Source organism: Ptychodera flava, assembly GCF_041260155.1.
Source record: "Ptychodera flava strain L36383 chromosome 23 unlocalized genomic scaffold, AS_Pfla_20210202 Scaffold_24__1_contigs__length_23054250_pilon, whole genome shotgun sequence".
Taxonomy (NCBI): Eukaryota; Metazoa; Hemichordata; class Enteropneusta; family Ptychoderidae; genus Ptychodera; species Ptychodera flava.
The window spans coordinates 11,804,578-11,876,666 of NW_027248278.1; the positions used below are offsets into that span (position 1 = coordinate 11,804,578).

General features: G+C 37.1%; 1 protein-coding gene across 2 annotated transcripts; it reads left to right on the forward strand.

The window, feature by feature from the left end:
• Nucleotides 1-8,653: 8,653 nt before the first annotated feature.
• LOC139124484 (NADPH oxidase 5-like) lies at nt 8,654-46,070 on the forward strand. 2 transcript variants are annotated; one of them, XM_070690625.1, is made up of 15 exons: nt 8,654-8,787; nt 13,363-13,537; nt 30,105-30,219; nt 30,672-30,822; nt 32,945-33,155; nt 34,163-34,356; nt 35,236-35,436; nt 35,965-36,146; nt 37,185-37,376; nt 37,743-37,875; nt 38,333-38,721; nt 39,632-39,706; nt 40,330-40,539; nt 42,463-42,729; nt 43,159-46,070. In XM_070690625.1, the coding sequence occupies exons 1-15, from the start codon at nt 8,715-8,717 to the stop codon at nt 43,288-43,290; spliced, it is 2,700 nt and encodes an 899-aa protein (XP_070546726.1). In that variant the 5' UTR covers nt 8,654-8,714; the 3' UTR covers nt 43,291-46,070. The 2 variants fall into 2 exon arrangements, with proteins under 2 accessions (XP_070546726.1, XP_070546727.1); XM_070690626.1 differs by lacking the exons at nt 8,654-8,787; nt 13,363-13,537 and adding an exon at nt 17,563-17,767.
• The last annotated feature ends 26,019 nt before the right edge of the window (nt 46,071-72,089 follow it).

A 72,089-nucleotide genomic window follows, 5' to 3' on the forward strand; every position in this document is an offset into this window, starting at 1 on the left:
CCAAGGCGCAGAATGCCAGTCGGGAAAAGATTTTTCTTATATTTACTTTACTTTGTTAGTGTGTTGTTTGTGTGGACTGTTTTAGGCCAACAGAGTCAAACAATTTGAAGCGCGCTATCTCTTTAGTTGTATCCTAGACGTGTTACTGCAGGCCCTTGTCACGGTACAAATCGCTACAAATCGAACTAGGGGGTTAAAGATTTCACAAAAACAACACAGGAGAGTGCCCTGTGTAGCGTGACCACTGTAGCACTGTACCTTGTCTTCGGCATCGATTTAGTTAAAGGGTTACACGTCTCGAAACTGGAAGTTTTGAAATTTGTCTCAAAAAGAAACTTTTCTCTATTTTAATCTAAATCACTGATAAAAATCAGGAGATCGCTTGGTTCATTTACATTATTTGATTTTAGAAAAATTACCTTAAAATTATCAATATTTGGAAGCAAAGCTATTGAAACTTAATTTATTCCACAATCTTCAAAACGAGGAGACTTTTGCAGCATTATAAAAAAATTTAGAGTCCCAATATCTGTCCCTAAATCGCACTCGTCTCGCATACAATGGTGGTCTGATATGGGACGGTGAGTAAGGACCGTGTACTTGTAAACAGACACAATGAGCAACAGCAAGCGGTTTTGAAATACTTGTCTCGGATGGCTGGTCCATCGACGGCTGTCTCCGAGTCGTCATCGCTAATTGCTTTCAGGAAGCAAACACCAATACTCTACAAACTTGCCTACAGCAAGAAATGGATGACTATGTCAGCAAGAGTACCCTTACCCAGAACACATTCTGAATATCAGGTTTGCACTTAATTGAAAAAAATGCACACGAACAAGTACAAACCTAGTAATCGTGAAACATTAACATAGGTCGTATTAAAGTTCAACTGTTTATCTGGCATCCATATGCTTATCTTCAGGAGTCTTTGGACTTGAATAATGATAACACGTGTCGCTGAGAGTACTGCATTCGGCAGTTATACCGCCTTTCCTTGTTGGGTGTATCTTTGTCTGTCCGTCCTCATGTCTGTCTCTCTGTCTCTTTGTCTGTCTGAGAAGCTCACCATGCGATAGACATTATCCTGCACCCTATATCTTTTCCCCTTCTGACCGGATTTCTTTTGTGGGTGACAATGCGTATATTAGCTAGCGCTGTTGTGACACAGCTGCGAGTCAGTATTCACAACTGTTCGACAGCAGTAGATATGAGTGCTTACGGTTATTTTGAAAGCCTCCTTAACCAACTCTTTTCCGTTCTTCAAACTCCGTAACATCTCTGGCGAATTCCTGTTGAATATCATCAGTAGCTTTTGCTTATGTTCAAGGACAAACAAACAATGATAAGACATATGCAGCGGCGTTGTAAACACTGGAGCTAAAATTTGTCTTGTGTGTAAGGAAATCTCTACCACATCAACAAAATTTGTTTTCTTTCCATTCAATAAGGTCGCTTGTGTTTGCATTCTACTATTAAAATATATTCGGAACGTGACATTTAACCTTTAATATGCAAATTACAGAGAAAATACTATTATAGTTTTAATAGTACCATAGAAAATCACAACAAGATTTCCTATTCCTCCTTTTGATCGCGACATCGAGTCGTTTGTCCATGGTTTGGTGTAGGCCAAAGACCTTTGGAGGGATCGTCAAAATTTCCTCATTTCAAAACGCAAATGTTTCTTATATTTCAAGATGTAACGAACTTTTTTTTGATTTTTCATGACATTGATATATTTTATGAGAGATTCAACAGTCGTTTTTTTCGGCCATCAGTCGTGCATTTGCGTGAAAGACCGAATAAAAATTTTCTCAATTTGCAGGGTCATGTTGTTCCGTCTTGCCTGCTACTACATCTACAATCGGTCTTTGCCTTTTGTCTGTTTATGCATTAATTATCTGTTTTATCATATCGTAGTACCCGCTATCATGACGTCAGCAAAAGTGACAACTGCTATGATCAGTGGTATCAGCGAGAATTCAACTAAAAATAGATCGCAAACTTACGTAGGCCGCTTTCAAACTTCCGTAGCGACAGCACCAATAAATCGTTACAAATTAATGCCCTAGTCCGAGTTTCTCGTGCGTAACATTAATAAAAGATAAAATTCAAAACATTTGTTCGTATATCATCAAGCCGTTTCATAACTTTTACATGTCAGCGTTATACAATCACAACTTGAGTTCAGTTGCAAAAGACACTGATCTTTGCTAATTTTGACTCACTTACCTCATTGCGCCGTTGATAGTTAAACCTCTGTGACGGTGTAGATTATAGCAAGACTAATTTCAATCACTGCATAACAGATATTACAATTTGCTTCATTCGTCCTCGTAAAGAGATTTCATATCTGAAAAAAAGAAACTTGGTGTAATACTGTAAATTTTACGCGGTTTTTAGACAAACGATCGCGGCGAAAGTGTTTATTTTCGTTTTTTTTTATATATTTGGCAAAGCCATGCGCTTTAGATTTGCTTTCTTATCCTTTTTAGTATTTTTGGTAATGGAGGAAAGCAGTTTCATAAGTTTTAGGCGCTCTCTCTCTCTCTCTCTCTCTCTCTCTCTCTCTCTCTCTCTCTCTCATATGAAGACTGGCCACCCCTTACAATGAAATGTTGGAGTCCCTTTTCCATTCCATTCCAAGGCCATAGCTGAGTTGGTCGCGTCCGTGGTGCATTCTAGTGTACACTATCAGCAACACAACGCGTGATTTACTATCGAAGCATTGTCTGGTTCGTTTGTTGTTATCAGGGTCGCCATCGCTCAGCTGTCGCTGGCTAGTTTGTGATGAACTGTGGGCACTGCTGTGCGAAAGTCACTTATCTCGTACGCATGCGTATGTCTGTAACAATAGATCGCGATAACCGAAAAAATTGTCTCTATCTCGTACGCAATATCTTATCCTATTGTGGCATCTTGCTTCGGTAACACTGGCGGCTTGTCATTTCCCATCTACGTTTATTTACAAAACCGTTTCGAAAATATACTACGATAATTTATGCCATACTTGTACCTCAAAAAGGTCGCACACTTGAAGTGAAATTAAGCCAGGTTTTTAACAAAGTATTAGTGTTTCAGAAAATACACATGCACAAGATTCTCGAGTAAGTTCTTCATTTATGTCAATTTTTTCTTGTATCAGCTGCAGTCCCTACCTCCTGTAGAACGCGCCTCGGTAACAGATATTCGGACCCTCAAATTTGAGAAATTATTTTCTGATATACCGCTTGTGGGGGTTTATTTTAAAGCTCTTGGTGTAAGAAACAAATTGCACCATTCTATTTTTTCTCGTACATCGAAAATGTTACTTTCCCGACAGAGTTAACACACGGATGGCGGCCACTTTGAATTTCAAATATCGGTAAATTTTAGGTGATTTGTTTCTCTTGTACCAAATTTTCATATTGACCCCTTATTTTTATTGTTTACTTGGCAAGAGGAAGGTTGAAGGTTTCATTAAGTAAAGTTTGGGAAAACGTTTAAGTTTTTCACTTCCGAAGCGCATAATCCCTTAATAAAACATGCAGTGAGACAAGAAGTTCCATATAATTGTTACTCAAGAACACTTGCTCACTCATTTTATCCCAAAATAAAGTAGTTCGCGTCTTGCAATTGAAAGAATCCGACTTCTGCTCGAACATTGTTGCTTACAGAAACTGTAAACCATTTCCTTTCGTTATCAATCATAACAATCAGGGGTCATCGTGGAAAAATTTGGCACTTGCCATATGCTTACCTATACTTGACATCAGAATGGGCGCAATCCCTGGAGAAAATTATAGATTCTGTTTTCCAAAGATTAAATCAGTAAAAATATTATTTATTCAATGATATTCAAAATAAGCTCCCGGAAGTGGTTGACCAGAAAAAATTAAAACATTGAGAAACACCGACTTTCTGTCCATGAGGCACATGAGCCTAAACAGCTGTGGCTTGTGATAACATTTTCATCGCGACTTCATGTCTGAAAACGAGTGAATTTTGTTGTCCGTGGTTTTTGTGTGTGTGTTGCAATACAAAGTATCGGAATTGCAAAAAAAACAAAAAAAACCCCAAAACCCCCCCAAAAAACAATGAATTTTGTATAGCATCCAATTCAATCTTTGAAAAACGCATTTGTGTCAGGACTAAATTTTAGAGCTTTGAAAATAACATTGGATATCACATACACAAAATTCTCTGTCGACAATTTGACCACTCTGCATTTTGAACATGATTGGCTGGAGTTGGGGTAGAAAAAGAAACTATTATAAACTGTCAGCACAAAAAATACTAATATTCATAAAGAGTTATGATGAAGTTTTATCTTTCACTTCGGCGAGACTTTACAGCAATAAATACAACAACTCATCTGCGTCAATACTTTTGGTTCTGCGCATGCTTCGAAAGCATGTTCGCAATCGATTTTCCACTTTGTGACAACGATATCTGTACGTATTCAATCAAATAACTAGCCCGTCATATTTTTGATTCCAATCAGACCTCTGCGTCCAAATATTATACAATATAGTGAGCATGCACATAGACTTTAGGTTCATGAGTTCGAAAGGAAATTTATTGACACAGACTACATAAATAAACAAACAATTTGGCATCGAAAATATGTGGAATAATATATATACATTATACAGATATACAGCTATATATAGTTGTAATGTAAACTGACCAAAAGACGTAGCTGTCGGGTTATATAGACAAACCATCGATGAATCAAAGCAGACTGATATGGTTCTACGCACGTCAACAAACCAAACAGAGTCAGCAGTTGACTATTTATCATATGGATAATGCATGCCGCGAAGTTTTCCTTTAGCTTTCCCTGGTATATCTCTATCCAAATTGCTACGTGCATCAGTGCAGCCAATTGAGGTTGATTTTTGCGACCTCGCGTTGGCTTCAAGTTGTTGTGGTAAACATTGTTTGGGAAAGTGTCAACGGGTCGTCTTTTTACATGTGAGTCGTCATAGCAACATTGTTTACAAGGCCGCTCATTCAGAGAACAACGTCATAGGATTTTTAAAATGTGGCCAAAAGTACTGTCTCCTGCCCTCCCTCCTCCCTCACTCCACCTCTGTCTGTCAATCTGTCTGTCTGACTTGATGCATGTCTGTGCTTTTGTCATCTCTGTCCCTCTCTGTCTGTCTGTCTGTCTCTGTCTGTCTGTCTGTCTGTCTGTCTGTCTATCTGTCTGTCTCTGTTTGTCTGTCTGTCCCTCCCCCACCTCCCTCTCTCTCTCTCTCTCTCTCTCTCTCTCTCTCTCTCTCTCCCTCTCTCTCCCTCTCTCTCTCTCTCCTCTCTCTCTCCTCTCTCCTCTCTCTCTCTCTCTCTCTCCTCCTCTCTCTCTCTCTCTCTCTCTCTCTCTCTCTCTCTCTCGGGATCGATGAAGTAAGATCAATACCATCAAATGTAATTTCGTTGAGGAAAATCAGGAATAGCTTATTATCATTTGTATGTCATAACACTTGATATCGAGCTTTTTTTGCTAATTGAAAACGCTATCACATATTGATCAGTTCCCCTATCAAACGCCGTCCGCTTACATTGAACAACATGATTTTGCCGTGAGAGATCTGTTCATAGGAAAGTTAGTCTTTTGATAATTTTCTCACTTGGAATAATCTTTTAATCTCAAAGCAATCTTTGCAGTAAAAATCCACGCGCACGTGTTATGTTTTCATTCTGCTATCGCTATTTCAGGAAGCGCGCGTAAGCCTTTCTAAAGAGACAATTAACAAACCTATCTTAGAAGTAAACGTCACGGTGAAAAGCAAAAATTTGAGGAAGAAATATTGATCAAATGAAAATTTAGTACATTTTTACCCGCCAAACTCTTCGACTTTCGCCCGTAAAAGGCAACTTTACAAACACGTCCCAGACCTATACTATAAAGGAAGTCTTGTCACTGGATTTTATTTATATATTAGATAGGGATACGGCTTTGGTGTAAAATGTTCTCAGCGTCTGTGTATTTGTCAAAACAGTGTTCCAACCTTTAAAAAGTTAGTTATACCAAGGTTTTCATAAGTTTTCCGTCCAACGTACGTTATTTGGTGGGTATACACGGTCCGTGGCTAATGGCGGTCAAGTAAAATTCTAATATTTATTGAAATCGACGAATTCGGTTTTAGGCGTAATTTTAATTTATTGGTTTAGTTTTCATTCAGATATTGCGTTTTTGTACTAAATATTGAGAATAAAGTACGATTTCCAGATTTGGTTGTGCAGTATCGGTCTCGAATTTCAAAATTCGATTTTGAAAATTCAGAAATCATAATCGAGACAACAGAAACCGAACAATCTTAACTTTTATTTGGATGCTGGGGAGTCTCTCGATAAAATATGTCACATTTGGTTATCTACACGCGTGTTATCTACAGTGTAGCGAAGATTAACTCAAATCGTTACAAATGTCACAGGGTCTGTCTGCCGAGTTGTCATGGTGACAGGTTTCCTGAACGGTTCCTTCACGCCCAACATGTATTTCAGACTTCTCTTGACCTTGTGACCTTCTCTTGTAACTCTTTGAACTGGTCGTCGCAGAGGAACGGTTTGAAGTCGACTACATCGTTGTTGTTAATCCTTGTAACGTTGAATCGTAAAGGTATTTTTGCCTTACCTTTGCCTTACCACACTTCTTAAGTGTGTTGTTGCGCAATAAACATTATTATTATTATTATGAAGCTGCCAAAGGTGCCCCGTGTGTTTAGGGGGAGGGGGAAGGGGGTTTGGCTGTATTTCAATTATCATGCGCAAAAATCACACTACATGTTTTCATATCGCAACATGATAGGTTTTTGTGTATCGCTAAATATCGCGCTAATATTGTTCGGCGTGTACCAGTATTTTTTGACACACATGTTGCTCAGCGCACGTGTAAAATAATGTAACAATCATTTTGGATACACTGTTTCAATTCACCCTATTTTGATTATCCAACACCTCTCGTAATGTAGTAGGTGAAAAGGGTACACATGGTGTGTGAGTAGGGGTGGATATAGGAGGGGGCTGTCGCGGCTACTTCTGTAGATTTGTTTAATTGTTAGACAAAATGGTGCTTTTTGTGCATTCTGAGACGGACGCCAATACAAATTCAAGTTTTCCTTACCATCTCAGTGTTTTTCGAACTTTTTTCAAATCTGCCCCGGTCAATTCTCCCGCCCTCTAGATGTGTTTGTCAAAAGACTTTTATCAGCCTTCAAATGAACGACAAGTTTTTTCCCCGAGTGTTGCGCATTGTAGGGTAGTATCGTCACTATCTGTTGGCATTACGATAAGTATGTTATTCAATCATATAAAATTAAATCGTATGCCTAGTATACATAACAAATCAGCAATGTGCCGTCTTTACAATTGCTTTGTCAATAACTTTTAGAATGTCTCAATCAGCATGTGTGGTGCCACCACACAGACGGTCTACAGATTAAAACGGTAACAGGACAGTTATTATTATTATTATTATTATTATTATTATTATTATTATTATTATTATTCATTTATAGTATTAATTTATTATATAGTGCATGGTTAGACATACAATGTCAAGTTCAAGATTAACACTTCAACTGACAGCCGCAGACAACTCTGCGTGGCGTAGTGGTTTAGTTTCGGGCGTCCGGGTTTGCTTCCAAAGAGTGTATGGTAACACTTGCCAGGAATAGCAAATGGTAGTTCATGTGGCACCCAGCAGGAGACAGTCTGAGAACTAGAAAAGTTGCCAAGGCAGTCTTCGCGATTGTTCGGGAACCTTGTTTTTTATAATTTCCCATTTGACATTATTTTCGACAAAACAATATTGTCGTTATAAATAGTATTAGGGGGTAATTATCCGGGTGGTAATTTGGTAAATGCCATTGGGGTAAATGACTCGGTGGTAAATGGTTGGTGGTAATTAACCGGGGGTAAATGTCTTGTGATGATTGTAGAGAGGGTATTTGTCTGGGTGGTAACTGTCCTAGAACCATTAAAACATGTACTGCTGATCATAAATATCGTCTAGTGCATATTTATAAAGATTATCGCCATTAAAACACGACAGAAAGGTATATATAAGACATCAATTAGGATCCACTACACTGTTGATATCCAAATGTGACAATTTCTTGCGAGACTCCCCAGCACCCGTGTAAAATTTAACGTTGTTCTGTTTTTTTTCCGATTTTGATTTCTGAATAAAAAAAAAAACAAATTTAAAATTCGGGATCATACCTACAAAACCAAATCCGAAGATCGCGTCGAATTCTGAATTGTGAGTACAAAAACACGCAATATCTGTACTAAAACTAACCCTAAAAATTACGCCAAAAACCGAATTCGTCGATTTCAGGAAAGATTTGGAGTTTACTTGGCGGCGAATCTGATCTTTTCTACATCGTAAACTTTAACATCGTTTGTTAGTTAGTTACTTTATTTGCCATTTTGTACCTAAGGCTTTATATTTTCAGAGGAAAAATTGGCCGTTCCGCGTGACGAGCAGCTCAGCTCTCTTTTGAACAAACAAAGGGGTACACTGTAACAATTTGCGTAGCAACGATTCAGATCTCATTCACAATCCGATTCTTAATATAGAACGCCCCAGGCGCTCGGCTCGACCCATTAGCATAAATCAAGAATGAAAAAAAAGCGCGGACATAGCACGAACTGGCGACTCAGTGTCCACCAGGAACTTATTTAGCGTGTGTCAACCAAAAACTTTGTCCACAAAGAACTAGAATATGGCGCTTGGAACTAAACAAGAGGAAGGAATTTCTGAAATGAGTGTGTCCGCTGTCGAAAGCACAAATCAAGGTCAGTTATTTTCGAAATTTTTAAAAGGCGGTTAAAATTTTGGGTAGGCTGCGTTTGAATAATTTGTTGTCAGGTATTAATTCCAGTGTACCTACGGAATGAAAAAAAAAATCATCGACATTTTGGTGTTTCATACCTCGTGAAAAACTGCTTTTGTTGGACAAATATATTGATGTGAACGTAGACTTGAAATTTCAGCAACATTTGCTAAGGGTAGTGTGTCACACGAGAATTATTGCATCGGTAGTCTGGTGATATGTCTTGTCAACGTTGTATATGAGTGGGATTAATTTCAACTGCTGTGCAACCCAGATAGTTCTCGTGACATGCATCATTGAGACGTATAGGGACATGTGTAGGACCGTACAAGAACCTTAGACAACAGAATGTGACAAAATGTATATATATGAGAGAGAGAGAGAGAGAGAGAGAGAGAGAGAGAGAGAGAGAGAGAGAGAATGTGAAGTGACGAATTCACACAGGAGGATAACACGATTGCAGAGCACGCTGCACGCGTGCATGCAGAAAGGCAGGCAGATAAAAAACAGAGGCAGACAAACACTGTCAGGCAGACAGACAGACAGACAGACAGTCTTGGCGTTATTACATACTGAAAGAAAATGGTGAAGACAATTCACTGAAATATTAAATGGCAGGCAGGGCGAGGAGATGGGCTTTGCACATTGAATCGGAATGACTGTATGACGTAGAGATGCCATGTTTATATTTATGAAATGTGGTCGTCCACTGGCCTTGCGATAGTTGCCTCTTCACTGGTTCTCCAGTATTTACAGCTGCATTAATTTTCAACAAAAAGTTAAATTTGCTGATTTTTAGGAAACTATTCCCTCCCATACTGTCATTGAAAACACTGTTATGAAACAGGTGACTATTTAAAAGTCGGTTCGTCGCTGCCGAATGTCAGTCAGGATTATGAATGGTTTAATATCTGTATTTTATAATGTGTCCGCTTAGATCAGATTAATTTTTCCCGCAAAAACAAATCGTTATTTTTTGCAGTACCTCTCGCAGATGCCGTGCGTTATTCTTGCAATATTAAAATTGATATTATTTCTGCGTGAATACAAACACGGACTTTCACAAACAAACAAGCAATTTTTAACCAGGGTCCGACGCGCTTCAAATCCCACAAAACGCAGATTAATCACATAGATATGGTTCAGCTAATAGTGAAACGACTCTTTGTACAACTTTGGTTGAAAAATGTTACGAGTGTACTTTGCTCTGTTATGGAACAGTAGTTGGGTAACCTCCAAGCTAAAATCGTTGAAATATCTCCCCCGTGACACAATATTTGGCTGGCAAATAAACACAGCAATTCGCATAGCTAAGATCCCAACAACACGATCAGATAAATAGACGGCGCAGGGTCACGTGTCAGGCGGGCCTTTAAATGACGACAATGTGGCTAACTTATGAACTCAACTATCTGTGTCGTGCCACTACTTTTGAATAGTTCACTACGCCCGGGTTGGTTTGATTTACATCGCCACATTGTGGACACCCTCCTAACAATCTAAGGGTTTACACAACATATGCAATTGTTACCCTCGTCGTTAAAAAGTGTTGACAGCCGATTGCAACTTTGGTAATTATCACAGGTATACGATGGCGCCATCAGTGAAGCTAAAGTAGAGGGCGGTCCCTCCATGGAGCGTGCTCAATTTTTACGGACTGGGGATAGAACTGATACGTTTGTCTCAACTGTGCTACCACATCAAGAATGACCGACATTGTATTCAAATAAATTTTATTATGTTTTTTTTTTAGCCTTTATACAAAGAGGAGGACGGCCGCAATGAGAAGTATTAGAGAAAGTTCTGACGTCATGTCTGTGACAAAGTTTGCGTTGAGGGTATTTATAGACGGTTTACATAGTTAGCTAGCTAGTTTATTACAGTGACATGAGGTCAATAATTACATTTTCTTTACAACAAACGTAGCAATGTGAATAAGAAAACCTCCCAGCCCAATGGACTTATATGTCACTTTGAAAACAAAAACAGAGGATAAAGGGTGTACAATATACAATAGCAAAGGTAGAAATTACCCTAAGTGAGCCTACGCAAACTTTCTTTTTTCGAAGAAATGCTTTTTCAATATATTTTGCTGTGTTTCTAACATTATATTGTTGAAATATTAGCTTTAACTTTTCTGAAATGCAAGCGTGCGCAAGCGCGAGAAAGCGCAGGAGTTGACGATTTTCTTAAACGTGCAGTGATACTTTCAAGGGATTGAGTGCATGTAATGTGTAATTTTCGTCAGTCTAAAACCTGCTAAAAGTGTACTTTCTTGTTTACCACCTTCTTGGTTTGGAATAGATTGTCGAGACTGAAGTTGTCAAAATCCAGATCTTTCGTTTTGACTCTATCCACCAATGCAAATATCGACCGTGTATGCATGTGCAACATCTCTCTCGCTGGTCGGTTTTACTTTTGTCGCGCATCGGTAACTACAGCGTCCATCTCTACAGTGAGCAAGACCAGTCGCTTCACTATGGCGCGAGCGGTTTATCGTAACATTAACAGCTGCCCGAAACTCAACTTTCAACTAAGGAATTTCCTCGGCTGCAACTCGGATATGCCTGCGTCAGTTTTCAGCGGTCGTATAAAAAAAGGTCGAGATTTATAAAATTAATGGTTTGCCAATCTCTACATCTGTCGTCAAAGATCAAACGTAAGCTTATCGTCCGCTTTCGAATACCACGAATCGGAGCCTACAACAAAATACTCTTGTACTCTGACCGAGACGTCATCAAAAGTTTAAATGCGACGCGATTGTATTTTGAATGTGACGTCATCTAGATATGATGACGCAACTGAAGGTTGGAAAGTGAATTTATAATCCACGGAACCTGTCAAAACAGTAAATAAAGTAAATTTAGATCGAGAAACGTCTCACTAGTATCTATTATTAGGCCTGCATTCTTTCTTCAGCGCGGGCTTTTTCTCCCGCCAAAAAGGTATCGTGCCTTTCAATAAAAATCGAAATGTGTTTTTTTTTTTCAGTTCTGTTACTGGTCACATTTTCTTGAACATCAAGATAAATTATAACCATATGATTTTTGCTACGTTCAGTAAAGTTGAATCTGTGCATCTAAGGATAGTCCGCTTCTTGGTCATGAACAGAGTGAGACTCTGCTTTCAAAACCTATATGGGTTTTCGTTACAATGTCTTAACTGTGCGGATGGATCCAATTTTATGTTTCATTTCCTCTTGTGCATGTGTTGAAAAAAAGAATTTTGATTATCAGATCATCACTCCAGCCCCCTCCCAGTGTCGGTTATATTTTAGTGGCAAAATGAATTCGTGATTATTGAAGGCCTACTTGTGGTATCTGTGTACGAGAAGATAACATTTTATTACGGAGTGTCATGGTTGTGAGAACGTTTTGTCTTGCTCTGTGGAATAAAATAAATTGGAGTTCATCATATTAAAGAGTCATTGACCTAGATTGTCATTTGTAAGTTAAAATGTGTAGTGTGGGCTAATAACATCAACTATGACTGCACCCCAGTCGCGTGGCGGTCATTACGTTGTATACTCGATAGCTGCCGATGCCGAACGATAATTTAATGGGTCTGGCCTTCCCGCAACAGTTCAACTTCTCTTTGGGTCAGCAGTCTACCATGGCTTTATTAATACTCACGTCTTTTATGATGCCAAACTGTTTCCCATGCATTATGTATAGGATAAACTCCGAGTACGAGGGCTATTCTGGTATATAAAGTCCAACCCAACGATAAATGTCGAGGCCGCAGGCCGAGACATTTTATCGTAGGGTTTAGGCTTTATATACCAGAAGAGCCCGAGTACGACGACTTAAAAACTATCGCCCCTAACTGAAATATTTTCGTTTTCAATGTGTTTACGTCAACCGTCCCCTTTGTCAATGTAACATGTTTAGGATATGAATTAAAACTTTTATTTGTGAAATAGCCTTCCAATGTAACAGAACATCCTATAAATGCCCTAGGGCACATTAGTTTATGTTTGTACCTATACTTTACTACGGCGCTGTCATTCGTTTCTGGAATTTGGTGACCAAGGCTTTACGAGTAAATAAAACACCCTGAATTGAGCACTCTGATTGGTCAATCAACAGTAGATAGTTTTATGTGTTTTACAAGCGAATGATGCGCTGGTGCAATTTTATGTTGTTCTTTTTTTATATTGATATCATTTTTATCCCACAGGATGAACCTATCTGCATTACAAAATGGAAATCAGAAATGTTTTCGTGCTGCGGTAGTTCTGCTGATACCGAAGCAAAACGACACTGGTAGCTTCACTATTCAGAACTGTGCAGTGTGTACATCGGTCCTTTAGATACCACATGTTACACTGTTTGCCGTGCGTAGCACACTGTATGTTGTTTCGTTAGCAAACGTGAAAGAAGGCTGGCGCGATTTGTGGAGATTGGCGCACACAGGGATGAGAAACAAATTTATTATTTTTAGCCTTTCTTTCTTTCTTACTTTGGCAAAAAGCATTTCCTAATATGCCAACAAATCATTGACCAAGAATAATTTATTTATTTTCTGTCTTCAATAGAAAAGGATAGCTCCTCGTCGAACGTTCGCTGTGGCCAATTTGAGAAAGGCTGCACGACAGTTGACTCGCCGCGCTCATCTTGTGGCGCCGAGAAACGAACTCCGACCAATCAGAAGAGAGGCAGACGAGAATCAAAACACGTCCGCTACATCAAACGAAAACTCAGCATTGGCAGGTATGTTTCAGTCGTTTCAGACAAACCATTTTGTAAATCAAGAAAATAATTAAATAACCACCAGTGGCATGAAATATCGTTAGCTTTTCAGTATGAAAAATATTTTTTTTATTTTTATTTTTATTTTTTAATCAGTCCATCATCCAACGGGCGTTAGCCCAATTACAGGACGAGGTACGCATAACCCACTTAACCCCCAATGGAGCAATGAGGAGTAAAGTGCCTTGCTCAAGGGCACAACACCGTGCTAGAGTCTTGAATTAACCGTCCTCCGACAGAGAGTCGAAGTCTCGAACCCACCATCCTCTGATAGTGAGTCTGTTGCCCTACCCACTGGTCTACGGTGCCTACTCCAAAAAAATCAGATTAGGTAGACAAAATAAAAAATATTGTTCATCGGAATCGCCACTTCTGCATTCGTAGATTTTGATTTGTTGTAATCTTAATACTTCAGATTGTTTTCATGGTTTTCCCGGATACATGTCTTCACCCCCCCAAAAAATGTTGACTTCCAGGATAGTGTTGTTGTGAAACAAGTTGTGACTACGAGTCCGATGGAGACGACTTACTACAGCGCAACAAATGTATCAGTTGAGGGCGTTTTGATAGTTGCTATAGTGTTTAGACAGTCTTTTGAAATATTTTGAAATTAGTAATTAGAACTGAATGTGCTCACGTGGTTTACAACACGTTCATTACATAGTAGTACGCTTCACAGAACAATCAGATATCTGTCAGATCATTATATGTAGCAGGTTTCATCAACTTTCGCACAGTAGTTTCGCAGTTTAATCACTAATTACAAAACTTCTTTCAATATGCAAATGAGCTGTATATTAAGGTAGTATGCACCTCGAAAGTGAAAATCTTAAAATTTTGCTCTAACTTTCCTCAGGGAATCTTTCAATCATTCTCTTTCAAAATCAAGAATAAAAATAGGGGATCACCATGCAAATTTTTGTACTAGAGAAACGAATTACCCAAGATTTACCGATATTAGAAATTGAAAATGGCCACCATCCCTTTGTTAACTTTATGGAGAAAAATAAGAAATTTAGAATTTCGAAAAACTAAGCCATGGAAAAGGTTTTTTTCACCAAGAGCTTTAAAATGAACCCCCACTTGTGGTATATCAGAAGAGAATTGTAAAAGTTTGAGAGTCGAAATGTCCAAATGTCCAAATGTTCCCCAGGTGCGATCTACGTTAACTTGACCCTGCTCAATGCTTCATGGGACTATCAGATCAACATCTGTAGCACGTTTCATCAAATTTAATGCTGCAATTTCGTAGTAATATCTCTAATTACAAAGTTCATTAAATATATGCAAATGAACCTTTGATTAACTTGAAACTGTTCACGCGACAATTAGATATTTATCAGATCACTATCTGTAGCAGGTTTCACCAAATTTGGTACAGTCATTTCGGAGTTATATCACTGATTACACGGTTTATTAAACATGCTAATGGCCCTTAATTAACTTCACACCACTAAATGCTTCACAATACAGTCTGATACCTCCCGGGTCAGTATTTGCAGTAGATTTCATCAAATTTGGTGGAATTATTTCGGAGTTATATGATTAATAACAAAACTTCATTACATATGCAAATGAGCTATTTATAAACTTGACACTGCCCAATGCTTCTTAAGGCAATTAGATATATCAGATTGATATTTGTAGCCGGTATCATCAAATTTAGTGAAGGAATTTCGGAGCTTTATCACTACTACCAAAAGTTCATTAAATATGCAAATGAGTCGATAATCGACATGACACTGACAGTATCATCATAATGTTCTGAGATTGTCATCTGTGAAAAGTTTCATGAAGTTTTGTGCAGCAGTTCTTGATATATGTCTACACTGTCATTACTGTCTCCATAGGAAACTCGTTATATGAAAAAAATGATATTTCATAACTTCATCAATATGGAAGCCACACTTATCAACATGTAATCAATTCTTGCAAGTAGCATATGGTACCTACCTACCACATCTGACTTGAATCCGTTCTGGCGTTTTTGAATAATCAGATTAATATTTGTAGCCGGTATCATCAAATTTAGTATGGAATTTCGGTGCTTTATCTGGCGTTTTTGAATTATCGTGTCAACAGGCAAACAGAGCTAAAAAGGGAAAGTTTGGATAGACTTTGAGGGCGCTGCTTCCAATTTTTCCCGTCTTTTATTATAAAATCAACTAATTACAGAGTTACATCAATGAGTCAAAGAATTACAGCCGAAAGTCATACACAGAATTTACAAAAGGTTGTGAATTCTTTCATAAATTTCCATGACATCAGGTCTAGAATGTTTTTCTTTTCTATATTGTAACATACGGTAAATTCTTTTTTCAGTAAAATTCCAATTGGTGTGTTTGTTCCAGTTATCCAATATTTATGTATGCTCCATTTTCCTAATAATATTAAAAAATGCATCACAGTATTACAATGTCTTGAGGTGGCTATGTTATCAAAGGAGTCACCGAAACAAATGTTTGATGATATGATTAATGAACCCTTTCTCTAGTGGCTAAACATATTGCATTTTTTATTTTTTCCCAACATCTTTCAGCAATATCAAAATATAGAAATCTATCTTCTGAAGAATCAGTTTGATCGCAAAATGGACAATATATGGAGTCTTTTAACTTCCAAATATATAAATATTTGTTACATGGTAACACACGTTGGAGAAGCTTCCATTGAAATTTTCTAAGTTTTATCTAATTTGTTACATTGTAAACTTGTTTCCAAATGCTACTGTAAGTGTAACTATTGCTGGTCGTGTCATTTAAATTGCTTCATCATTTTTTGAAGACTTCTTGAAGTATTAAATACGTGTTGCTGTATAAGATTCAAATATGTTTAGCCCTTTAAGTTACCGAGTGTTATTTTTGACTTGCCAGATACAACAACATAGTCACATTCATTCATCTGTAGTGCATGCTTCCAAAACGTTTTCGACACTGACAAAGAGCTCTGGTGACAGACCAATATTAGGACCAAGTTGGAAACAATATCTGATTCAGCATGCGCAATTACGAGGAGCAACCTATTCACAATCAAAATATGGAATATCCTTATCGTTTTCAAGTTTATTAGAATACATAATACAGCGGATAGGGGATAGTTATCGAGTTATCCAAGTTAACAATCGCCTGTCTAACATCCGTTTTTGTAGCGGTAAAAGCTCTCCCTCTATTTTTCCCCAAACCGCTAGTCTCCTATATAGAGAAATACTTATTATAAATTCCAGAAAGCTGTCGCACTTCACATGTTAAGAAGATTTTAATTTAGTGTCGGCCTTTTTGACGCCTGTTTGTTCAGGAAGACCGGCAAATAGTTTAGGATGTACTTACTCACACAAGGGCATTATTCAAATTTTGTACTGCCCATCAATTTCTCATGTTGATGAAAGCGTGTTACCAGCAGTACGTATATTATAATTCCATTCATATGAATGTACCCACGTGCACGTACACGTACAATATGCCCTCACACCCATCCATCAATCCGTCTTCCTATATCCCCACACATACATACATCTCCCATACATTCATACATACATACATACATACATACATACAGACAGACAGACTGCATGCATGCATGCATGCATGCATCTCGCATACATTCATACATACATACATACATACATACATACAGACAGACAGACAGACAGACAGACAGACAGACAGACTGACAGACAGAGTGACAGACTTTCACATATGCATACATATATAAAATCGCGAAAAATAGCAACATTCAAAGCTGCCCCCTGCTTGTTCTTTTTGTACTATAGTTCACTCATCTGCTTTGTTCTTAGTTAAAATAATTCAAAAATATGCTATGTATATGAACAGAAATTTACGTTGATAACAAAAAAATAAAATCGTTTGGCCAGTGCCACCAATTGGAATATTATAGTATGGTAATGGTATAGATGACGATGCTGGACAACAAAAATCGTTGTTATGTATACAACTTCGTCATATATGATTCAATCAATCCCGTGTGTCAGCCACAATGACAGCCTCAAGACACCCGAATAACTTTCAAGTATCTCCGTCAGTTAGAAATCAGCCAGGTCGGCAAAAACTAAAAAACGCGCCGAAGCGTGCATTAGTTTATCCAAAAGTCGTACGGTGTTAAAATGGTATATGCAAGGACCGATAATCGTGCGTCAGCAGAGTTCGGATTAAAGAGAACCCTGTCGGTGTTTGGGTAAGAGCTTTTATTCTTTATCAGTTTCGTATTTTGTGTCCCTTCGTCATTGATTGATGTCGCTTGGTTTGGAATATACCCTTCCGTTGTCCACCTGCCATGTTCTGGCGAATGGGTGTCGATAATTTCATGACAGCATTGCTGAAATTCAACCCTTATCGGTACGTATTAATCAACTCAAATGTGATGAATATGGTATTCAGAACTATCCGTTCATGGCCATATCACAGGTGTGACATTATGTATCATGGTGCATTTGAGTTGTACGAGTTCAAGCTTATAGGGTGAGCAAAACAAAATGAAATTGAAAAGTTGTTTCTGTACACAGAAAAGCCAGACGACAGTTTTGATATTACATTAATGCCGTTTAATATGACCCAAAACCTTACGAACTCTCATTTTTATAGAATTCATATTCTTTGGCTCTGTGTCCATAGTTTATGTTGGCGATAACGAAATATTCCGCGCGCCATACTTTTGACGTCGCTATGACAGCTTTGGCGGGAAAGGATTGTCGAGCAGGATTTCAAAGGATTACATTTTTGAACAAACGCTGGTTGTGCTACACGTGTTTTGAAAGTGTGGCACGGTTTAGAAATGTGTTGGACAGCAATCGAGTAAGCTAAGTGAGAATTACTTTAGTTTTTTTCCTGTTGTTATATTTTACTTATGTAGATTATAGAAAAAAAAACATCAAGTTGATATATATATTTTGCCAAATGTCTAAAAACAGAACGTGTAAATTTGTCGATATTTAAAATTCGGAGTCTAAACGATGCTGAATTATAGCCAGTGGGGTCTGCTGACGTCATGTCGTTTGACGCAAAGCACGCTATACATATCAAAATAATTTGAACACAACTGAACAACAAGTGGTGTTTCGTTAGATTTTATTTCAATGTTTTTATAACTATAAACAGCGCTGCCATCGTGGCACATTTATCGATCGTCTGTCGTCCAGGCAATATTCCAACGTCACCAATGTTTAAATGCTCCCCAAGGTCCTGCTATTTTTGCGCCAATAACGCGTGCTACCTTCATGGACGTTGAGATTCGTAATCAGAGGTAATTTTAGAATATTAAATGTAATGGTTTATATATTGTTCTTTCACTTGCCACTAAACGTACAATGTTAAGTTAGTTGAATTCGAAGGTCAGGATAAATAAATGGTAACGACGTATAAAAAAGCCCATAACAAAAAATAAAACATTCAATCTCACCTCTACAGTACATAACAACCTGGACGTGACATGTATTTTAAAAACAAAACCAGTTCTGATTGAAACCAGTGACAGAAATAGATCCAAGCAGTTCTCATCAAAATCAGTCATAGAAACAGATAGAAAGGAGCTCTGATTGGAATACAAAGAATACATTGTGTACATAGCTTTCCAGCATTGGCTAAGAAACGCATTGTAAATTTAACAAAAAGGCCTTTTCACTGTAATCATGCGAGTTAGGGAATTTATCCAATAAATGGCATGACAACGGGAAAATGGCAACAGATGGTACAAATGATTAAACTAAACATACAGAGATTTAGTTGACGTATAAAACTGCTTGTTCCAGGTTACAATGCATGCTGTGCAGTACATTTTCTAAATAGATCAAATAGAGATATACATTTTGTATAGAAAATGCATTAAAAAGGCATTCTGTCAATTGACGAGGCTCGAATGTAAATCGCTCCCTGATCACACTAGTTAGCGCAAGATACCGACCTGGCACAACGTACAGGCTTCACCAGTATTATTCAAAGGACTAGCTAGTATCTGTAACTTTCGATGGACTTTTTTACTGTTTTTGGTTTTGATGTCATCAACGGTCTATTTTGTACCTCCCTCAAGCATGTTGAGATACACAGCATTCAGCTCGTCAGTCAAGCTGTACGAGTATAAATACAATTGTTATTGCCGATAAGTGAATTATTGGCCTGACAATAATTCAAATGTAAACAATACCAGAGCTCTTACGCGCATGGATTGTGTTGGCAGCTAAGTAGTTGGTTTTTTCAACATGCTTTGGAGACTCAGAGTAGAACAAGAACTTGCATTAGCATAAAAACATAAATATAACATAAAAACATAATAATGACAGTAACTGGAACCTTTAGATTTGGCTATCGAACGGTAAAGATTTTTGTTACCATTTTGTCATTGGACTGTTGAAGTTGCTAGGGTGGATAGAGGTGTACTTTGTTAAACGTTAGGAGATAACACACATAAACAGATAGCGCATAAGTTAAGTCGATAAACACTCATCATCGGTTGATATGAATATTCAAACAATTAACTAACACGCTTATCAAGCTCTGAAGGCGTATACCATATACTACTGTATGAATTCATATGGACAGTCAGTGATATGAATTAGTGCCGTGCATATAGACATCTTTTAGAAGCATTGGCGATTAATAGGCCACCATAGTACGAGACATATGGAAATGAAATTAAAACTTCAATTGTGAGCGAGATGAATTGGCGAATAATATACGTGCCTTGTGACATATGGGAACAAATAAACGAGAAAATGACTATTGTAAATGAACAAAACAGGTGTTACTCTACAAAAGTACGTTCATTTGCGTGTCTATTGATGCAATGGATTGGGACTCAACTCGTTGGATTTCATATTTGAAATTAAACCAAAATATATCTTTATGGCCCTTTATTCGTCATATGCTCGTTACTGAACACAGACAGTGCTTGCTATATGTATTGTATGAATGCATATATATATATATATATATATATATATATATATATATATATATATATATATATATATATATAATTCGATAAGATCTATAGAATATTATTACATCGTAGCAAAAACAAAACACTCCTTATAAATTGTATGTAACGGCCTCGTATAATGTCTTCACCCTAGACAGCTGTGTTACCACCACTTCTCTGAAAGCCCAAGTTTGGTGCTTCTTTGCTTTGCTGTGTGTGCTACTAATTCCTAGTTTTTGTTGGGCGCATTTTCTATGACCTGATACCTTGTTGCATCTGTTTGCTTTCTTTTAGGCGAAATATTCATCAACTTCAATCCGTAACAGTGAATCGAATCCCATTATATCCCCCGAAGCATTGTTGAACATCAAGCAATTTGTCATGATGCTGCGATTAATCAATGGAAAAATGAAATATTGGCATGCACAGCAAATTTTATTGCTATTACAAAGACCACTTCTATATACACCGTAATTGAAAACGTAGCAACACAGCTTTTTATGCTTCCAAATTGTCTCTGTACAGATATCGATTCTTTAATCTATTAACTTATTCACTATATATATCCCTTATACGAATAATATTCAAATTTCAAGTCTTCGGTAAATACCAACCATGCATAATTTTCATGTACTAAAAACGTAATATTTTCTAAATTAGAAACATTGAATATACTGAAAGAAATTGTGATAAAGCATGTTGTCCATCTAATGTGCAGTCAAAAATGAAAATAAACAACAATGATATAGGTTTTAGCATCTATGAGGGATATTACATATAACTACAACAATCTGGAAACCTCTGTGGAAAGTATTACGAGGTCCTATACTGGATGTTTAGTATATGATACATCATGTTTTGGTTAAAAAGGTATTTGATTATTTTCTTATTCCCGGTAATTCATCTTTAATGTTATTCTATGGATATAATGATGTGACAATACCCATTCTTCTAGTTTCACAGTCTTTTACTATATTTTAACTCAATATTTTCTTACCTAACAAGGTGAGCGTTTTATTTCTCTGCGTCCATTAGGAAAATTCATGTGCAAACAATGCGAGTGATTTAATTCGAGCAACGACTCGGATAAGTGAAAGACAAAGGCTGTACTCTGATTACGTATTCATACAAAAGCAATGATTTATGCACAATTCAGAAAGCTAAGTCGGTTTTTACATCACAGTTAACACTCCATTAAGGCGACACTCATTTATGCGTATTTCATACTTTACAGTGATTTGCCAAGCTAAATATACACAATTAGATATTTAACAAAGAATTAGGCTTAAAAAAGTTTGGTCATTATTGAAACTGTTCTTAGCTTTTCTAAAGAGAAAAAATAGATAAAATGATATGAAAGTACAGTTTCAATTTCTGTAATTGCGTTAGCATCCAAACTTTATGGATGCTCGAGTCAACGACAAAGCTGCGAACTTCAATGAAAAAAACTGCTTTTGGTGATTATTGCCCAAATCTTTGTATGTATAAATTCGATATCTCTATTTGATCTGGACCCCAACTTCAATCTTTATATATTGTGTAAGATGACGTTCCAACATCCCACGGCAAACACGACACTGTAGAAAACTATACTCGACTTTTTTATAAGAAGTTTATGCTGTCGCATTGGTGATAGAGAGTTCAACGTCATATAGATATGAAAAAATAAATGTCTCGTACTGGCAAATTGTTTATAGAGTACACAATGTGCTTATGGGCTGACCTATTAGCTATCCATGCTTAAAACACTGCTTCAGAATAGTGTTATTGCTTATTCATCATGGTTTACAGTGTGTCTGGTTTCTCAAAAGTGTATTCTCAAAAGTGTAACACATTGTGCTATGTGGATATAAATCCCCTCCATTTCTTATCGATTTTAAGTCAATAAGTATTCCTTCTTACGATAATCATTTTTTGAATACGTATTAAAACTTATTAATTCATGTTGCGTAAACAGATAGGAAAATCAACAAAGGAGATAAAATGCGAGTTCTTTACATATTAGAAATTGGCGATTTTTAAGTTCGGCCAAGTATAAAACAATATCTCGAGTGTCAGGTTGTAAATATTATTTCAATACCTCAAAGGTAGCATTTTACACAGTGTCAAAGCGCACTGTAGAATTACAAATCTTTTACTTCATGAGTACTTTCAGTGGCGGGAATTTCTGGCACCATTATACATGACTAGATACCATACGCGCCGTTAAGTTTCTGCGAGCGCCCATGCATGATATCAGCATTCAGGTGCATAATTGTGCCACATTATTCTATCCAAGCTGTACGACCTGTCTCCATATCACAGGCATAGTTTTTTTCACATGTAAATATCATTTTGAACGACGCTAAATTTATAACGAGAGGTGGGGTGGCAATCTCTAAAGCTTTCCTCTCACCAAACACCCCTCTGGGGAAACTTTTCAAGTCTCCTTCCTCTACTAAAACAAATAACAAAATTCAAAACGAGTTGTCTGCAACATGACTATGGGGTTGCGCTTTGTTCTCTTAACATTATTTCATAGCTTACTATATTTTTTGTTATAATCAACCTTGCTGTTCAGAATAATTCCCTTTGTCCCGAAGCCATCTGTGCCTCTCATTATCTCCCATACTCCTATTAATAATTGTATTATGAGTTGCACCATGATGAACAAAACATCAATATCAATTTATCGCCATTCAAATCTATTTGTTATGCTGGCTTCGGAAAAATGGATCGAATCCAAAATGATATGGCATTATTATGATTGACAGTTTAATTGAAGGACGACCTTGATAGATCTTTCACACAAAACATCTGCTTATAATGTTAATTTGAATGAAAGTGTAACTTTTGTTTACACATATATTTGGCGCCGTAGCTGTTCTACAAATTTAAAGTCAGTGAAGTCGAGGGATTTGCACGTATAAGTGTCATACGTTTAAAGGGAAACGCTTGTCGGAACTGCGCATGTGCGATTTCTTGTTTACAAACGGTGTATTCATTCACTATATATATATATATATATATATATATATATATTTATATTTATATATATATATATATATATGCATTATGTCAACATAGCTGCAACATTTAAATTTACGATGTACATTACGACAAACCAGTTTTCACTTTCATCAATGTACCTTGAATACAGTACTGTTACCATCGTTCGTCTGGGTTCCTAGCGACCTTTGAGCGCAGTTCCAACGACTACATCCTTTTAATATCTCTTTACAGTACAAAAAGCCAATGATGACCTTGTTTCTAGTAAACCGAGCTTTGGCTTTGTTTACCTGCATATCTCTTTACGTCTGTCTGTGTCTGACTCTCTCTGACACTGTAGCTTTCACTGATACCCTCTGTAACTCCCACATTCCGACTCTCTGACACTCTTACTCTCTCGAGTCAGATACCCTCTCAAGCAACGATGACATAATGTAAATGCTCTTAAAATTTCAAAATTCCTTCTCTGCTAAGGGGCCGTGGATAAATAAAACACGCGAACGGTAAACGCAACTTCTGTGTTTAGGAGGGGGGAGGGGGTTTGGCTGTATTTCGATTACCGTGCGCAAAAAATCGCACTACAAGTTTTCCTATCGCAACATCTCGCTACACGTTTTTCTGTATCGCAAAATATCGCGCTATATTGTTTGGCGTGTACCAGGCCAGTACGTCACCGGCGCTACACCAGCATTCTTTTGACAAAAAAAACGTGATGATTAGTGCACAAGTAAAATAACGCAACAATCATTTTGGCTACACAGTTTCATTTATTTCATTCTATTGGTTGCGTCATTCTTGAGTTGGCACTGAACTGAGATTGATTTTAGAGGGGTATATGCTTTGGGAAGGGGCGATCGGTAGCGTATGAGTGATTTCATTGCGACGTAATTACCGATTGTTGGATGCAGATACAGAATAGGCTTGGTTGAATTTTCGAACTTCCAAACTTTCATTTAGGGGAGGGGGAGGGGGTTGAAGACAAACGCACTTAGTTTCGTTTACCGCGCACATGTTTTAATTATCCAAGGCCCTTAAAACTACCTGAAGCGAATTCAAATGCGTTTTCATAAATTGTCAGTTCACAATTTGGTTCAGTCAGCGCGAAAGTGATTTCGTATGGGCATTTGTAATAAGTTTCTCCGCTAGGATAAGCCGAATATACATTCTGTGCATTTGTATGCTCTATAGTATTTAGATGTAAAACGTTAACATCAGCATAAACGTTTTCATTTTAATCATTGAATGAATTAGACTAGTACATTAATCCTTTGAGTGCTATAATTTTTCCTAGCAAAATTTTAGTGCAACATTTTACCAATTTTTATGAATTTTTATGTATTTTTTTTTGATAAACACGATTGAAACTAATTTGGGGTACTTCGATCTTAATTTAATATTTGTAATTTCTCAAAAATGTGAAGTGCCCATTAGCTGAATGTCTCATTATTACAAATTACTCATAAAAAAACAAGTGCATAACTGTGAAAGAAAAGCAGATGAGCTTACATTTGCAGATTTTAAACACGTGACTTCACCATCCAATCCCAAATTGGTTCCAATCGTGTTGATCATAATTTTCGACCAAATGGACATCACATTTCGCAGGCTACAGTTTTATCAAAATGTTGTCTTGACTGGGGTATATTTTATGAAAATGACAAAAATTGACTTTGGCGCCCATAGGATTAATTGACATTTTATAGTTAACGAATGACCAAAATCATCTACATTCAGCTCGTGCCCGAGCGTTGGCATGACGCCTGAAGGCAAGATACAGATCATGAAGGCGGCTTGTTTGAATTGTATGCTTTGAGATTATATACAAACATTTGTTGAATGTCTCGGACGTGTATCAGTGAAATTCAAATGAATGTGGTTTATCATTTATCGTCCTTTGTCTCCATGCTGAACCGTGGAAACTGAAAATTTGTTGATACAATCAGTCGAACCATGAAAAGGGCTTATTGAAAAACCATGTGGTTATCGCTTAGCGTTGACTGACTGTCTGTCTGCTACACTGGCTTGACAGCAACCAATATTTTTGCCCTTCACAGTGAATTTAAAAAAAGCGCTGAAATACAATGTGCTTGGGTTATATTAGTGAAAACGTTTCTGGCGATAGAAAATAACGCCAACTGCATTCATGACAAACGTTCTCCTTTGATAGATTTTGCAACAATTTAACCCAATACGACGTCCGCTGTTCTCACGTACAGAACACGTTCAGTGTAGGAAACATCAATCGTTGTACCGACCCGTAAGCACTTTACCGAAGAAACCTGTATCGTTAGCGTTCTGTGCAGGTACATAACCGGGAAGTGTGATAAAGGCAATGTAAAAATGTTCAAGCAGTAAGTGTACGAGTGAGTTTTTTCAGTGGGGACACTGCAACACTGACGATGTTGACTATGGCACAGTGAACGTCGTATTGGGTTAACAGTTGCAAAAATTATCGAAGGAGAATATTTGTAATGAATGCAGGAGGCCTTTTTTATCGCCGGAAGTGTTTTTCTTATCAGCCAAGCTATTTTGAAATTCACTGTCAGTTATTTTTTCCTCATTTTGTCAAAAATTATCATGTCGGAATCCTTAAACTTGGAATGGTCGCTCTCTTCAGGAACGCTGTTTCAAAGTTAAATTTTTAAAACTGCATTCAATAGATTATAGATTTATCTTGCTTACTTTGCGCCAATGAAAGAGGAAGAGTACACTCAGAGACGAAGGACAATCAATTGTAATTAGACATTTAAACAATAAATACAAATCTATTCGATATATACTGAGATATCACATGCATATTAAATGAAAAAATCATTCAAAGATTGCTGAGCAAGTTGCTTTCTGGCAAGAAGTAATCAGAGAAGATTGGGGAATCTCGATAAATCTCTAATAACGTTTCTCTGACTTACGCCATTATACCGAAAGTTTGGCGAACTTGTTTTATGCTTACAGTGTAAGTTTGCAACGTTAATGGATATGAACCTAGTGATATCAAAAATAATCCAGGGGTATTATTTATGCCCCATTGCATTGGGATCATTGGAGGCTATGGTTGGTATAGGTGATAATATGTGTAAACCTTTGACCTTCTATAATAGGAGCAAACTCGATTTGAACTAATTTGGGATAATTGAATATCGCATTAACGTTGGTTTAATCAGAAAGTGAAACCTCATCTACTTCTCTTTCTTGGCAATGCACTTGTTTTGTAAAATCGTATCTTTTAGCAATAGGGAACCTAACAATTTTGATAAATTTTTGAACTATTATAAGGTCAAGTTCTCCCAAATTAGTTCCAATCGTGTTAACAGTTTTTAATCCTACAAAAATGCGAAGTATTTCTCCCCGAATTCAATAAACTTTCTCACATACAAACCTCACCAGTTTTCGCAAAGCAAGGAGGTGTGACGGTTCTTTTTCGAAAAACTAAGAGGGTGTTTTTCTTTTTCCGAGAGTTTTAAAATGACGCCACGAATGGTAGATCAGAAAAGAATTGTAGAAATTTGACAGTCCGAATATCTGTTAAGGAGGCGCGTTCTACCTTAAATTTGCAGCGAGTGCAATTTTTTGCTGACATATGCTTAATTATTATTTTTCCATTTATAAACATAGTTCTTGTCTCAAAGTACACTCACATCTAACTGCCATGTGTTTAACTTTTGCAAATACACAGTGGAGGAATGCATTGTCCAATGGTACCGTTGACATCTGAAGAAGTTCTATCCGGATTGTAATCTTTTGATCGACTATAACATTGCATTAACCTCATATTCGCTGTTTTTCTAAGGCTGAGACGCTGTTCAGGATGCTTCTAGTCCAAAATGAAAACATTATAAAAAATTACAGGTCTTGTCCCTTAAAGTCCTTTATTAACTGTAGGTAGCAGTAAGTTAAGCATATGAAAAAAATAATAATTTGTTGTGTCTATTAAGTCGCTTGCATTCATTTGTTTTTATCTGCGTCACTTTTTGGGGGCCTTGTATGTTGTTTTAGGTAATTCTTCATCGGATTCGAACTCACAACGTACGGCACATACCAGTATTCTAATTCTAGTGAAGACATCACACTCAAAACCGCTTGGCTAAATTCCCAACTAAGTTGTTACAATTTTTCTTACTCCGACACCTCCACGGGTTGTACTATTCATGAAGCACTCGACACACATAGGCTTACTTTCTTTAAGGTAGTATGCATCTCGGAAATAAAGACAAACTTGTCCTCAAAATTTCCTCAAGGAATCTTTTAACTATCCTCTTTCAAAATCAGGAATAAAAATCGGGGGTCACCATGCAAATTTTGGTACTGAAGAAACAAATCACCAAAGATTTACAGATAACTCAATTCAAAATGGCCGCCATTCCCGTGTAAACTCTGTGGAGAAAAATAAAATTTTCGGTTTTCTAAAAACAAAGACGTGACAACGTCTTTTACACAAAGAGCTTTAAAATGAACCCCACAAGTAGTCACGGTAGATCAGAAAAGAACTGTTAAAGTTTCGGAGTCCAAATATCTGTCCCGAGGCGCATTCTGCCTCAATGTATCCCTAACCAACACCATTAAGGCAACGAATGCATCGTTAAACTGAGTTTCAGACAGCCTGGGGACACTTTGGTCCAGTAGCAGAACTACTCGCCCAAAGAGTAAAAGAGTCAGTAAATTTTCGATCAGTTTCGAGTTCACGGCGTACGGCACCAGCTTAATCACGTGCACGTTTTGAATTGATCGCCAGTATATGCACTTCTTATCAGTAAAACTACATTACATAGATTAAGTCGTCTTGCATAAATTATGCAATGTATAAATATTGAATATCCTAAAATCGATCAATCGTCTTTGTACATTTATGGTATGCCTGTACATGTAATATAATCCTGTCCTTACTTTGGATAACCATTTGGCATTTATGTCCTAACTTCCACCAACAGTAATGGGCTGCTCTTTATTGAATTATCGGGCAGCTGTAAAACAACCAAAGAAGGCCAGTGTGACCAAGTAATAAAAGTGGTGACACAGCTAAACACGCAACTGAAAATGATGGCCTCAGTATACGCAGAAATCTTTGTGCGTGCAAAGAGCAGCCGAGCTATTTAGGGCAATACGCCAAACGATGGCATGATGCAGCAAAGTACTCAATTTGGCGCGAGGTCACATCGCAGATGTTAAAACACTCCTAATGGCAAGAATATTACAGCAGATAACCAGTTGTGATATATGTTGGTTGAAAATTCTGTCCTGACTAAATCCACTGTGACATATCTGAAGGAACAGCTACTAACTAACTTTAAATTTCATGCTAGTTAGAAACAACTATTAAGGTAGCTATTATTATATACCCAATAGATACTTTCAAATTTCTATATTTTCTCAGTTATAGAAGTCCCAATCCCCGATAAAGTATATATTTTCTGAAAGCCCTAACATCGGAAAAATCCGACCTTGCACAGTACACAGTCATTATTTTCAAAATAGTCACGTGACAAGCGTTTTGCTGAACCTTCCAAAATCGGTTTTTACTCCCTTCAGCAAACACGCTGCAAGATTTCCAGTTGATATTTGTGCAGAAAATATATACTTTGTTGGGGTCAGGGACTCCTATAACTGAGAAAAGATAGAATTTCAAAGTGTCTATTTGGTATATACCGTATTCTACCGTACATCGTTTCCCAAATATTAAAATCAGAATAGCGCTAGCTAAAATAACCGCAAAAGCACATTTTCTAGTTTTGAAAATACCTGATATGTCACTTTCACCTATTTTATAAATGTGACAATTATCAGTATCAATGGCAACAACAACATCACGTCTTGCAACTAACTTATTCGGCGCAAGGCATGCAGCTACAGGTTAATCACAGGTCCTAAAAGCGCTTTTCATTGATATAAGATCCAAACAGCTACATGTTTGGTAACAATGTCGTCTATTTTTGTATAGTAATCATTCTAATTCTAATCGCAGTGATATTAAACGTCCTGTCCCTATCATGACGAGTGTTTGTCATCCGTCAATTACGTTGAACACGATTGGAACTAATTTGGGATAATTGGATAGTGAAGTAATGTCGATTTAATCTGCAAATGTAATTTCTTCTACTTTTCTTTTTTATATTACACGCTTGTTTTTGTGTTTAATTTGTAATAATACAAATTCAGCTATAGGGCACCTAACACTTTTGAGAAATTTGAAAGATATGAAGATCCCAAATTAGTTCCAATCGTGTTGTTGATGCTGCATATGTGTAAAACAAGAACTGTCTCATTTACGCAGTGTCTTTAATTAGGTTCGGAAGCCCGCAAAGTGTTACCAGGGTCCAGTCTTTCAAAGGAATTTATCTTCACATATAAATGTGTGAACGGTACAGAAGAGGAGAGTGGCCTCCAATGCTTCAGTGTTCAATAATGTGTACTTGATGTAATTTGTGCTTTTAGCATCGAGCATTCAACATCTTCGCTGTTAAAATCTTAAATATCTTTCAATCAAACATTCTTGCAAAAGTGATACAAACACAATCATCACTAAAATACAACCTGGCAAAGCATTTCGCAAAATACTTGGAAGGAGAGTACTTTGATTCCTTTGAAGATCAGTCACGCCCTCTTTCGTTTTCCTTACCAGCATGGATGAAGACACCAGGTGGCTTGTGTGGGTGGAAAAACAATTTTCGGATATCGCTGGCGAGGACCGACAGATCGATTTGCAAGAATTTAAAAAATCACTAAAAGTGAAAAAGGTGAGTGAAAATGTAAATTATACACAGCCTAGTCAGTTTTCACGCCCTTGAAAATCACAACAAAAGGTGATATACATGTTAAATTTAAAAGCCTAGTTGTATGAAAAAGACCAGCACAAACATAAGGGTATAATATGACGACTTTATAAACTTTACAGAATGTAACCTCTTAATGATATGTAAAACACGTTTGTAGGTAAAATTATCGCTGTAGGGATAAAATTGTAAACATATATTTGAGTATTCTTTCTTGAAGATTTTTTACTCAGTACACACACACACACACACACACACACACACACACACACACACACACACACATATATATATATATATATATATATATATAGATATATATCTTCTGTCTGAAGATTGCAGGATGCATTAAACTTAAGTAACAGACATCATTACTTTGTACTTGAAGTAATTTTTGTTATTATGTTGAATTGCAGTCTTTTTTTGCTGAGCGATTCTTTGCATTGTTTGATGCTGATGGGAGTGGCAGTATAACACTAGAGGAGTTGATGGATGGACTTCGGTTACTTCTCAAAGGGTCTCCGTCCGACAAACTCAAATTCCTATTCGATGTTTACGATGTTGACGGTAAGTCTGCCATTGTCGTTTATCACCAAAGCTGGCCTTCCATCAGAGAGTCTGTAATATAGCAAAAACTGTAAATTTTGATTTTTTAAAACTGTATTTGACAAAATTTCATTTCAGAAGGGGATATGACGACTGTCGACCTACTTCAGACTGTGGGAAAGTAGTTGTACTTCGATCGTTTGAAAATTAACCGGTATGATATCCAGCGTTTTGGGCCACGACGCTGAATTGAGTGTAATTCGAAAAAAAATGATTTTTGTTTTTTTTACTTTACAAGAACTACGTGGCACATCAGCAATTTTCTGCATTGCTATTGTTGCTCATCAACATATACATATTAGAAAGATCGCCTGACGTCACTGATCTGCTGCAATGCAAATTCAATATTTAGTAAAATATTGGTAGTGGAATCTATTAAAGCCACATGCACACAGTGAAAAGCAGAACGCGAGAACATAATTAAAGAAAATGATACCATGGCAACAAAAAAGCATGACATTTTAGGGGAGCCTATAGCGCCTTCCTGTCTATAATGTCATTCACATATATTCAAGTAGAGTCCTCTTTTGCGAAATTGAAGCTTCGTGTGAGATATGGGGATGGGTGGGACCGCACGTTTACAGCTTTGTAAAATATATTTGTAATCTGTACGCTTTCTTCGGCGTGAAGAGGAGTTTGTGCGCACGACGACGTTCGGTGCCCTTCTTCTTGATCTCCGAGATCGTCGAACAATCGGCGTCCATAGAAACTTGTTGAAAGTGGCGGTGCGAAATCAGTATCTGTACATATAATCGACACCTTATTTGTCCTTTATGTTGATGTTGCTACCATGTCTTATGTTCGTAAAGAGACGATAAACTTCTGTTGAGTGACTATTAAAGATGTAAGCCGCCGCTTTAACGAGTTAAACAAATACATTAAATCACAGTGTATGCACGATGCGATATCAAAATAGCTATCGTGCCTCGATTGTCGGCCTCTCAAATTTCTACAATTCTTCTCTGATCTACCACTCGTTGGGCTCATTTGAAAGCCTTTGGACAAAGAACAACTTTCACCACCTTAGTTTTTTTCAAAAATCAGAAATTTAATTTTCCCTCACAGAATTAGCACAGGAATGGCGGCCATTTTGAATTTCAAATATCGCAAAATGTTTGGTAATTTGTTTCGCTAGTTCCAAACTTTGCACGGTGACCCCAATTTTTTTAATTTTCGATTTGGTGAGAGAATGATTGAGAAAAGTTTGAGCAAAAGTTTAAGTCGTTCACTTTCGAGGCGCATACTACCTTAAGGCGTCAATTTGAAATGTCCATGACCTCCGCTCCGCCGTACGTGCCACAGGCTGTGTACGCACCTTTTGAACAAAAAGTGGGTACAATAACAATCCTTCAAAGGTACTCTGTTGAGTCTTTGATTCTTAAACGGCTTGCCAATCCTGGGCCAAAATGACTTATACAGGGCAATTGAGTCGATGTTTACTAAGGAGATCGTTTAAGAGTACACTGCGCTTTTACGAACCACAGTTTTATTTGTGGCGTCCTATTCTTGAAGTAAATGTTTTTTTTAAAAAGTCGTACAATTTTACAGGCGCGCGCTCCACGCACTATTACTTTCGGACAATGGCACTTGTTTTGAGCAACACACTGAAGATCACAATGGAACATGCTCACCGAACCTGTCTGACTTTCCTTGCGTTGTGTCTCCGTCGGTCTTCACTGACATAAAAATGCGCAGTTTCTCACACGTCCCCGACTTTCATCAGCACACCAGGCAGAGAGAGACGGTTGGTGCTGTCCCTAAAACGCGTGGTATCAAGAAAAGGAGACAGGATATGTGAATGATTGAATAGTCAAAGGGCAACACCGAGTCAGACAAGCTACCGCGGTGCAAAAGAACTCTTCTATCATTCGATGCAAAGATAATACAAAAGCCGGTGGTCAAATTCCATTACAGTCGAAGACACGCTGTATTGTGTTAAACTATCGGCTGTCTGAACTAGAAGGAAAGGCGTCTCCACTGGCATCTACGTTAGTCGGAAAAAATCTGTTCTCCTGTGTTGTTTTGTTGCATGTACCAAAGACTCTATTTGTCATTTTTACAAAGTTTAAAATGGCCTTCACAGGTAGCGGACAGATAGACAAAGATGAGCTACACACAGTTTTGAAGTCGTGCATGGAAGAGAGCGCTCTGCAAATCAGCGAAGAAAACATGGACATGTTGACTACGACTCTATTTGAAGCGGCCGACACTGACCGAAGCGGTGCGATAAGCTTCGAAGAACTCAGAGCAGAGCTTGAGAAAAACCCAGAGGTTATGGAAAACCTTACTATCAGGTAAAATGACACTCCTATTACGGCAAACGTTTCTGATTCATACTTGTAGTGGATTCAAACGTTCGATCTCAATTTGGTTATATATATATGAAAGGTTACATTCTTGTGTCGTATAACCTTGCATGCGATGTATTACAACTCAATGGAATATGACCCTAGTTGACCCAATCTCCGTGTAGGTATATTTTGCTTTGCATTGGACACCTTAAGATTGAAAATAAATGATAGTACACAGTGACAAAATTTTTAATTAGTATTGTCGACTTTTGTTATTAGTATTGTCGACTTTTGTTATGGCCAGCAAATTCATGCATACCTTTTAGACAAATTGTTTTTGGTCGTCTGTCTCTATTTTGTTTGTATGTGGAAAGTTGATAATAACCTAAACGGGGGAAGTCAAACATAAGATACGATTCCTGGCACATTAAAATGCATAGTCACTCTGAAATTAGTTGAGACACACCCTGTAAGTGTTTATCCACCTGTCTCCATTTTCAGCATTCGTTGAATTCAGGTAGAACGCGCTCCGGCAACACACATGCAGAAAACAGTTTACTTGTCTCCTTCGGAGACTCATCTCAAAACCTTTGCAGAAAAAAATGTCTACTGTCTTGTGTTTTTAAATTTATTTTCTGTATGGTGACAATATTGAACTTCAAGTATCGTTAAATGTTTGTAGGTAATTTGTTTCCGATTTAATAAAAGTTGCAATGTGGTCCATAAAAACCGATATGAATAATATGATGAACCTATTAGTAAAATTTGATCTGTAGTATTAAATAACTTTGGAGGCGAAACTGTAAGTTTTAAATCGCTTTATCTCACCAATAACCGAACGTTGAATTTCATTAACTGGTACAATACCATGCAATGAATATTGTGACGCCACAATAGGACTACCGACATTCTGCAGGTGGTAGGCACTCCTCTTTTACAATAACAATATATGCAGACTTGCTTTGATCGGGCAACGTTAACGCGCTTTAGGTCTTTTTTCTTCGTTGCAGTGCCGCAAGCTGGCTGAAGCCACCCGACGAGAAAAAGAGGGTGCGCCATTTCATCCCCAGATATCTAACATGGCGGTACATACACAACAATCTGAGAAAAGTTGTCTTCCTAGTCATGTACCTCCTCGTCAACATCGCCCTTGGCATTGAAGCTGGGTGGCGGTACCGCGAAATCAACTGGTACATCATTGTAGGTAGGTAGCTTAGAATTTAACGTAGAATGCGCCAAGGGAACAGATATTTTAACTCTCAAACTTTTACAATTCTTATCTGATCTACCACTTGTTGGGGCTCTTTTGAAGCTCTTGGTGTGAGAGAAACTTTCACCATCTTAGTTTTCGAGAATCGAAAATTTTATTCTTCTCCATAGAGTTAACACCTGTCAGGGATGGCGGTCATATCGAATTTCAAATATTGTAAATATTGGGTAGTTCTTTCTCTAGTACTAAAATCTGCACATTGGCCACCGATATTTTATTCTTGATTTTGAAAGAGAATGGCTGAGAAAGTCCTTGGGGAAAGTTTGAACAAAAGTTTTAAGTCTATCACTTTCGGGGCGCATACTACTTTCAATATACGAGACGAAATTAGAACCCACGTGCTTATACCTGGCCAGTTGTGCAAGACTAGGCGCGGGACAAATAATTTATGGCAGTCTAGTTGACATAGAGTCAGTAAAATTTAACTACGGCCAGTCACTGTTGTAGGTTTTAAGATCCTGGGAGTATATAGTCACAACAAAACACTTATCTATATTTACAGGGAAACATTTATGTTTAAAACACTGAAAACAAACAGACCTCAGGCAGACCGTCGATAGGTTGTAGCTGCAGTAGTCACAGCTGCGCTTCATCCAGCTAGCCGAATGTGGCAAAACAACTCGATAAAATCTATGACGATAAATTGCAATGCAAGTTTTAAAAAGTGAGAAAACAGTGATGTTTATTAATCTTACTTTGAATAATTCTAGACAGGGTGAAAGCTCAGCGTCAAAAACATGCACTATCGCGTGGAAAAAATGCTTTTGAATGATTTCTTCTCATTCGATACATTTTCTGTCACTATCATTACAGCCAGGGCATGTGGCCAGTGTCTAAATTTCAATTCTGCATTCATCCTCGTCCTCATGCTGAGACAGTGCTTGACATTCCTAAGGGCCACGAAGGCGTCGGGCTACTTACCGCTGGATCAGAACATCATATTCCACAAGATGGTGGGCCTAGTCATCGGTTTCTTCACGTTAGTTCACACTGTAGCACATATCGGCAACATAAGTAAGCTAAATATATTAGATATACTTAAATGTAATACGAAAATTGCTGTAATATTTCACGAGAGGAAACGGTTAAAATTACTTCAAAATACTCAATAATGATGTAGTGAAGTCGGGCATAACGGCAAAGATCAGACGGTTCTAACGAATGTCGATGACCGCCTTGATAAACTTCAAACTTGAGATAGGGATATTATTTTAGTATACTTGAAATGATTGCTAATATGTATGTATGTATGTATGTATGTATGTATGTATGTATGTATGTATGTATGTATGTGTGTGTGTGTGTGTGTGTGTGTGTGTGTGTGTGTATGTATGTATGTATGTATGTATGTATGTATGTATGTGTTACTGTTTGTGTCCTAAGTGTCTGTGTGTGTCTGTGTAACGTTCATTCAATCAGATAATTATCTCAATTTTATTTTTACTCGGTGGCACAGCCATAGATGGTTGCACAGCCACAGCCTGTAACCGACGAATTCTTTTTTTTTTTCTAATACCGTACCTGTATCTTTAACAATAACAGTTGCAAACCACGACGCCCTTGGCCTTGAAATCTGGGAGTGTCTCTTCACAACGAAGGCAATGGTTGGGTCAGTCGATTGGCATTACGGCACGGCGTACCTCACAGGATGGATCTTGGATCTTATTTTGCTTGTGATGGTCGTCTGCTCTATGCCCTTTGTCAGGAGAAGTGGACATTTCCAGGTCAGTTCGGAGCTAGCCTAGAGTCTCCCTTAGGGATCATGGGTATTTAAACACGCGCATGGCAAACGAAACACAGCGCGTTTTACCTCAAATCCCTGCCAACAAAACGTTTGGCAGAGCGAAAACCGACGATAAAATCAAGGTTTGAACCTTTTTTAGAACATAGGCATAGTATGAAATATTCGTAATCCTTGCATATAGTGACGATTTCAAATGTTTTGCTGACTAGGATCTTTGCTTCCCTCGATCAATCGCAGTTGCCATTTTCCTGAACGCAATGACTCATGCCATATGAGTGCTAATGTCCGTGGCACCTACGACATTAGAATGACTTGCAAAGTCATTCGAACACGGAAAGAATGATACGAAGCCGAATTTGCCAATCCCGAAAAAGGCTTTACAAAACTACTCTCAACCAACTGTAAAATGTAATGTTTGGCGCCGAAACTACAATCCAAATGTTCAAATCAGTATGTGCCAGATGAATAACGAATCAAGCTTTTAAGATTCATTTTTAAATTAAATTCAGACTGTGTCTTCGTTTGATTATATTGTATTTACCCGTTCTCTGAGTGAGTGTAAAGTGCGTTATGCGTTATGCAATTTTCGTCAGATCTGACAAGTTGATTTAAGGTAGAATGCGCCTCGTGGAAAGAAATTCGGACTCTCAAACTTCTACAATTCTTTTTTGATCTACCACTTGTGGGGGTTCATTTTAAAGCTCTTGGTGTAAGAAAACGTTTCACCGTCCTAGTTTTTTCTAAAATCAAAATGTTTTATTTTTCCTCATAGAGTTAACAGAGGGATGGCGGCCATTTTGAATTTTAAATGTCGGTAAATCTTGGGTAATTTGTTTCTGTAGTACTAAAATTTTCACGGTGACCCCCGAATTTTATTCTTGAGTTCTAAAGAGAACATTTGAACGATTGCTTGAGTAATGTTTGACCAAAAGTTTAAGTCTTTCACTTTCGAGGCGCATACTACCTTAACTGCACCTGATAATCCTGGCCTATAAGAATGTTCCTGTCATACTCTCAGGTATTCTATTGGACACATCTCCTTTACGTTTGGTTTTGGGCATTCCTATTGGTCCACGGTCCTCGGTTCTGGAAGTGGTTTATTGCACCGGGTGTTATTTTCCTCATAGAGAAGATTGCACGGTCTAAACTAGTCAAAATGGCGAGATTTGGCAAGACGTACATCCAAGAAGCTAACCTCCTGCCATCCGGGGTACGTACGACTTACTTATTGCTTACAGTCACTCAAGTAATAGTTGCAACTTGTAAAAGACCCTCCAAAAGGCATCAATGCACAAATTATATAACACGTGCAATTGTTGATTGCTGATCACCTATATTCAAAGTTTATTAGTTATATATTATTGGTATGACATATCTTTATATTTCAATACTAAATACGTTGATAGTGGTAAAATGTTATCGACTTAAGGTCACCCGTGACGAATTTAGTAAGGTACATCATACCCAGTAAGCGAAGTAAATAGCACGCTAATTCTCTCTCTCTCTCTCTCTCTCTCTCTCTCTCTCTCTCTCTCTCTCTCTCTCTCTGTAACTGACATATCTGATTGTTCTCCAGGTTACACACTTGGTCATTACAAGGCCGACGAATTTTCACTTTCGTGCTGGCGACTACATATATCTGCAGATACCTGCCATAGCGAAGTATGAGTGGCATCCATTTACGATAAGCAGTGCTCCAGAACAATTAGGTATTGATTCTTTTCCCCTCGCCTCTCAATGGCAAGCATAGCGAAATACCCTCTTTATCAAGGAAGATTGTGTTTCTCGTTTATGAAAGAATAGTACGATATTTTGCCCGCTACATTACCCCAGTACTGTTGTCACTGACTTCAATCCAGGAGAAACGGAAAATATGTCAACATCGAGCCTTAAATAGGCTCTAGCGTTTGTGCTTGTAGTTTTGCTGGCTTAATCTATGCCACAAAATGCATCTTTCACATTACACTGAATATTTTATGCGTCGACACTAAAATGGAATGCATTAAACGGCTGATGGGTTCCATTGAATTTAAGTTTCAGTTTGTATTATAAAATATGCTTCCGAATATTAGGACACTCTATGAGCTGTGTGGTAGCTTGCCTTATCAATTGCTTTTGCATAATTAACTACACCTCGAGTGAGATTTGATTTCGCTCATACTGCAGGCACAATTTGGATACATGTTCGTTCAGCTGGACAGTGGACAAACAGGCTTTATAAATATTTTGAAGATGAGAAGCGGCGAGCCAGAGAGCAACGCAACGCGTCTATCGGCGAAGTCAACCTCGCCATCGATATGGAATCCGAAGACCGTCAGAATGGCGGCATTCCGTTGACGGATTTGAATGGGGGCGCTGTACACCGGAACTCGCTTATCAAGGAGCACATCTCAAAGACGCCATCTTACCCAATCATGCCAACAAGCGACGAGGACCCGAAGATGATCGGTTTTCGCCGGACGTCAAGTTTGCCGACAGTTCCTGTGACTAAAACATCCGAAGAAAAAGCCGAAGTTAAAGATACCCCTATGAATGGCCATACAGAGATTGAGAAGGTCAGTATGCTCAAAATAAGCCACTAACTTGAAAGGGATCCTTTTTGTTTTCTGCCCATAGACAGTAGAGAAACGTTTCTCGACTGTCTATGTTCTGCCTCAATTTAAGTCGGACATGAATGAAAGTAATAATTTAAAGCTCCAATACAAATTTTGTTTGTTTTTTTGAGTTGAAGTGCACGTCACCAAGGTCCATCTTCATCGTTGCACCGACTTCTGCTTGTACTTTTTCCATACTTTTCTCGTCATTTTAATACGTCACACATTTTAAAGCTTAACATTAAGTCATTTTAGCAAACCTAACAACCAGGCCTCTAGTTTCTCGCATTTGTATCATCAATGCCGTTTCTAATCTATATTTTATTATATTTTATATGTCAACTCTTCTTAACTCTTCTTTGAAAACAGCAAAATGCACAAGGTTTTAAAGATGTCAATGTTCGGACTTTAACAAATCAGCCAGTGCGCGTTTTGTAGTTTTAGATTAAATGTATCAGTAATTCGAACGTGGATGACACAATTATCAAAATCGTTTTTTTTCCCGAATGACAGAGATATTCAAATGCTAACTCAGTTTTAATCTTTCTGAAATCAAGAATCTAGTAATTTATTTGCAACTAAAACGGCTTTAGCTTGTAACAATCTAAGAACATGGCTCTCATCTCTATTTCAATAGCGTCTCAAATCCGACATATATTGCTGTCCTACTTTTCCTCACTGTTACAGTTCTTTCTATTATTTAGGACTTTTTTATATGCAAGAACTTCAACTCAATTCAAACGGTACAATTCAAGTAACTAACCCTTTCGGTTTGTCTAAATGAACTGAATTTGTACAACTCTCGATAACTTTGATACGTTTCTCAGCTACAGCACAACAAATGACCTTTTTTCTTTCATTTATTACACAGTCGCCGAGAGTTCAAGTTCAGGAAGACACAAAGATCAGTGTAGAGAGTTCCAGTCACCTAGCCCAGCATGTCCGGGTAACTATACAATAAATGCTGTGGAAAATTGCAATAAAACATTTTCATTATTCTATTGTAATTTGTAATTCGTTAAATATACTCTGAATACACACAAGCTAATGCAGCATATATCGGGACAGCTAATGCAGCTGTTCCAGTAAAAACAAGACGTTTGTGAGCAGATACTCGCTGAGCGGACATGTTTTCCCGTCATGCTACGGGGTGTGCAAATAGATCGCGAGCAATTGTCTATCAGGAAAATGTATTCTTCAGCATTTTTAGCATTTAGCATTTATTAACGGATAGGCACGGAACAATATTCACCTGTGCGTGTGGGGTGGGCATTGTTGAGGGAAGTCTATAAGTAGGGAGATTGTTTGTTAATAAGAGGGTAGAGGGTTTCTTGTGTAACTTGGAAGAGGTCGATGAGAAGTTTTTTTTTCTGGCGTGAATGACAGAGGGAAACTGGTACGCAGGGGGGATTTTCATCGTCGTTTGAGGGCAGTTACGAAGAGTTTGCACTTTCATCGACAATTTTTTAATTTTGTCAAATATACCTCGTGATAGTATATTTATCCGTTAAATGTTTTTTTTTCTCGTAAAATGTCAAAATAGGATGATATATCTGTCATGATTTTCAGGTGTACATTGACGGACCGTACGGCACTCCTACACGAGAAATAATGCAAGCCGAACATGCCATCCTGATCGGCGCGGGCATTGGTGTCACTCCTTTTGCTTCGATACTACAAAGTATTATGAATCGATACAAGAAAATGAAACAGACTTGTCCCAAGTGTAACCACGTCTGGATGAGCGACGACATGTCAGCGACGATGAGGCTGAGAAAGGTACGGCTTGTACGCAATACGCCAAACATTGGCGGCACTTTGAGAAGGCTGGCCTGGGTCCCTTGACCGCTGCTCGATACGCTGTGCAAACGAGTGTTATAAAGTGCAGCTAGCGGTAGACTTTGACGCAAGAAACTACACTGGGCTTACAACTTAACAATGATGGCGCTCTGAGAAGGCTTAGATCTTTGCCAAGAGAATCACAAAATGCAATGATAGTGTTTTCGTTAACCAAAGAATACAATGACAAAACATGATTTAGCATGCGAAATCAAAGAATAATGCAAAAGAATTATATATATATATATATATATATATATATTATATATATATAATTATATATATATATATATATATTAGAAAATAACATTCATAAATCTGTTTGATTTGCTTCATTGGAAGGAAACCACAGTTATCATATTTTCTTCCGGCTAAAAATACTGAATTACCAGAAAAAATCGATTTAAAGTTATCCAAAACTATGACGTCATATTTTTTTACAAAACCCTTATGCATTTTAGAAAGACCAGTATCTAAGCTTTCTAAAACTATAAGGTGTATGACATTTCAAGTCAGTTTACTTCATGAAGGTAAGAATGTTGTACCCCTACCCCTAGCTTATGCACACCCCATACAGATACACGCAATTCAAAATTGAGTCCAGAGAAGTAGTGTATAGTTAAATATCTAATGTTAACACTTTTTTTCTTGTTTAATATGTCAAAATAAATAATTTAAACACAAAAATCTGTCAAAATTTGCTTAATAAAAAGTAAATCACAATTGTTACTTGGTATTTTGGGTAAAAAAATTCAAAATTGTCAAAACAATTCATTTTATAGTCGTCCTATTCTATGTACGCAAATTTATTTTGCTAAAGTCGGTGTTTCATAGAATGAACAGTATCTGAGCTTTCAAAAAATGTAAGTTTTGTGCTATTTCATGCTAGTTTACTTTATGTAGGGGAGGATATAGTACCCCATACCCCTACCCATTTTTTCGCCGTTTTTCGCGGTACATGCAAATCAAAAACCAGTGCAGAGAGGTAGTGCTTCCCAAAATATCCAATGTTAACATCTTTTTCCTAGTTCAGCTGATCCTAAAGAACAAAAAAGTACTCATGTAGTAGGTTTATGGGGGGATGCACGGTGGGCCCCTCCAGCCCACGGTCTATACGCCCAACATTGAAAAATTCATCGTTGATTCAGCAAGCCAGCGTTTTAGAGAAATTTTGATACGTCGGCATACGCTGGCTAAATCGTCAAAGTCCGACAGAAGGGAAATTGTGGCCGTAGTTGACTGCAGTCAACATCATATTTTCAGTCACTTAGGTACGTCATGAACAGAAACATCTGTCCGTTCTCTTTTAACGAAAAAAAGCAATTTATTTTCCCTATAAAACAAAATGGCAGCTATCATGCACATTGAGTACATGTCGACTTGAGGTAATTTGCAGTATACGAAACGAAACAGTGACGCTGTATTTTCTTCTATGACGACGGAAAACGACATTAAAATTTCCAAAGTAAAATTTGGACAAACGCTAACACTATAAAAGGTGGGTAATGCGAAATTTAAAAGGCCGGAAACTTGAGATAATTTTCTGTTCTAACCATCCCATCTAAAAGACTTTATGACGATCCTTTGATTTATACTGAAATAAGGAAGAAAATAGTGTCAATTCTATTGCGCAATGTATAGATAAAATATTCATATGATTCCTAAATTCGTTTTTGGATGCAACTACCAATGACGTCACTGCTAACCGTGCTAAATAGGTGTAACTTAGAACCAATGACAATAAGATTGGATAACATTCGACGAAACACAGTGAGCATAATGATACTCACTGACGCTTCAACCCTGGGCAAGAAATTGCTCAGTAGATGAACACAGCTGACTCACATTTCTCTTACATGATAGGTTGACTTTATCTGGATCAATCGCGACCAGAAGTGTTTCGAATGGTTTGTCAGTTTGCTAACACTGCTTGAAATGGAACAAGCCGAGGAGGGATCCTTCGACAGATTTCTCGAGCTCCATATGTTCATGACGGCTGCACTCGGTAAAACAGACATGAAAGGCATTGGACTCCAGATGGCGCTCGACCTGCTGCACAAGAAGTCAAACCGAGATTTAATCACTGGTTTGAAAACCAGAACGCAACCTGGGCGGCCTGAATGGGACAAGGTCAGTTAATGATACCCACTGAATCTGAATGTGTTAAGCACATTTTTGCCTCTTTTTCTTGAGACTGACACCTCTAATAGCCATCGTTGAGAACTCGACAGGCGAACGGCATACAATGTGTTATTTACAGCTAGCTTACATCAAAATTGAAGTCACTATCACGGAAGATTGGCATGTTTAGTAATATTAAACACATATTAAGTACTCTTTATTCGGGCTCTAGCGCCCGTTTATTACTCCTCGTGGCCATGCTATACCAGAAAAATATTTGCATTTCTTTAAACCTATGGTCTCTCATGAAATGACAATATTTCTGGTAAAAAAAGGCGCCATGGTAATTATAGTCTGCTAAGAGTTAATGTCTATTCTAAGTCTCTGGTCATTCCTGTGACTTCTATTCTGATAGAAAATTTTATCGTTGTTTTACAGCTGTTCACCAAAGTCGCCGAAGAGGGTCGAGGGAAGGTTAAAGTTTTCTTCTGCGGCTCGCCAGCTCTGGGAAAAGTCATCAAAACACATTGTGAAAAATTCAAGTTCAAGTTTTCGAAGGAGAACTTTTAACATCGCTGGCAATCTGTTGACTCTTTACCTGCCTATGTATGCATATCAGTCTTCCAATGTCACCTTCCGGTCGCCTGCATGCCGTTATGACGTCATTGATTACGAAACAATTACGTAAATAGGCAGATACAGACACGGCAAGATGGTGGCATGACAAACTCAGTTCACCCAGGTAAATTGACAATGAGATACAAGCCAGCACTGGCGGCCTTCATTCAACACATGTGTTTGAATGTCTTTCATAGAAAGTTTTAACATATCTCACCATATATTGTCTTCAATTTGATCTGCCTTTTCGTCGAACGTCACCTGAATCGCATTCTACTCACTGAAAGAAACAGCATGTGACACAATGTTAAACGACGTGAGAGTTCAAAATAATGCAAAACAATGAACTCTGTGACATTATTCGCATATGTTTCTTTAAATTAAGCCAACGGTGTGACTGTTGTGTCACGTGATGAAATACGCGTCCAATCAGACGTAATGGTGGTACTGATTGAGTCAAAGTCCTGTGTATGTCATCAAGTTATCGAAAGAAGGTATACATATATCTAGAAATTCAGAGGACCGTGAAGAAAACTGAGAAGATGAAAAGTGAGTCAACTCGGGCAAATAATAATGGTTCTTCTTCAATAGGAACATTTAACGACTATAAAAAAGTACTGTATAACGCTTCTCAAACTTACAACAATGGAATTATTTTGTCTTCAGCGATCGTAAGCTTATACAGTAACGTATCATTACCTTCTGGCATACGTAACAAATAAGTGTGATTTGTATCCTTTACATGTATGAAGATGCACACTGAAGAGCGCAATAGATTTCATAACAATAAAAATCAGTGTCAGTCATACTACATACAACACTGCTTGCACACCATTATTGAGTATTTTGTTAGATTTAAGAAATACGAAATTTTAGAAAAACAACTTGGTCAAGTATTGCCAAAATGAAAATGTTTTAAAATATACTGGGTACTTCGAAGCCATTTTAATCATCGTAAACTGTAAGAAGCTGTATTAGTTTTGTTTTATAGATGGAAAAGTGCCTTCTAATATTGAGCACTAACGTTGTTTTGGTCACACACACATATATATATATATATATATATATATATATATATATATATATATATATATATATATATATATATATATATATAATTTCATATATTATCAAATGAAAATGCTGACACACTCCAAGATCTACCACTCTTTTACAAGCTTTGTGAAAGGCACAAAGTCGTTATTTGTCGAATTATGGTGTTGATTGTTGTTTGACGAGATAAATATAGTTTTGTTCACTTAAATATATTGAGATGTCAATCATCCGACATCTACTCACACTTGGCGTATACATAAAATATATATCAGGTAGATGTCATATAATATCTAGTGTACCATAAATAATATCATCGAAGAATTGTTATAGCAAGAACAAATGGGGAGTGGAGACGAGGCTACTTACAATTACGAATGTCTCAGTGAGCAGGAGAACATGAGTATTTGCCCACAAGAAACAAATATGATCGGAAGAATTTGAAACGATAATGACCTTATCCCTATAACCCAGATATTGATGTCAATCCTAAATGTTGATGCAATAACTTGGGGTACCCTCTGAACTGAATAGTAAAAAAATACTGTCGTGAAGATGAAAATCTTTATGATAAAGAGGATAGTGGCTGTAAGTTTTCATTAAAATGTCATTTTCTTTTTTTTAGAATAAATTATAGTTTTTTATTCCTTCACTGCGGATGTGTATTAACACAAAGTATTAGCTTTGCAAGAATAAGGCATTGAATACACCGTGGGATGTTACTATTGGAAAAGTAATTCATTTGTCAATGTTTACATGGGACATTGGAAAGGTACAGGCCGTGTCAGCAAGCTGAACTCCAAGCATTCCTTCATTATTTATTGAGTAGAACAAGACACGATATTTACAGCTAGAGTCGATGGAAATATAAGAAATGATTCCGTAATCACAAATTTGAGAAAGTTAGTGGCTGTTCATAATTATGACAAATAATGTAGCATTTGTGAATATTTTGCCACATCCGTTATACATATCATCGCACCTTTACCACAGTGACTATTTTGAAGTTTTTTTTCGCATATATTCCAATTACTTATTTATTTATTTATTCAAATGTATGATATACTTTCAAACCCCTTGAAAGAGTCATCCCGAATAATAGAGTGAATAGGTAGTATTTACAATTGCAACAAAATTTTTGTCTTTTACGTCTGAGGGACCATAGCTAATTAAATATTCACGACAAATGAACCTCCTCGCATTTAGCTGAGAGTAGGTTGAGTTCTATTTCGATTAGCGTGATGCGCAAATACCCACTTACTATATATACTGTACACTGTGTATACTGTATATTAACTGTATGCCATGATTACGAAACCTTGTTTTTGCATGACACTCAATCTCCTTTGAGATTCTGTTTTGAAATCATGTTTATAAACGTCGTTAAAAGACATGCCATTATGAACATGTTCAGCAATTTATCGTATTTTGGAAAGATAAAAACTTAAGTCTGTCGTTGAATATTCGTTCTTCGAAGTTCCGTGCTGTGTGGCCTTTAATTATCTACGGTCCCTACTTTATTATTTTCAACGTTGTTTTCTATTACCACTTTCATCACATTGTTACCGAACGCAATTTTTGAAATCTACACAACTCTGTAAACATTTTTGTTTCGTTTACCCTAAATTGACATATTTTACATCAGTCAATGAAAAAAATAAAACAAATACTTAACATTATGATGTACATCGAATTTAGTTGTGGAAGAGTCTTTGAAAGACTATAGGGAGTCTTAGGCGAGCAAACTTTATCACTGTAATCCATTGGGTCATTCACTGTTGTGTAGTAGGCATATCAGACAATTTTTGTGTATTTGGGCGAGGGATGGTCGGTCAACAGGTTTCCTTGTATTTCAGCTGAAGGACACAAAAGCGATATTTGAGAAGATTTTCAATGACACCCCAGGCCTATGGAATGCTATTAAAAAGGGTTGACTACCTTACCTTAATAAAATCTTGGATGTCAAACCAAGATTGAAAGGATGTTTAAGTCAATCATTAACAAATCAGTTTATGCATTGAAGTACTACCCTTATGGAATGGTTTACTTGGTTGTATTTAATCTTTTTCCTTTCTTGACGTACTTATGATCCCGATGAAAATTACCTTACCAGTAATTCAGCCGCGGCATAAAAGTGTAAATAAATGCCAATTAGCAAGATAAAAAAACATATTGTATCACAAAGGAAATATTGGAGAGGAAGCGCCAAAAATCACGTGACCCTACGAACTCTTTTTAAATGTTTAGTTTAATTTTTATTGCCAGATAAAAGTGGTAGGCATGATTAAAGGAAAGTGAATATTTTGAAATATATTATGTCACAAGAAATAGCGGAATTAAGGTCGCGAATTCTTGAAGTGGTTAACTAACATAACTCGGCAGAAAGTAAATGGTATCAAAAGAGGATGCATATAGTGCAAATCTGGTGTTACATTTTGGCCATATATATTACACAAAATTGTGGCTTCATATTCTCCAATCAAACATGACCTTGCTGACAACAAATATGCCACTCATTTATCATCATATTTCTGTGGCAGCCATTTTGGGTGAAAAATGGTGTATCCATCCCTCCGTGCAAACACACCTGTTACAGACCGACTACACTGCCTAACAACCATTCCCCACCCTAACTATCCAACTTGAGGTAAGTGCGCTCACGCACGAAGCCTCTTTGACACATCAAGCATGTAGGGCAACCACTCCTTTTGCATAGAATTAATGTATTGTACACAAGCCAGTGTCGCAGAAATTGTTTATCTGAATATTGTGCTAAATGTAGTCTGTCTAGGCAAGGAAAATTTTAATAGTTTTCAATTTCAAATGCATGGTTAACACATTTTGAAGGGAACAATCTCTTGCCATCTACAGATACCTATATATGGGTAATATGGCATATTTGAGGTTATGTATATATGTATAATATATATATATATATATATATATATATATATATATATATATATATATATATATATATATATATATATATATATATATATATATATATATATATATATATATATATATATATGCTCTGGTCGATTATTAGCTTTAATTGATCAACCGGAAATATCAGACTTACTTAAAATTTAACGTTAAAATACAGATTATTTTTTGAATGTATGTTTAAATGCCTCACACTTGTTTTTACTGACGTTATGATCTACTTAGGCATGCCGCGCTTGCGCTTGCGCAAATGATGCTAAAGCCCGAATTATAACAGACTTTCTTGTCCACAATCTCTTTACGGTTCTGGTTAACCGTGGCAACTCAATAGTCCGTCTAGGTGAGAACATGTGAGTAGCATCTTCATTCTCCGATGAGTCGTAAAGTCTCATTTTTGTCGTGTTATATTCGGTTGTGCGGAGCAGGTAAATTTACAATGTGAAATAATTCCAGTGCATTTTCATTTTTCAACGAGACACATATGAAACCTAATACATATACCTGAAATGACTGCATGAATTATTGACAATGCAACTCAGATGTCAAAGTGGTTAATTGGTATGGTCAACTGCCTAAAATGTTTCGTGTATGTGTTAAGATTTTGGGCGGTTTAAAGTCAAAGAATGTCCTCGCATTGACACCTCGAAGGTGTCAGAAGATGTCAGGAATATGTCAAGTGCACATAGGTAACCTTGGAGAACCATGGTGGGCTTTGATTAGCCGACAATATTCAGAAAATGATATTCTTGAATATCTGCGTCAGTGCCAAGACTGTTTTCCTGTTATATTATGACTTCAACAACAGCTAGGGAAATTCTGGACACGGGAGGCATTATCCTCACACAAAAATTGTAACATTTGTATTCACTTATGTATGTTCCTCTTTACCGTAATTGAAGCTTTGATTTAAACTAAAGATTATGTTCCTTTGATAGGGATATATCTATTTGATAGAGGTTTGATTTGATATCAACCTAGGACACATGCTTTTTCAGATTTAAGGATGATATCGCCTATCTCATAAGTTTTTGTCTTTTGATAAGAAGAAGAAAAAAGTCAGGCCTAATAAGATTGCAGTTGAAGAAAGAACATGTAGGATGTGTGACTTGCATTGGTGGATGAATACCAGGGCTGGAGACGTAAATGCGTACCTCGTTTGTAATATTCACGACCATCGAGAAACCTGTATATTCTATATATTCCTTCACAACATTTCAGTTATTTTTTAACTTTGATTTGTTTCTATTTAAAGCAGATAAACCGAGAAAAGAATGTTTGAAATTGTTTCATGAACTCATGCCCTTATAATATGTTTTGTATTGGTCTTGTAAAGTTGATACTTGGGTCGAACAGATAGAGACAAAAAATAATTAATTATTATTTTGTATTTAGTTGCGTTCTACCAGGGTGTAGCATTGAAGTATGGAAAAGTTCTCTTCTTCCACTGTGAATTAGCAAACAGACATGTTTCGAACAGATCACTTGTCCTTCATCAGTGTCCACACTTGCTCCGACAGAAAGATCCAAAGGCAGGCATTTAAACAGTTGGGGGTGTGAACAAACTCGAAGTGTCAAAACGATTCAAGTGTGGACACTGATGAAGGACAAATGATCTGTTTGAAACACGTCTGTTTGCTAATTCACAGTGGAAGAAGAGAACTTCTCTTTACTCCGATGTCAATGCTTCCATGATGAACGTACACAGTATTATGCGGCGTAGCATTTTTTAAAATGTCTGAGAAGATTGTGTACTGAACTCGTTAATTTTCCATTAACGTTTACAAAACAAGTAAGAGTGTATATCGAACCCTACACAGAGTTAAATCCTTGTGATTGGCTTCGATGTTAAAACTGTCGTGGTCGGGCAAGTGCGATTTACCAAAAACACCTGCGACTCATATGTCATAACAATGGTACACTGAAATGTAAGCACTTCCAGCTATAGCTTTTTTGATGTACATCTGTTCTGACCAAGACACCGAAAGAGAGGAAGCTTTTGGTCACAGTTAAAAGTCTTCATGTGACCTATACTGACGGGGAAGTCTGTTGCAATTATGACAGCGTAATGCAAAGAGCTTCCCAATAAACATGAAAACTCATCTTTATTCGGTTCACTGTTAAAATAATTGCAGTCGATTCCGTTTTGGTATGCCATCGTTATCACGGTATACACTGCCTTTATAACAAAGGTATGACAAAATGAACAGTTTGTTCATCGGAATCGGCGTATAAATATTATTTTGTAAATTTGCATTTTGGACATTGCGCCTTCCAAAGTTTTAGTAAGTAAATGGATCTGGCACTGCTTTTATTAAAGGTATACAGTCACCTGTAATCTAAATGTGCCCATATATGGTCAGAGGGGCTTTCTTTTGTATTCAAAATGCCCATATGAGGGCGCTGTTTTTAAAAAGCAGCCACCCGCTTAAACTCTATGATTGGTTAGATTTTCTCTTTCCATTGTAGGAACTGTGGCAAAGTTGGAACAGGTAACAGTATACCTTTAAACACTTCCACTGATATTTTGATAGGTGATTCCAGGATTTTCTCACAGCCAGCGTTGCATGTTTGAAAAGATCTAACGTCTATACAGACTGCTGATCTAATACTGAGTAGTTTTCGCCCCGATGACGCTACTGTCCCACTTATCGCCAAGACTATTGGGATTCACAGAAATGCATTTAGACTAGAGATTAAGATTTGTGGCAAGAAGCGAAATGCTTCTTGTTTACGACTCATGACAATTAAAATTAACCTAAATCACAGGAGAGAGAAAAACAATAAAGAATGTTGTTACTTTATATTTTCAATTTGCAATGAAAGAATCAAACAGTTGTTGATGTACAGTAGTATTTGATTCGATTAGGAGGTTTCCGCAATTTTTAATATGTTTATAAATATATGTTCCGTTTCAGATTTTATGCCTTATTCCATTTCTAAAGTTAGTTGTCGTTCATTCAAACATCGTTTATCCATCATTGACTATACTATCATTTAACGCATTTTATTGTACCTGTTTGTTCTTTTCTTAGTCATTATTTAGTTGAACGATCACCATTTTGACTACCTGCATTGTTTTTATTGATTTTTTTAGCTCTTGACTACTTTTATTTATGATTATCCTTTTCTTGCATATTTCTTTATTTATGTACCTAAGTTCTATTTAGTTAGATATTATCTATTTATTTATTTATTTATAATTTATTTGTTTATTTATTTAATTTTAATGTACGAAAATCCATTTATTGATGCATTGACTTTGATAAATGAATCATAATTAACAATTACAAACCCACAAGTCATCTTAATTTAAATTCAACTCAAATCATTTCTCCATCGTTTAGCGAAACTCTGAGTGGCTATTTAGCCTGTGCACACTCTCTCAAGTGGGAAGCACTCTAAAACTTGTACAATTCTCTAATGTAACACTTATGGGGTCATTGTAAAGCTCTTGTTGTAAGAAAACTTAGATTTTCGTAAATCAAAAAAATTATTATTCTCCATAGAGTTAACACAGGGATTGAGACCATTTTGACTTTAAAATGTCGGTGTTTGGTGTTTTGTTACTCCAGTACATCAATTTGTATCGTGACCCCCGATTTATATTCTTGATTTTGAAAAGGAGAGGTTTAAATATTCCATGAGGAAAGTTCAAGCAAAAGTGTAAGCCTTACTTTTTCGAGGAACATACTACCTTAACAGGACGACAGTTGCGCAGATGACTTAAAGGCTTAGCTTAAAGGGATATAGTCGTCTGAACTGCGCCTGTGCGAGTTTATTGTTTACAAACAATGTATTTCGTGCACGATATCAAGATGCACCTAATCATCATAGCTGCAACATTTAAATTATACGATGATAGATTATGACAGACATGTTTTAACTTTCATCAATCACCATTGTGCCTCGGATGCATTGTTGCAATGGGTGGTATGGGTACCATACGACCTTTGAGTGCAGTTCCGACGACTATATCCCTTTAAATTCAGTGATTGTAAACAACAGTAATGCTCTTACCTATAAAAAGTGAATGCTGAGCATCTCAGTATGATAATTGAATAGAAAAGTATAATTTAAGTATACATAAAGAGCAACAGTATTGGGCATGTACTACAAGTATTGCTCTTTAAGTTAAATTTTCTGATGGCATAGGCTTAGGTTTAGTTTGAGCTTTTTCATTTAAGGTAGTAAGCCCCTCGTTAGTGAAAGACTTAAACTTTTGCTCAAACTTTCCTCGATGTAACTTTCAGCCATTCTCTCACTAAATCAAGAATAAAAATCGGGGGTCACCGTGCAATATTCGGTACTAGAGAGAAAGAAATTTCCCAACATTTACCGATATTTTAAATTCAAAATGGCCGCCATTCCTATGTTTACTCTATGGGAAAAGACAATTTAAAATTTGAAATAAGCCCAAACATGTGGTAGATCAGAAAAGAATCGTAAAAAGCTGAGAGTCCGAATATCTGTTCCCGAATCGCATTCCACCTTAAACGCCAAGGCGCTCTAAAAAGAGGGATAATGGTAAGACTATGCAAATGTGAAATAAAAAAAAGGTGTGCATGCTATGGGTAAGACGCACTTCGGGTCATGCCGATACAGGCCAAGCTCTAACTTGGGATCGTAACGTTGTAGATCACTCTTTACTCAATATTTCTTCACTCTTTTCTGTAATTCGTTTCGAAACACCTCAACTTACACTGAAAATATGACTGTGTGAAGATGTTTTCACCCAAATTCACATGGTCTTTTTGCGTGACTTTTTGTCATTTTCCCCAATGGATGTATTCTTACAGCCGGTCGCAAGCTGAGAGCAGCCCGGCGTTTTTACCAGTGACCGGCTATTACCTACATCAATTCCTATAAAAAGAGTGATAAAGCTACAAAGAGTAGAAGGTTCTAGCCTACGATTGCTTGAAAAACATTACAATGCACCGCCGTCCTTAGAGACTATAATTGATTTGCTAGACTTTCCCCGTATTTTTATGTCTAGTGCGCGCGCCTGTACCGAACACGAGACACCCAGGGCTAGATTTGAACCTAATACAATGCCCGAGGAAATTCTCTCCTGCACTAAGTCAAGACATTCATTTATCTTCCTTCCGAAGCTAGTAATGATTGACTTGCATCACAGGGCCTCTACATTCAAATCACCCGCTGCTGTTGTAAGAAAGTAGTCGTTTCATGTTGAAAGCCGGGTCCGGTCGGAAATCGCAATTGAATATGTACAGAAGACCAACTTAGACGCAACAACGATAGCAAATATGAGTTCAGAGATGTATAAAAGCCATGCATCGTTGCTGGTTCATTGAATAAATTGTATGAGGGAAATCCGTCTCCGGACTTGGCGATACGTGCGTATGGCGACCATTTTGTTTCCCAACTTCCTTTATTATTGCATACCATAGCGGCCATCGCCGTGTATCGAACCACAAACGACTGTGGTTTGATTTCAGTAAATTTTCGATGGGATTCGAACTCACAACGCAAAGTACGGCACCCAGTCACCTGGCGAAGACATCAGAGAAAGGTCTGTCGGCCAGAACACAGTACCTCGGCAAGTCCACAGTCCCTGGTTATGAGCTAGGGTCGAATCGTGTGAGCCTGCACACTTTCGTAATATTCAGGCAAACGTGATAATCGGAAACTCCTGGTGTAACAGATAGTTTGTGTTTCTATGTCAAGCCAACGACTGGGCAAGTGTTTAACCATCCCGCCCAGTGTTTACTAACAACCAACGTCGCTATGACACATGCCTACTGTGCGCCCACGGCGCTGGACCTCTTCCTTATAAGGTGAAATGAAAAGAAAACAATGGACCAAAAAGTTACCCTGTTCCACGTATTAAGTAAAATGTCACTCAGTGACAGCGAGAACGGTGCAGACTATTCAGACCTCGAAGACTTAGCCAGAGTACAACGGTATTCTGTCCAAAAACTCTCAATATTTCATTTTTACTATTAATTCTATAGTATGAAAGATAAGGTTTAAAAATAAAAAGCGCACAACTCTGTAAATCACTCCGTACACATGCGTACATGATCAGAATACCATTCACCATGGCGTCGAGGCTACGACGCCCGTACGAGCGCGTTGAAGCAATCGAGATACTCCAGGTAATGCTGAAAAATCTTTACTGCCATCGACGCCGGCTGATGATCGACAAGTAGTCTAATCCCATTCCCGGCCACGGAGGCTAAGGAAACTGCGTTCGCGGAGGCAGGAACTTCTTGACACCCTGAACTAGGACATCAATGTCATTCACGGGGTGTTGAAGATACTTCAGCGGCCATGGCCTGATAATGAAGCATTATAGATCTGATCATCAGATGATCAAAAACCAAACTGCCCTTTTCAGGGCCACCACATCCTCCCAAAAGAGACCAATTGTTAATAATATTAAGATTCTACATCCTACCTCTGACACTACACAGGAAACTGTACTTGTGTACGCGTCCTACACACAGTAAATGCACGCGTTCTCACAAATTGGCGCATTCATGTCACACATTTTGCTACTTTTTTGCATCAGTGTTCTAAACCGCATCATGCAGAGCTGTGACTTTGAAGTGCAGGCGATGCCAAACGAGCCGAATTTTACAGGATTGTGGGGCTGTAAATCTATTAAAATTTACATCACTTTGTGTTTGAAAATATAATGGTCTAAACTAATGTAAATATAAAAACTACAATCATTATTTCTGTCACAGGAGGGGCTGTGTTTCTGTACAATCAACTTGACTGAACAAACAACTTGCAGTTCTAAAGATTAACACGACTGAGGTATAATTTTGTTAACCTACATTTCAATTGACTTTAAAATTATGTCTGAAATGTATATGCGATAATCAATGATACAAAATGTAATGCCAGTGTCACAGTTAAATGTAATAGATTAAGAAAGGGAAAACATGAGACAGGCCTGCTTATATTTACCTCTCGTCGACGTTTCTGCATGAACCTTTGTGCGCGGTCGTTCGATATCGTACACCTCTCCGATCTAGCAGGAGAACAAGCCTGAGGAGGAGCCTTCAAATGTTCCAGATCAGTATTGTAGTGATAAAAAGGTGTTGGAATAGCATCCGGCTTCAATCATAATGACGTTTTTGTAAGCCCATTGATACTATGATGCTCAGAGAAACGACAAAGGCCGAGTCTTCAAAGTGCACCGAACACAGCCTTGAGTCTTGACCCATACTGGGCTGCCGATATTTTCTCCGGACTGCTTGAAGCCATTTTTGTCCCTTATCGCGGATCTGGAGGGAAGCTAAAAAAGCTTGCTCGTGACCCTGTACCCTTATTAAATACATCACAATAGACCATGGTTTCTGTTTACATATGAATAATAAAGAGAGTAACAACTATTTACATATAAGAAAAGATAATACACTCTGCTATAGACCGCCTTGAATAGCAAGCACGCCGCTTGTATTTGACTCAAATGACGTCACAAACCACAGAACCCAGAAGTAAGGACCTTTGCAGGCATTTCAAATTGCGTTTTGTGGGCGGTACTCATACGCAACTACATTTTCGAGAAATGCGATTAATTTTTCGCATAACCGAGGATTTTTTTTTCTGTCATAATGAGCAGATGTGAGATGGGACAAACGAAATGCTATAGTTTTTGCAAATTTTTAAATTTTCTTTTCATTTCACCTTTAACTCTGATTCCGCGTATTTTCCTGTCTGTCAGTGTACAGAATATTTTAACACAACACTGCCAACTCTGCCGTGTGTGTTGTGGGTGATTTTATAAAATAATAAAAATACGACTGCCTTGTATAGCTAAATAAAAAAGGCATTCTACTAATGATGAAGTCTTTGCACTGCGTTGTCTCCATTTGGCTAATCAAGGGCGCCATTATGAAATTCATTGTTGTCAGATTCTCCTTCATATAAATCCTTACCCGAGCGCGCGGACGTGCACCCAGTCGTTGTTCGCCATTTTGAAAATCAGGATGTGTTTGTCTGTGTTTTCGTTTCGCTATTCAATTAGGTGCCTTTAAAACGAAGTAGATATAATTGTTAAGAGACTGATTAGATAATGTGTGAAAGTTATTTGTTGCCGTAAAAATGCCCTTATCTTGTAAGCCGGTAATTTCATTATTTAGCTATTGTTTTCATAATTTTATCAATCTAATCACACTGGAAACCATGACAACTCTCACAAATTTCAACATATCCACACTCAAAAGCACAGTTCGGTGCAGGTATATTTATTTCCAATTAATCAGCCGTTATCGAAAAATGTACATTGAACAGTTAACAAAATGTCAAGTTCAAGAAATCGTTTATACAAAAAAGTTATTAGATTTTCAACACGATTGGGACTAATTTGGGATGATTGGATGGTAAAGTAATGTCCTTTTGATTGGCAAATATAATTTCTTCTGCTTTTCTTTTTAAGCTGCTTGTTTTAGAGTAATTTATAATATTGCAATATTCAGCTATAGGACACCTAACACTTTTGCGAAATATAGTAATATGAAGATCCAATTATCCCAAATTAGTTGCAATCGTGTTTTTATTGATTAAATAACCGCAGTCGTCTACATTGTCTCCTTAAAAACTAAAACACAGACATCTACCAAAACTTTGCTCAGCGAAACTTTTCAACGTTTTTTGTGTATACATACAAATTGCAGGATGTCAGCCGTAGGCATATTCTACGGCTATCATAAAACACATAGGCATGGGTTAACTGCCAAATGATTAGCACCCTTACCTACGGCTTGTTACCTTCCAGCGTGGAGGCAAAAATGTTACATTTGTAGAGCAAAAACTGTCAAACCTACACATTATCTTTTATAAAAAGTAGTTCCGTAATTCAGACAAGCGAGCAGAAGATGCATATGCTATAGGATTAAACACTCAGATCGATCGAAATCAACTGTTTAGTAGACGGTAGTACAATTTTCTCACGCTGGTACTGTATTGATTATCTCTACAAAACTGCTAACAGACAGCCAATTATATCTAAATTGTACACGACTCGCTACATCTTTCCCCTTCTTCCTTACATGATTCTATCTAAAAGTCATATATGGTAACAATGAGATCTACGTATCATAATATTCGTAAACACAACGAAAAACGATTAAGGAGAGTCCTTGTCTGTGATAAAATGCATTAAAACACAGTAGAAAATACAGATGAAGAAGGAACAGAACAAGTCAATAATATCCAAAACATTTCAATACAAATATCATAATGCATTTTAATGCAAAACAATAGAATAGAAAAGAATAGAATAGAATAGAATAGAATAGAATGGAATACAAAATAATGCAATGCAGTACAGTGCAATACTGTACAGTACAGTACAATACAATACAATACAATACAATACAATACAAGACAAGACAAGACAAGACAAGACAAGACAATACAATACAATACAATACAACACAATACAATACAATACAATACAATACAATACAATACAATACAACACAATACAACACAACACAATACAATACAATACAATACAATACAATACAATACAATACAATACAATACAATACAATACAATACAATACAATACAATACAATACAATACAATACAATACAATACAATACAATAAAATACAATACAATACAATACAATACAATACAATACAATACAATACAATACAATACAATGCAATACAATACAATACAATGCAGTACAACACTACCTACTACAACACAACACAATACAACACTACAAAACAAAACACAACACAACACAACACAATACAATACAATGCAATGAAATACAATACAATACAACACAACACAACACAATACAATACAATACAATACAATACAATACAATACAATACAATACAATACAATACAATACAATACAATACAATACAATACAATACAATACAAAACAATACAATACAATACAATACAATACAATACAATACAATACAATACAATACAATACAGTGCAATGGAATGCAATGCAATACAATACAATACAATACAATACAATGCAATGCAATGCAATACAATACAATATAATACAATACAATACAAGACAATACAATGCAATACAACACGACCCACCACAACACAACTCAATACAACACTACAAAACACAACACAAAACAACACAATACAATACAATGCAATGAAATACAATACAATACCACACAACACAACACAACACAACACAATGCAATACAATACAATACATCATATTACCATGCCCTGCCTGTCGCATTTTGATTGGTCGAGCTGAACCACGTGACTGACTACAAATACACCGCAATGGTCTGTTTACATGCCCGTGAATATCAATAATAAGATTAACAATTCAACGTATCGTAACTTTACAGCTCAAACGTAAATCATAATCAATCACAAAATAAAATGGAGCACTTGTGGGCCAAGTTGAGATACTTTTTTCTGAAAATATCTCCGGATTTGCCAATATTTTACAGCGCGCACGACAGTGCGTCGCGTATTGCTCATATATGGGGCCCAGTTGTCATTCGCTCCGAAAATTTTTGCAAATTTTGACGGTTTTCTCTGGTTCGTTGATAATATAATGGAAATAACAGACTTCGCTCTGATCATTAACGTTTATTTATGGGCGCGGGCTCGAGGAAAGCCAAATTAACGGGCTCGGCACACCTCGCCAGTTAATTTTTGGCTTTCTTCTCGCCCCTGCCCATAAATAAACGTTAATAGTCAGCGCGTCGTTCGTTATTTTTACAATACAATACAATACAATACAATACAATACAATACAATGCAATGCAATACAATACAATACAATACAATACAATACAATACAATACAATACAATACATACAATACAATACAATACAATACAATACAATACAATACAATACGATACGATACAATACAATACAATACAATACAATACAATACAATACAATACAATACAATACAATATAATAATGTATGTAATAGATGGCATTGATAGATGTTGGGATGTATGATAATTTATTACTTGATTGAATTTCATTATTACCGCACAATTCTCGAATCACAAGTTATCATGAAAACGAAACCAAATTATATTTTTTTTTACCGAGTTTGACTAAACTTTTATTTTTTGTTAGTTATTATTTGTCATACGTGTGCTACACATGCCGAAAAGTTTCTTTCCGTTCAATGTCAAAAATACCAACGATCCCTGAAGAGAGTTAGTCATATTGAATATAATACTCAATATTTCGTTATCCACAAAAATTTCAACCACAGCAAGACTCCAAATACAGCCTGCAATTACGAATATCTTCGCACATACAGCAAAATATTTCCTCCAGCCATTTTGTCCCGTTTTTAGTGTACTTGCTCTTAGGTAATGCACAGCAATGAAAACACATATTGCATTGAACACGACGATAGCTAAAACAGGGGTGATAAAAAATACAATGAGAGCATTGCGTCTACGAATCCAACATACCCCATCCTCACCGTAGCCTATGCGAAAATTTGTCATCTTTGTCAGGTCTAGCAAAATACACAGTGACACAATGAGTGCAGGCATCAACCAACCAAAAAGGCAATAAGAAACAAGCCATTGGTATTCTGTTTAACAAACAGCGTTTGTTTATCGATCGAAACGTTCGACACAAATCAAAACTGACAAAGCCATCCAGAAGAAATTTGCCAACCACGAGTAGTGTAACAAAACTGCCAAAGGGAAACACAATCCAGCAATTTCGTTCAGCCCCATACTTGATAAAAATATCATCTGTGCACAAAACATTGAAGTCACCATATTCAGCATTAACTTGCCTGGAAATGTTAGCTTGGCTCGTCCTCTAATGTTTATAACAACTTGAATCAGGAGACAGAGAGCGGACAACGAGGAACATGAAATCGTTATCCATACGATATAGTTGCCATGGGAAACACGTGAAAGAAAGCAAACTAATGCTAATGATCCATTCGCGAATATTTCAAACATTTGACTATGCACCATATCACCATTTACTTCGAAAATAAGCGTACCTTCAACATTCCGAAATTCAGATTTATTCAAAAAAAGCAAAGAAGATGTCGGACATTTGTTCCGAAATTTTGTCATTACGTCATCTCTTGATCTATTGTGAATGACAGTGCTATTGTTGTGCTCGATATCACCTGTTGAAGTTGCCAAACCGTTACTCAACCTTGAACAAGTTTGTAAAGTTGGATCAAAAATTTCACCCACTTCACAAAGGAAATTATAAGAGATATCCATGTTCGGCCCAGTTGAACTTGTCGAGGTAACTGAAAGCGATATATAGCCATTTTGTTTTATGTCAAACAGGAAACTTAATGGAAAAGGAACTCTACTACCTTTCACAAACACATCTAAGTCTGCACCACAGGACAAAAGGTTCAGATTTTCATTGTTGCATATCGCACAATGCTTATTTTTGTATAATGCAAGCATTGCTCCGGTCACGATATTATTTCTTGTGTGGATTGAGAACTCGGATTGACACTTTTGCTCCATTATTTGAAATTCTGACTCGCTATCGTATAGAGATGATTGACATGAATCGGTGATTCCATGGAAACAGGGACGTAGGAACGCCTCATTGGTATTTTCCATTGAAATTATCAAGTCCTCTCGTAATATTTGTGATACGTTCAGAATTATCATCATAGGGTTGAGGCTGTTGGTCCATCGCTCTACATAGCTGACTTTAATAAAAGGCCACTTCACTGAAACGTTCCACATTACCACCTCTGTATGCCCGATGCCGTTGCATTCTGCGCAATAGATGTTAGCGAAGACGTCTCTTCCTGCTGGCCAGGTCACTGGGATACTTCTTAAGGACACATCTACAAAGGAAAGGAACACTATGTAAGGTCAGGCGTTGAGAGAAAGAAGCTTAAAATGAAGTCGCCAAAACAAAATCCTTGATCAATATCCTATGTTTGCTTCGATCGCGTGTTTCTATCCAAATTCGATTTCCTTATCTCTTCATCCTCCAAACTTAAAGTATAATCACTGGATCAATTGCAATATTTTTTATAACCCGAGTCTTTCTGACAGAACACTAAAACTTAAACTTGAAAACAAAAACCGTCTGGAAAAGCTTCGACTCTACACTTTCAGCAAAACGTTTGCGAAAACAGATTGCTGTCTACATTCCTTCAATATTTTGGTGTAATCACCAAATTTCTTAACGAATTACCTAACTTTACCAATATTTCTAATCCATAATGGCCGCACTCTTCATGGGGACAAATGATATTTTCGACTTTTTCTAAGCCCCGACGGGTACAACTTGTCAGTAGAAGTTGTAGACCACAATATTACTGTAAAACTTTGATAATCATAATATATCTTTCCGAGGGGCATTCTATCTAAACGAAATTTAAGCTTATGATTCTGGGGTTACTACTGATACATTGGTGACAGAGAAAAAAAATCACTTGCTTCAACCTACAGTAAATGCGACTACGAGGATTTTTGTTAATTATTTTACTTTTGCACTGTAACCCACCTTAATAAAAGAATAAGTACAAGAAATTGGTGTCATAAAATTCATAAAACAATCATACTTGATGTCATTATACAAAGTATATTGTAGCATACGTTCACACTTCAAGAGAAACAATACATTCTTAAATACCCTTAAAATCATAGATAGCTATTATCGGTAATTTGAACGCAAAAGTGCATATAACCAAAATAAATTAATTGAGACTAATATTGATCGTGCTAGGGCATGTCGTAGTTAATAACGCAGACTGATTGATTGCTTGGCTAAATGAAATACATTTGGCTGATCATTGTTTAGTGTGAAGTGGTACAGTAAATAACAAGTACAACGCACCAAGTGTTGTGACATTCTCACAGCTTTCACGAACCAGGTCATCTTTCCATGACGTTGGACATTTTCGAATCATCCAAAAACCTTTGCTTGACAGATCTGTGACACTGGTACACATATGTACCTTCTCGTCGTTACGTTCTTCAGTGTAACCATCGTCATTGTATGGACTGGAATCAGTTCCATTCTGACAGACCTCTTTGTAGTCATAGCAACAGTCTCCATAGTAAAGGCACTTTGGGTCGCAGTTACAGCTCCACATATATTTTGTATCCTCTGGCAGATCATTAAGTTTGGCACCGAATTGCACAGTGGCTTGTATGGTGACGTGTTCAAACACGAATCAAGTCGATGGATGGTGTTCTCTTCAACACATGCGTCACCCATCACTTCAGAAAGTACACTGCCTACGAATAACAACAACTTCAGTTCGCCAACCATGTCTGAATTTTGACGTTTTGTTCTGTAAAAAGAAGTTACTTGAATTATAATGAGACATGTGAGAATTGTCCATCGAGTGTTGATAATCCACGAGTAGAAAGTCAGGATGTGTTACTGCTATAATAATATCACCTTTACGCCGATAAATGTGAAACCTTGTCTTGATTCTAATAAAGCAAGATAGTGTTGTTGCATATACTTTTCAATCAGTTCAAGTAGTTGCAGACCATTATGAATCAAATGAGTGTGTTGCCGAATCCTGCACATATAATATTTTGTTATCAGGGGTGAACTGTCCATTACATAATTGTTGTGAAGTAGTTAAAATGAGCATTGTTCACATTCTAAAATTTCACAAACATTAAGCTTATTGCACTAGGTCTGGACAAAGTACCAGCCCTAAGTCCGAATAAACCGATGGTCAAGCCCCTAGGATTTCGTTGCAAGCTACAGTATATTTCCTTGTCTGTAGGTATGTACCTGAAGACTGTCAGTAATTATTGTTGATCTTGCTTACACTCACGCTACCCGAGGTGACTAGACGTTTCTGAGTAGTGTAAACTAGTCAATGCAGAGCAGAGTCAATAGATGTTCACCCTTACATCTTAAGTAACAACGTCCACGTTACATCGGATACTGTGCACAGCACTTGAAAGCTTTTGTATCGCCTTTGAGCCTATATGAAGCTAACTTGAAACCAAACATGGTTAACCCTAACAGTACGGTTATTTCAACCGTTGTAGATCTTCATCGGCCAAAAGCACCCATCATAATCGTGCCAGTCAGTATGTGTGTGTCATTCTACTTGTCTTTTCTGTGCATAATGTATTTAATGTAGCTCAAATTTTGAACCAATTATCACTTTCAGACATCAAAGAATTTTTACACTTAGACAAACATACGCCTTTTGTGCTGAGACAGTTTTCAGTAGGAACTTACAAACTTGGTTTCTGGGCTTGAACATCAGGAGGAAGCAAGCTGTAATATGCTTTTTATTGAAGGGAATGGTATCGAAATTTAGTACTATTGAGTTTTGCTATGGCGGAATCAATATTGGTGTTTGGACTTGAATATCAACTTTTGCAATGACTAGAAATGAGGCGGCCATACAGGATAATGAATGAAGATGGTAAAAACAAATGTATACTTTTTAAAACATGAATCTATCTCTCTCTCACTTTCTCTCTCAACGAGTAGACATCTCCTTTCTACGTTCTCAACACAAAGTAAAGATGGAACACTAAAAGCTAGACTCTAAATTGACTATGGATCAACCGGCTTTCAAGAGAATATGAGTTGTAAGTGAAGGGATTTTGCAATTGCGAACAGCTTTTATTGTAAGACTAACAATATTGTGTCGCAAGTACAAATACAACTATGAGAAAGCTATCATTGTAGTTCGCACCTTGAATGTGAGAGACTTCAACTTTTCGCACAATCTTTCCCAATGAAATTTGCAACCATGCTTTTGCTAAGTCAAGTGTCGCAGGGTAAATTTGTGTACTAGAGAAACAATTGCCTAACATTTGCCGTTATTTGTGAGTCTGAACCTGTGACCCCGAGGCGCATTCAAGATTAATTTCCTTGATTTTGATATATTTATCAAGTTTGCTGAAGTGATGAATATTCACAACTATATTCATAGCATGGTACAAGTTGAAAATTGCCAGCAAAATTCTGATAAATCACAATCGTATAAAATAACATAGCATTGCTACTTTAACGCGGTTAAGAATGAGTTAGTGGTGGAAGTTGATCAATTTATGTCTTTAAATCGCAAGAAAGTTTTGCATTTTCCGGTTTTGTATTTACGTTTGTTCGATAATATTGACTAGGGCAAATAACCCAAGAATATTGTGTATCACTGTATCAAAAAGTGGTCGCTGTCAGCAATTCGATTGCTCGTTATGTCTTGTTGGAAAAAATAACATGTATAAACGAGCACCTTATTGATTAAATTATCAAATCAGCATCAGTCAAATTTTGACAACCTTACTCTCTTGTGTTCTTGGCATATTTTGTTGCAAGAAGAGGCATGTCATCTACGGATCGGTGACGAATTACATCCTACTTTACGTTAACACAACCAGCGATTTCGCCAGCTATACAACGAGCCACATATCGAATTGAAATTGAATTTAGCAAGCCACTTTTTATCTTCATAGCGACAGTGTTTTTTGTTTGAGTCAACGGCAGACGCATTAATACATACGTGAGGGCATGTTGCCTTACGACTTATCTTAGTATCAGCAACCTGGTAGAGGAATGGCTAATTGTTACGACATTAGACGCAGAATGAACGTCGTAGAGATATATGGGATAATATCAGACAGTACACTCCTGAATAAAGCTAGTTTGCCAGCTTCATTTATCGCCTTATTTACTGCTTTTGAATTTCAATAACGTCCCATTTGTTTCCTAAATCTGTGAGTATATGTTGTGAATTGATGGTCTCTTAGGGCAATACTGAAGGATTCAAGTATCCAGGCAATGGTTGCTAAGGAAAATTTGTAAAATCCACGAAAATATGAGTTTTTGTGTACTTATTGGTCCGAAGACGCAAAACAATGGCACCAAAACCAAGCAGACGCATGGTTACCGGTCATAGAACGCGTCACGTTATAGATGTGCAGATTAGCACAGCATGGTTTTGAAAAGATTCAGCTACTCCGAATTTGCTCAAAATCCCCTGGAATTTTACGTAGTGATACTTGACATACTCTTTCAAAGTGCCTGGCATGGATTTGGTCAGCCGTGAAACAAACACTATGTTTTGAAATGGCAAATGTGTACTTTATAACTTCGTACAATTTTGAAACTGAATTCTATTCTTGCCATATCTCACAAATTAATGAGAATTTTTTAAACACATGCTGAGCCTTACAATGCTGTCGTACTTAATTTCAACATATGGAAAATTAGCCCACTGTAAAGCTTTTAAACATTTACACAACAGCAGAAGGCGATAGTGTCTAGAAAACTATGTAAACGGTACTGATTTTCACGTGCTGTAGCGCGCATTGGGAACGCTGCCAGCCTTGGCAATCGCTCGCGCGTTGGATCCCTAGGTAACGCCTTAAAAGAGTATGAAATAAGACTACAAATAATTTAAGCATAGGTGAAAAAAGTCATATAAAGTGAAACCTCCCCATTGGTGTGGTAGTGTTAAATGGGGGCCATGTCACGCTGCATAGTAGGCACACAAAGTCTGTGAAAGCAGAGTTGAGTTTCTGGAAAGAGATGGAAATTTAGTTCACCAACAATTATCTCCAAATAATCTCTTTTTGATGTGTTCGTTGCTCCGCTATATTTATCTAATGCTATGTGTCTTCATAATGGGTGGCATATTACTCGGAGAGATATTCAGACTCTCCGTTTTTTGCACTTCGTTTTGTTGTTTACCGCTTGTTGGTGGCTCATTTAAAGCTCTTTGGAGTAAGAAAGACTTTCAGCGTTCCAAAATCGAAAAGTTCATTTTTCCCATAGAGTTAACACAGGGAAGGCCGCCGTTTTTAATTTCAGATAACGGTAATGTCAGGTAATTTGTTTCTCTGGTACCAACCTTTAAACGGTGACCCCTTATTATTCATGTTTCGAAAGTTGGTAATATGCATGGTTGAGCAAAAGTTTAAGTCCTTCATTTTCGAGGTAAGTGATTCCTTTACAGACTTTGGCAGAGCAGTTTTATGCACAGTTTAGGGTGGGGGTCGTTAATTGCAATCTACAGAACACCATGATCGTCCCTGGCAACGCTTTCGTGGATATAAATACCATTTTAAACGCTGATAATAGCATGAACAGCTTTAGGAATCTCACATAATTCATTAAAAGCACAATTGCAAAAGATTTTACGCAGATGAGAAAATATTATGCACACGTCAGAAATCACTGAATTGTAACGGTATTTTTGTCGTAGCAAGCAAGAAGGATAAGAATTTTCAATATATTGTCTCTTCTCCTTAGTAGAGATGAAAATTATGTATGTCAATTCTTACCTTAATGTAGAGTTTGCAGTAACACGTTCGATTTTTCAGACAAAGCTGCTTCGCTTACTCTATATCGGGACACCGGTTGATATCTTATACAGTGCTTCCTCTGCTGAAAATGATATGCCTGTCTGCAAATGAATTTATTTATGTACTAGGGAAGCCACTTGTCTTTTGTCAACAAACTCATTATGTAGATTTATTCGAGGTCATTTATAAATTGATGATGGCCAAAGTACTCTGGTCGAGTTAATCCTCGGTAATATTAAATTGATCGGGTTCCGTTTCAACGACATTGTGTGCCCTACCTTGAATAGATTTAGGATTAAAAAGAAATTAGTCGGATAATTTTAAATTTCGAATCCGAGGGCGTGGTTTCTTAAAAGTTATTCCATAGCATCCATTGCATACTGTTTAAGCCTTTGAGTTTGTTTCAAAAATGAATACAATTATACTTTACTACCAATTACAAAGAAAAATATGCCTTTCATATCTCATTCAAAAATTTCTCAGAATAATATTGAAGCAGTAAAAACATATTGTACTCGTATAGTAAAAGAAAAGGTTTCATATACTTCGGAGGCCCTTGTTTTTGTGTTTTATCATTAGTTCCAACAAATCAGCGTTGATGACACATTTTCCTACGATATGTTTATCAGTAATGTTATTTTGTAATTGTTGAGAGAGCGTTGTTGATATGCGTGGGACAGAGAGAGACCACCGGAGCAATATTCGATGACACCCATAGCCATTAAAATGTACGCTATTGTACATTATACTGGCGCCAACATTGAAGAGTGACGCCAAAACATAATTTTCAACATAATCTTCAATTTCGTACACGTGCCACCAACATCAAGTCATAAACTTTCGATAATGTATTTCGGCCAACATGCCCATAATTTATCATTTGAATGTTGAAAATCAGTGATCAAGATAGCATGTCATTGAAAGTATCTTTTAACATGTAAGAACCGTGTAAACACTTTAGTTTGTCTGGGAAGGAAAATATGAATAGGTAATTGATTCTGATGCTTTTATTGTTGATTAAAACTGCCCTGTGGAATAAAGCGCTCTATTTTTTCCATGTTCACGAGACATGTATGATTTCTGTGAGGGAAATGCCTTTATAAATGTACTGGACATGTCAGTTTCATATTTCGACGATGGTATTTCAAAAATTTGAGATTTTGAACTGGTAAATTGCGACAGCCAACTACAGAGTGTTTTGTAACGGTTGTGCTTGTTGTAGCGTCATAGAATAGGAGCACCATTGTGTCCTTAACACCTTGGCGACATGGTGTAGTTTTCCTTGATTGTCTTTGAGAAGCATGGTAGTGTTTGATCGGCCGACAATTCTCACGTGATTATTTCATGCCTGAATATCTCCTTAGTGCCAGATGATTTCTGCAAGCACGTTTTTGTCAATGATCAGATATTTCGTGTTTCGTAACCTTTAGGATGTGGTTGTGGAAATTGCACAGCCAAGCACAATAGTTTGGTCAATAATTTTAACCTAAGAGTAGAATGCCCCTCGGGGACAAACAGTGGGACTGTCAAAGTTCTACAATTCTTTTCTGATCTACCACTTATGGAGACTCATTTTAAAGCTCTAGGAGAGAGAAACTTTTACCGGCTTATTTTTTCGAAAATCCAATTTTTCTTTTCAATATAGAGCTAACACAGGAATGGCTGCAATGCTGAATTTCATATCGCAAAATGTTGGGTAATTTGTTTCGCTAGTTTCAAACTTCACAGGGACTCTCGATTTTTTGTTGATTCTGTAAGAGAATGGTTGGCACTTTTAGTCAGGAAAGTTTGAGGAAAAGCTTAAGTCTTTTACTTTCGAGACGCTTACTACCTTAAGGAAAGTGTGTTCTTTATTTATAGCGTACGCATGGTGTTAAATTCTCTGTTTTAATTCACCTTTAACAACATTTCAATTGAAAAAAAAAGAAATTAAATCAAGTTTAAATAAGACAATATATGCGATTTGATCAATTTTAAGTTTTCATTTTTCATTATCTTGAAAGATTATGTGAAAGCCATACTGAGAAAAATTTCAGAAAAATCTTATATGTTTCACTGTTGATTTCACTTGTTGATTGTAGGGTTAATGTAACATGAGCACTGTGGTCTCGAGGTTTACACGCAGGGGACATGAAGGCGTCAAGTTTTGTATTGCACAGGTTTGAGAAAAATAGGATGTTTTAATCAGCCTACAACATTACTCGCACGATTTAATTCACCGATAACGATGGCTGCCATCATATTTTTTTTTGAACAATGAAATCTAGCGTTTTTTCAGAATCTTAAGGGTGTTTTGCTCAATATATTTTGACCGCTGAAGCAAAATGATTTCTTTATAGACTTATGCTAAGGTGTCCCACTCTTTGGTTTACCTTCGACAATGTCACCATATGAGTAAAAAAAAATCAATAACATTTACACTTCGTCAATCATTAAAAGCTACTATTGAAATGTCAAGATTAGGCTAGCGAATAAAACGCTTAGTCATCGTCCTTCCCTTCCATGTTCAATCGTACAAAAAATATCGACAGAGTTATAGTCACGCATTTTTCTTGGGTGTCATCAATCTGTTCTGATTGGTCGTTGGCCATTCACTCGAAAACCCTCTGTCCAATACGTACCATAAAATGGTACTGACATGCATTAGTACGATATCGCTTTGTTCACCTGGATGCCATTTTCTAAACAATGCTGCTATTTTATTATTCAAACTTGAAACTATAAAGAATTTAGAGCTCGGGAACAATTAACAAAGTTGAGGGTTATTCTTTTTAAAACATATACTTAACCTACAAAGAAATGCTGTTGCAGATAAGCATATTTTTGGAGAAATGCTTGCTGCTGATATTTATTTCTTCAGTTGGATGTAAAAGTATAAGATTATAAGATCATGAATATTAATAGAAGTATTAAGGCTAGTGGGTTTCCCAAAATATGCCTATATACCTATTACTGCTTTTTAATAGTTTAAGTTGGATATATAAGTAGGATATCCAGGCTGGTGCTGGAATTAACCGGACGAAAAATATACACTTGTGATGCTTAAAAAGTTGCCTAAAACAAGCAAAGTACCTGTATGCAGCAGTAGAAAGATAAAATAATCATAATTATAAGGGAACACTTTCGACGTCATCAGGACACTTTTGAAGTCATGTGTATTTCTCAACTCAATACTAATTGTTAAAAAATGGGTTGTACCGTAATCATTTTAGCAAGGGATACTTAAGAGGTCACTCAGGACACTTTTTGTGTCAACCTATTAGCTTGAATTCATTGCTAGTAGTTCAACAAGTAGTTTTGGGAGTATATAATCATTACATAATCAAAGTACACTTTAGAGGTCATGGGAACGCTTTAAACATAAAACAGTTTCCCTTTGAATATTGTTTGTTGGATAAAGCATTGGAAGGGAACGGTGATCAGATTATCAATGGACGACTTCAAATGTTATCCTCGACACGTTTATGGTAAAAGTGTTTTTAATCGATGAACCAAAAGTACTTGGATGTAGCTGTGGAAATATATACTCATCATAATTATCATTGGACATTCTTGAGGTCACTGTGAATACTATTAAATTCAAATATGTATTTTCAATTCAGTACTGTTTTCGGACAAATTAGCGGAAGTATGCAATAATCAGATCAGAAATGGTCACTTCAGAGGTCACCTGGAACATTTCGGAAGTCACAAAAATGCTTAAATTGATAGTCCAGGGAGAATATTACCATCAGAATAATTTGGGGACATTGAGGATACAGAGGTCATTGAGGATACTTTTGGAGTAAACTGTTTTTTTTTTCAAGTCAGTACTGTTGTTGGAAAAAGCAGTGGAAGAGTAACCATAATTAGATTAGAAAGAGGTGCTTTTAGAGTCAAACATTTTGCTTACATTCAAATCTACTTGTTCTTTATATTTGAATATGACATCGCCAGGCAATGCAATTAAGCGATGTTTTAGAGAGATCACAAGACAAGTTTGGGGACAAACATCGTTAACTTTGAATACTAGTTATTGGACCAAGCAGAGCTAATATGATCAGAATATGAATGAACACTTTACTGGTTATGAGACACTTTTGAAATCAGAATACTTGTTTATATTAAACGACAGTAATTTGATATACATTTAGCAGTGGAGGCATATATTTATTAAATTATCAGGGGAAACTTTATTATGCATCGATACAATAAAATGAAACAGACTTGCCCCAAGTGTAACTATGTCTGGATGAGCGAAGACATGTCAGCGTCAATGAGGCTGAGAAAGGTACGCAGTACGCAGCACGCAACACAATGGCGGTACACTGCGAAGGCTGGCCTGGGTGCCTCGACCGAGTGTAGCCAAGCGCCACCAGCGGCAGACTTTGACGCACGAAACTACACTGGGCCTACAATTTAAGTATGGTGGCGCTGTGAGAAGGTTTAGATCTTTGGATTGAATTACCAAAAATGCAATGATAGTGTTTTCGTAAACCAAAGAATACTACGACAAAACATGATTTAGCATGCGAAATCAATGAACAAAGAACGATGTAAAAGATATATATATAACTTTTCAGAGTTGTCGATGACATTTCCGGTTCAAAGAAATCTGCATCGGACATTCTTCCGACTAATTTAGAATCATCTAAATTACCTGTCGCTTTTTCAAGGTTTTTCGAACAGAAAATAGTACATTTACGTGAAAGATTACAGATTAATGTTCCCTTTACTGTTGAATCGACCACATCTCGGAGTTCACTTTGTATCTTTGATCCTTTGTGTATTGATGATGTAATATCTATTGTTAGTAAAATGCCTGCTAAATCATGTCAGTTAGATCCACTTCCAACACATCTGGTTAAGGCATGCAAGGATGAATTAGCCCCGGTTTAACATCGTATTGTAAATTCTCCATTTTCCTCTGGTGTTTTTCCTAATATCTGCAAAACAGCTATAGTTCGCCCACTCATTAAAAGAATTGGTCTTGATTGCAATGTAATGAAGAATTATCGTCCTGTATCCAACTGCAGTTTCCTAGACAAGTTTTTGGAGAAATGTGCATTTTTGCGTCTAAATCAATATTTATCTGACAACTCTTTGTACGGTCGTTTTCAGTCTGCTTATCGAGAGGGGCATGGCACCGAAACCGCTCTTGTACGTATGCTCAATGATGTAATGCTATCTCTTGATAAACACCACAATGTTATTTTAGTTTTGTTGGATTTGTCAGCCGCTTTTGACACTATTGATCATGACATCCTTTTAGGCAGGTTGCGTTCTAGGTTTGGTATACAAGGGACTGTTTTAAATTGGTTTGAATCATTTATAAAAGGTAGAACGCAACAAGTGTCTGTAAAATCTCTAGTGTCGGATAAATGTATTTTGAAGTATGGGGTTCCACAGGATCAGTACTTGGTCCGTGTTGTTTGCTTTGTACATGACTCCGATTGAAGACATCATCACACGTCATGGCCTAAATACTGTAATATATGCAGACGATTCAGGGTTGTATATTGCGTGCGACATCCTAGCCAGCTCTGTCGTTGTTGCACGTGTAGAGGCTTGTGTGGATGAAATTCGTAATTGGATGATGGCTAACAAGTTAGCTCTGAATGATGGAAAAACCGAGGTGGTTTGGTTTAGACCTCGTACTACTAGTAGTACAGCTAGATTACAGTCAACTTCCATGAATGTACGTGTAGGTGAGGCCATGATTACACCATCAACTACTGTGCGTGATCTTGGTGTGATGCTAGACTCTTTCGGACTCATGGATGAACATATTCGTCATGTTTGTAAAGTCGCATCTAATTCACTTTGGAGGATAAGTAAGATTCGCAAATTATTAGACCAGTCTCTTACTGAAAAGTTGGTACATGCATTTGTTTCATCAAAGTTAGATTACTGTAATAGCTTATTTTATGGTGTACCTGCATACAAATTAAGCAAACTTCAACACATCCAGAATTCTGCTGCTCGGTTGGTAACCAGGCGGAAGTTCAGCAGTCATATTACACCCATACTTAAGGAATTACACTGGCTTCCGATTGAACACCGTGTACGTTTTAAAATCTTGTGTCTTATTTTTAAAGTAATTCATTGTAAATCAGCGCCATCATACCTAGCAGAACTTTTAAGTATTGAATGTCCAGTTCGTAATACAAGAAACAGTGCAGGTGTTAGACTCTGTCCGTTTTCAATCAAAGATCATGGAAAGCAACCTTCAAAAATATATGGTGACAGGGCTTTTAGCGTTTACGCACCTAAACTTTGGAATAGTCTGCCAATTGAGCTCCGGATCGTCAAGGAATTTGTTTTATTTAAGAAATTTTGAAAACTTTTATTTTTCGCGACTGCTACTGCTATACTAGACTGTGTGATTTTTAAAGTGTATGGTTTTAGTCTTTTATACCAGTTCACATTTTTTTCTTATGATCTTAAATTTAATTTTTTTATTTAATTTCTTTCTGAATCGTTTTAATCTGATTGTTACACTTTCATTTTA

What these genes read in the sequence shown, in the direction of transcription:
- LOC139124484 (XM_070690625.1), top strand. Translation starts at nt 8,715, where the DNA reads ATGGCGCTTGGAACTAAACAAGAGGAAGGAATTTCTGAAATGAGTGTG. An exon ending in TGTCGAAAGCACAAATCAAG is followed by an intron (nt 8,788 to 13,362) that starts GTCAGTTATTTT and finishes TGTCTTCAATAG; the next exon opens with AAAAGGATAGCTCCTCGTCG. An exon ending in AGCACATATCGGCAACATAA is followed by an intron (nt 35,437 to 35,964) that starts GTAAGCTAAATA and finishes TAACAATAACAG; the next exon opens with TTGCAAACCACGACGCCCTT.